The sequence below is a fragment of the Bombina bombina genome, chromosome 12 (genome assembly GCF_027579735.1).
Source record: "Bombina bombina isolate aBomBom1 chromosome 12, aBomBom1.pri, whole genome shotgun sequence".
Taxonomy (NCBI): Eukaryota; Metazoa; Chordata; class Amphibia; order Anura; family Bombinatoridae; genus Bombina; species Bombina bombina.
In genome coordinates, this window is record NC_069510.1 from 46,949,133 (window position 1) to 47,021,221 (window position 72,089).

General features: G+C 38.5%; 2 protein-coding genes across 5 annotated transcripts in view; one reads left to right on the forward strand and one right to left on the reverse strand.

The window, feature by feature from the left end:
• Positions 1-7,989: 7,989 nt before the first annotated feature.
• C12H9orf43 (chromosome 12 C9orf43 homolog) lies at positions 7,990-48,193 on the reverse strand. Its single transcript, XM_053695438.1, has 12 exons — positions 48,043-48,193; positions 46,087-46,246; positions 42,993-43,080; positions 41,794-41,924; positions 32,290-32,374; positions 25,539-25,639; positions 24,801-25,005; positions 24,518-24,632; positions 20,632-20,769; positions 15,369-15,487; positions 9,938-10,046; positions 7,990-8,867 (listed from the first exon to the last, which is right to left on the reverse strand). The coding sequence occupies exons 1-12, from the start codon at positions 48,191-48,193 to the stop codon at positions 8,707-8,709; spliced, it is 1,563 nt and encodes a 520-aa protein (XP_053551413.1). The 3' UTR covers positions 7,990-8,706.
• A 23,615-nt stretch (positions 48,194-71,808) lies between these two features.
• The window catches only part of POLE3 (DNA polymerase epsilon 3, accessory subunit), a 15,280-nt gene continuing 14,999 nt past the window's right edge, over positions 71,809-72,089 (forward strand). Inside the window, exon 1 of one of the 4 annotated variants that reach the window (XM_053695503.1) lies at positions 71,809-71,828. The gene's annotated coding sequence lies outside the window, so the exon portion shown is untranslated. Of the gene's footprint in view, positions 71,829-71,864; positions 71,887-71,916 lie in introns of those variants that run through there. The other 3 variants (XM_053695504.1, XM_053695501.1, XM_053695500.1) reach the window with 3 other exon arrangements.

A 72,089-nucleotide genomic window follows, 5' to 3' on the forward strand; every position in this document is an offset into this window, starting at 1 on the left:
TAGAGGTTCCTGCCTACACTGATGTTTTTCCAGTCCCTAAGAGGATTTCGGACATTGTTACTAAGGAGTGGGATAGACCAGGTATTCCCTTTTCTCCCCCTCCTACTTTTAAGAAAATGTTTCCCATATCAGACACCATGCGGGACTCATGGCAGACGGTCCCTAAGGTGGAGGGAGCTATTTCTACCCTGGCTAAGCGTACAACTATACCTATTGAGGACAGTTGTGCTTTCAAAGATCCTATGGATAAAAAATTAGAGGGTCTCCTAAAGAAAATATTTATTCATCAGGGTTTTCTTCTGCAACCTATAGCGTGCATTGTTCCTGTAACTACTGCAGCTGCTTTTTGGTTCAAGGCTCTGGTGGAGGCTCTTCAGGTTGAGTCCCCATTGGATGATATTCTGGATAGAATTAGGGCTCTCAAGCTAGCTAATTCTTTCATTACAGATGCCGCTTTTCAACTGGCTAAACTAGCGGCAAAGAATTCAGGTTTTTCCATTTTAGCGCGTAGAGCGTTAAGGCTTAAGTCCTGGTCTGCTGATGTGTCATCAAAATCTAAGCTTTTATCTATCCCTTTCAAAGGTAAGACCCTATTCAGGCCTGAACTGAAAGAGATAATTTCAGACATCACTGGAGGAAAAGGCCATGCCCTTCCTCAGGATAAGACAAATAAGATGAGGACCAAACAAAATAATTTTCGTTCCTTTCGAAACTTCAAAGGTGGTCCCTCTACCTCTTCCCCTGCTGCAAAACAAGAGGGGAATTTTGCTCAATCCAAGTCGGTCTGGAGACCTAACCAGACTTGGAACAAAGGTAAACAGGCCAAGAAGCCTGCTGCTGCCACCAAGACAGCATGAAGGGGTAGCCCCCGATCCGGGACCGGATCTAGTAGGGGGCAGACTTTCTCTCTTTGCTCAAGCTTGGGCAAGAGACGTTCAGGACTCCTGGGCGTTAGAAATCGTAACCCAGGGGTATCTTCTAGATTTGAAAGATTCTCCTCCAAGGGGGAGATTCCATCTTAGCGGCAAAGAATTCAGGTTTTGCCATTTTAGCACGTAGAGCGTTAAGGCTTAAGTCCTGGTCTGCTGATGTGTCATCAAAATCTAAGCTTTTAGCCATCCCTTTCAAAGGTAAGACCCTATTCGGGCCTGAACTGAAATAGATAATTTCAGACATCACTGGAGGAAAAGGCCATGTCCTTCCTCAGGATAAGACAAATAAGATGAGGACCAAACAAAAGGTGGTCCCTCTACCTCTTCCCCTGCTGCAAAACAAGAGGGGATTTTTGCTCAATCCAAGTCGGTCTGGAGACCTAACCAGACTTGGAACAAAGGTAAACAGGCCAAGAAGCCCGCTGCTGCCACCAAGACAGCATGAAGGGGTAGCCCCCGATCCGGGACCGGATCTAGTAGGGGGCAGACTTTCTCTCTTTGCTCAAGCTTAGGCAAAAGACGTTCAGGACTCCTGGGCGTTAGAAATCGTAACCCGGGGGTATCTTCTAGATTTCAAAGATTCTCCTCCAAGGGGGAGATTCCATCTTTCTCAATTGTCTGTAAATCAGACAAAAAGAGAGGCGTTCTTACGCTGTGTAGAAGACCTATATACCATGGGAGTGATCTGCCCAGTTCTGAAAACAGAACAGGGGCAGGGGTTTTACTCCAATCTGTTTGTGGTTCCCAAGAAAGAGGGAACCTTCAGACCAATTTTAGATCTCAAGATCATAAACAAATTCCTCAGAGTCCCATCCTCCAAGATGGAGACCATTCAGACTATTTTACCAATGATCCAGGAGGGTCAATATATGACCACCGTGGACTTAAAGGATGCATATCTACACATCCCTATCCACAAAGATCATCATCAGTTCCTCAGGTTCGCCTTCCTGGACAAGCATTTCCAGTTTGTGGCTCTTCCCTTCGGGTTGGCCACAGCTCCCAGAATTTTCACAAAAGGGCTAGGGTCCCTTTTGGCAGTTCTAAGGCCGCGGGGCATAGCAGTGGTACCTTATCTGGACGATATCTTAATTCCGGCGTCAACTTACCAACTAGCCAAATCTCACAAAGACATCGTGATGGCTTTTTTAAGATCTCACGGGTGGAAGGTGAACGTAAAAAAGAGTTCACTTATCCCTCTCACAAGAGTTCCATTTCTGGGAACTCTGACAGATTCGGTTGGCATGAAAATTTTTCTGACGGAGGTCAGGAAATAAAAGATTTTAACCACCTGCTGAGCTCTTCATTCCATTCCTCAGCCGTCAGTGGCTCAGTGTATGGAGGTAATCAGACTAATGGTAGCAGCAATGGACATAGTTCCGTTTGCTCGCTTGCATCTCAGACCACTGCAACTATGCATGCTCAAACAGTGGAATGGGGATTATGCGGATTTATCTCCTCAGATAAATCTGGATCAAGAGACCAGAGACTCTCTTCTTTGGTGGTTGTCACAGGATCATCTGTCCCAGGGAATGTGTTTCCGCAGGCCAGCATGGGTCATAGTGACGACGGACGCCAGCCTATTGGGCTGGGGTGCAGTCTGGAATTCCCTGAAAGCTCAGGGTGTGTGGACTCAGGAGGAGGCTCTCCTCCCGATCAATATTCTAGAACTGAGAGCGATATTCAACGCACTTTAGGCGTGGCCTCAGCTGGCGTCGGCCAGATTCATAAGATTCCAGTCGGACAATATCACGACTGTAGCATATATCAATCATCAGGGGGGAACAAAGAGTTCTCTAGCGATGATAGAGGTTACCAAAATAATTTGATGGGCAGAGACTCACTCTTGCCATCTATCAGCAATCTATATCCCAGGAGTGGAGAACTGGGAAGCGGATTTTCTAAGTCGTCAGACTTTTCATCCGGGGGAGTGGGAACTCCATCCGGAGGTGTTTGCACAATTGATTCATCAATGGGGCACACCGGAATTGGATCTGATGGCGTCTCGTCAGAACGCCAAACTTCCTTGTTACAGGTCCAGATCAAGGGATCCTCAAGCAGTACTGATAGATGCTCTAGCAGTACCCTGGTCGTTCAACCTGGCTTATGTGTTTCCACCATTTCCTGTCCTTCCTCGTTTAATTGCCAGAATCAAACAGGAGAGAGCTTCAGTGATTTTGATAGCACCTGCGTGGCCACGCAGGACTTGGTATGCAGACCTGGTGGACATGTCATCTCTTCCACCATGGACTCTGCCACTGAGACAGGACCTTCTGATTCAAGGTCCATTCCAGCATCCAAATCTAGTTTCTCTGCAGCTGACTGCCTGAAGATTAAATGCTTGATTTTATCCAAGCGAGGATTCTCTGAGTCGGTCATAGATACCTTGATTCAGGCTCGAAAGCCTGTCACTAGGAAAATCTATCATAAGATATGGCGTAAATATCTTTATTGGTGCGAATCCAAAGGCTACTCATGGAGTAAGATCAGGATTCCTAGGATTTTGTCCTTTCTCCAAGAAGGATTGGAGAAGGGGCTATCAGCTAGTTCCTTAAAGGGACAGATATCTGCTTTATCAATTTTACTGCACAAGCGTCTGGCAGATGTTCCAGACGTTCAGTCGTTCTGTCAGGCTTTAGTTAGAATCAAGCCTGTGTTTAAACCTGTTGCTCCGCCATGGAGTTTGAATTTAGTTCTTAAAGTTCTTTCTGTCTTGGAAAGTTCTGTTTTTAGTTGCTATCTCTTCGTCTCAAAGAGTTTCTGAACTATCTGCATTGCAATGCGTCTCGCCTTATCTTGTTTTCCATGCTGATAAGGTGGTTTTGCGTACCAAACCTGGATTCCTTCCTAAGGTTGTTACTAATAAGAATATTAATCAGGAGATTGTTGTTCCTTCTCTGTGTCCTAATCCTTCATCTAAGAAGGAGCGTCTGTTGCATAACTTGGACGTGGTTCGTGCTTTGAAGTTTTACTTGCAAGCGACCAAAGATTTCCGTCAAACATCTTCTTTGTTTGTTGTCTATTCTGGAAAACGTAGGGGTCAAAAAGCTATGGCTACCTCTCTTTCTTTTTGGCTGAAAAGCATCATTTGTTTGGCATACGAGACTGCTGGACAGCAGCCTCCTGAAAGAATTACAGCTCACTCTACTAGAGCGGTGGCTTCCACATGGGCTTTTAAAAATGATGCTTCTGTTGAACAGATTTGTAAGGCTGCGACTTGGTCTTCGCTTCATACCTTTTCCAAATTTTCCAAAATTGATACTTTTGCTTCTTCGGAGGCTATTTTTGGGAGAAAAGTTCTTCAAGCAGTGGTGCCTTCTGTTTAGCCATCTGTCTTGTCCCTCCCGTTTATCCGTGTCCTGTAGCTTTGGTAATGTATCCCACAAGTAAAGGATGAATCCGTGAACTTGTCGTACCTTATAGAAGAAAAGTAAATTTATGCTTACCTGATAAATTAATTTCTTCTATGGTACGACGAGTCCAAGGCCCGCAATGTCATTTTAAGACAGATTATATTTTTTTATTTTAAACTTCAGTCACCTCTGCACCTTTTAGTTTCTCCTTTTTCTTCCTGTACCTTCGGTCGAATGACTGGGGGGTGGAGCTAAGGGAGGAGCTATATAGACAGCTCTGCTGTGGTGCTCTTTGCCACTTCCTGTTAGCAGGAGGATAATATCCCAGAAGTAAAGGATGAATCCGTGGACTTGTCGTACCATAGAAGAAATTAATTTATCAGGTAAGCATAAATTTACTTTTTCATGTTAGTTTAACGCAAAAATAAAAACCAAACATTCACAAGCTTTTGTACAATGATATTTGAGTGCTTTAGTCTACATGGACATTGCTGCCCCCCAGTGGCAGCTATAATTACTACATGACTCAATCCCAGTCTGTGCAGGCTGTAACTATAATGTAAAACGTTGGAAGTTTGGTAACCAGGATTATTGTCAGCTTTTGCCTTGTGCCAACACTCTCTAGAGAGGACAAAAAGCAAATTCTATAACAGATTTTCATAATCCTGCAAATCAAATAGCTGTTCTAGGCATGTCCTTTTAAAGGGACATAATACTTATATGCTAAATCACTTGAAAGGGATTCAGTATAACTTTCAAAAGAAAATATCACCTGGACATCTCTATGTAAAAAAAGGAAGACCGCCAAATGTCTTCATCTCACAATAGTCATCATCAGCAATACAGTTTAAACCGATATGAAACCAAAAAAATGATTTTGTGATTCAGACAGAACAAACAATTTAAAAAAAAGTTTCCAATTTATTTCTATTATCAAATTTGCTCTGTTCTAATGATATTTTGTGTTGAAGAGACACCTAGGTAGGCATCTAAAGCACTATATGGCAGGAATGTGTGCTGCCATCTAGTACTCTTGCAAATGGATAACATTCTTGTAAAACTGCTGCCATATAGTGCTCCGGACATGGGTAGACTCTTAAGCGTATGTCCCTGCTTTTAAACAAAAGATACCAAGAGAACAAAGACAAATTGATAATAGAAGTAAATTAGAAAGTTGTTTAAAATGGCATACTCTGTCTGAACCATTAAATAAATATTTTGTGTTTCATATCCCTTTAATGGTGTTTTTCTGTTGAAAATCATTTTTTCAAAAGGATTGAACCCTACTTTTTAGTTATAGTCAGTTCTTGAGCAACAATGTACTACTGAGAGCTAGCTGACCACATTTCGTAAGCCAGTCACAAGCTAGTTCCCAGTAGTGTGTGATAAGTACATATTATTTTTCAACAAAGGATACCAGGAGAACAAAGTACATTTTAAAGCAGAAGTAAAATTAAAAGTGTCTTTAAATTACATGCTCTATCTAAATCATACAAGATTTATTTTGACTTTCCTATCCCTTTAACAATTTCATATCATTTTGGGTAAATTTATCATTCACATTTTTTTTCCAAATGTACAAACGTCTCATTGCTATAATAAATGAGTATTCTGACAACCATAGTTAAATCAAGTTTATCCTTTAAAAGTGGTATTTTATCTATATTTTCTAATAGTTGTGTTTATTACACATGAACTGAGAATGCACAAAAAATATTTTGCATACTAAAAAAAATGGAAACAGCCAAAAATCTGAAGCTCAAAATGTGCCAAAAAAACGGTTTTCAAACTCATGAAGTCCAAATATTTCCTAAACAGCTGTTAGAAAACTGTTTTCTAATGTATTGGTATACTGTGCATTCTCATATAAATTCTCGGATTAATTATTGGTGAACATAGGAACATATGAGATGAGATTGAAAAAAGTCCATCGAGTTCAACCTCTACAAATCTTAATACTTACAATAAAAGCTCCAGTTGAGTTTAAACTAATCCCATTTAAAAAGGTGACCCATTTAACACAAGCAATTATATCCCTAAATTCTGTTTCTAACCAGAAATGTATCTAAACCATTTTTAAATGTATCTAAGGTATTGGAATTTACTACCTCCTTAGGTAATGCGTTCCACAATTTGATTGCTCTTACGGTGAAGATTAAGGTGCTGGAGATTAAGGGGTCAATTTATTAAATGTTGAGCGGACATGATTCGCTGTCTGCATTTAACATTGCACAAGCATTTCTGACGTAAGAAGAGGCTTGCGACGGGCTGGAGAGGCTTGCAGAAAGAAAAGGTAAGTATTTTAACAAAAGCAGTGTAATTTAAAGTTTGATGAATGAAAGTGCCCATGTTTTTAATAGGATTATTAAAAACCGGGCACTCATTCCTCAAACTTTACATTCACTTTAACTTTATTTTAATCGCGTAACTACAGGATTTTTTGTAGATTAAAGTTGACCATCACTTTAACAATGCGCCTGTCACAAGCAGTGCAGAGGCTTGAAAACTGCAAAATGATCCAGTAAGCAGTCACAAGATATTTTTTTGTTAACAAGTCTTATTAGCAAAATTATAATATTGTTCACGCCTATTTTTATTATACCATATATTGTGAAGCTAACTTTGGTACTTCTATCAGACTGTGAAACTGATGTCGTCTTAAGACTGGGTTTAAATAAATTATTATCAATAAATGCAGAGACAGATTTATCAGTTTGGTTTCTTTTACTTTGGGGAATAAAAGCCAGAAACCACAATATTATGTCATTATGTAGGTGTCTCTCTTTTTATATCCAGAACCCTGTATAGCGATATAAACAGTCCTTAAACTAAAATTTGCCTTTCTAAAGTCTCGCAGTTCTAACAAGACTTGTTCGATAATCTCGCAAGACCTGCGCTTTCAATCATTTCGCCCACGTTGTCATGTGACTTGCTTAGTGCAATATTTTCCAATTTCACATGCCTGAACCTTAAACCAAACTCAGCTACAAGATGGATTTCTGTAGACTAATTGTATCACATAGCTGCAGTGTTCCCTGTAAGGCCACTTTTTGTGAGTGGCCCAGCAGTTAATTAGGGAACCACACCCTGCAATAAGTAAATACTTCACAATGCAGACTGCAAAGTAGGGTCCCCTCATTAAAGAGACAGTATACTATAAAATGTATGTATTTGCTTTTTAAGGTTTATTTGTGTATATGAATGAATGAGCTGATTTTGTGTTTTGAAGCCACAAGGTATAATCAGATCTCATTTCTTTATCACATTGTGTACATACACATGCTTCTTTATCTTATATCTGTCCATAAACCAATCATCAATACTTGGAGAGAACAATGGAAAATTAACGTTTTATTACCTTTTCTCTTCTATAACCCACTGGGAATGTAATTTCTTCTACTGGTTGTGTTAATACAGCTTGGCCTTGAAGCCAAAAACTTTCAGGATGGGTGGGGATAGCACAGGCTAAATAAACTATTTCAAATACCAATATAAGGGTAATGGAAATACTTGTAAACAATTTAATACATTCCAGCAGGTAAAGCGGATCATTGGGAACAAATTCAAGGGGAGAACATTTTTGAGTAAACTGTCCCTTTAACTTTTTCACTGCTGGGTCGACTCACAAAATGTGGCCTTAGAGGGAACACTGCATAGCAGCTAGTTCTTCTGTCATTGTCATGTCCCATAAATAGAGCACAATGTTAATGAACAATCACCAATACTGATTTATTGATCACGTCTGTTAAAACACAATTAATCATGAGCAGACAAATCCATTAGAATGTTTGCACTGATTGTATTATGCTAACAGTGCTGAAATGGCGCTGTTCAAAATGCTGTATTTAATTTGCCTTGTTAGAATATTGCCTCATCAGCTGAAATTGCTAATCAATTAGTTGCTTCCCTATCTGGCAGCCAAAAGGTTAAAGGGATAGGAAAGTAAAAATTAAACGTGCATGATTCTGATAGAGAATATAATTTTAATGCACTTTTAAATTTACTTCTATTTTCAAATATGCTTTGTTCTCTTAGTATCCTTTGTTATAAAAGACTACACACACATACTACACTAATGGGAGCTAGCTGCTGATTGGTGCCTGCACACATTTGTCTCTTGTGATTGGCTTAGCTAGCTGCTGGTAGTGGAATTCTGCTCCTTCTGCAAAGGATAACAAGAGTACAAAGTCAGTTTGATAATAGATGTAAATTGGAAGGTTTTTTAAAACTGTATGTTCTATCCAAATCATGAGAGACATTTTGGGGGGTTTCCTGTCCCTTTAAAAATGCTTTCCAAGCTGTGCTACATTTCTTTGCTATTTCGACAGCAACATTTCAATAATAAATCCCGTGGAATCGCGGATCCAATCTAGAAGAAGACTGGAAATTGCATGTTGATATCATCTTTGTTGACAAACGCATCAGTCTCCAACTTGCGTGTCTGTGGTCATTGGGGAGGGTGGTGGTGGGATGGGTTGAGGCTCTACGAAGTTCCAATCTTCTTGGATAAATTCGGGTGTGACTGCAGATTGATTATGAAATTCTGTTTCCAAATCTGTAGTAAGAGGATCTTGTTCTAGCTCTGCAGGTAAGAAAGAAAAAATATAAAAGAAATCAGTTTAGCTCTCTGGGAACACTTGTGTAAGAAATTACAATCATATCAAATATAGGGCTCGTTTCAATGAAGACATAATTAGGTTTGCGCAAGGTCACAAACCGATAAATATGCTGTTGGAAACAATATAGTTTATCGACTGCTTCGGATGGGGCATTATACCTCAATAAAAAATATTTTCGCATCCCATTGAAAGTGTTAGAAGCCTTTAATTCAGGGCTCGACAAACCCAGGAGCCAGGTAGCCATTGGCTCCTAGAAATTTGCCTCTGACTCCTAACTTTTTGAGTTATTCTCCATAGATCTATTTACAAATACCACTTTCAGGCTCCTAAAAATATGTCCAGCTCCTAAATATTCTTAGTGGCTCCTAAATTTTATACAGATTTGTCGACCCCTGCATTAAGTAATAACTTATACCAGGTTTCCAATGAAAACACAAACCGTTAATACACTGTCGGAGGCTGTTGATACATTGAAAAAAATTACACCCAACTCATCTAGGTGTGAAAGAGAAAGAATTAGCTTTTTGAGACCTATTTACTATGCAAGTGTTTCAATGTAAAAAAAAAATTTTTTGTCCCATGTATAGGAATAGTTGCACTTATGTTCTTATGGAAATATCAGTATGTATTTACATATAAAATATATGCAAGCACATATCTACAGAATTCAAACTAGACCTAGGCCTAGGTACCTGATACTAAAATGGAGCCATAAACTACTTTTAGATGTTGGCCACTTCGGTAGCTTACAGCTCAATTTTTTATGGTACAATGGAAACAAGCCCTGGACTGGCATGAATCAAATTGGTATTTGTGTTTTCCAGATATGATTTAGCAGCATTTTTATAGCAATTCCTTCCAACTATTTTAAAGGAGTAGAAGGTCTTTTAAGGATAAATACCACTGTGCCCATTTAATCTCCTTGTATGGACCGACCCAGAACATTTAAAGGGACGTTAATATTTTCGATAGAATCTGCATAGGCTAAAAAAACAAAAACAAAAAAAACTGCAGTAATTTTATTTTATTTTACCAGTAAATTTCATCTGAGAAACAGAGCAACTCGGAGCGAGGTTTTCATCAGGCCCAGAAAATTCTTCTTCTTCTTCTTGAACTTCCCTAATGGAACTCGTAGCTGCTGACTAAAAACCATATTTTTAGATCATCTGGGCTAAGTAAACAGACACATATACTGTATATAGATATATAGATAATGTAAATTGTCCAACAATATAAAAGAAGAAATGTTTTACAGACTTGTGGCTCAATAGAGAAATTCTCTCATAACAAGTTTTTTGATACTGGATAATGTATCAGTACTGATTCCCAATCAAACTCTTTAAAGGGACAGTCAACACTAAAATTGTTATTGTATAAAAAGATAGATAACGCCTTTACTACCCATTCCCCAGCTTTGCACAACCAACATTGTTTTATTAATATACTTTATAACATTTAAACCTCTAAATTTCTGCCTGTATCTAAGCCACTACAGACAGCCTCTTATCACATGTTGTTTTAATAGCTTTTCACAACAGGAGACTGCTAGTTCATGTGTGCCATATAGATAACATTGTGCTCTCTCCCATTGTGGCAGACACAGCACTAATTGGCTAAAATGCAAGTCAATAGATAATATAACAGTTTTCTGTGCAAAACTGGGTAATAAAGGGATTATCTATCTTTTTAAACAATAACATTTTTTGAGTTGACTGTCCCTTTAAGAGGCAAAACAAATATACAAAGTGCAAACAAATGCTACTACAGACTGGGCCATATTGTCGTCTTTACTCTAGAGACCCCCTGGGAAATTCTCAAGGGTGCCTATAGCTTCCAAAGGTCAGCGGGGTGCTGTAAACTCAGCAGAGAACCAAACTACCACGTGAAATATTCCAGAGGCAGCGGACACAATATGTCAAGAACAAACATACTTTTTAACCAAAACCTTAAAGGGGACATTATGTTTTATATGCATTGTGCAGCAACTCTCCTTCAGATACCTGCAGTGTAACTTAGGTTCCAAAATGGCGGCTCCCATAATTAGAGAAAGGTATATGAAATGTGTTTATTGTCCCTTTAAAAAAAGGTAAAGCCCAGAAAATATAAGAATCATTATTTTAATGTTTTATTAATCTGTAGGCGCTCTACAAATAACTGATGAGAATAATAATAATAAAATATATATTTCTCCTACATTGGTGTGTCCGGTCCACGGCTTCATCCTTACTTGTGGGATATTCTCATTCCCTACAGGAAGTGGCAAAGAGAGCACAACAGCAGAGCTGTCCATATAGCTCCCCCTCTAGCTCCGCCCCCAGTCATTCTCTTTGCCGCTCTGTACAAGTAGCATCTCCACGGGGGTGGTAAAGAGTATGTGGTGTTAGTTGTAGTTTTTTATTTCTTCTATCAAGATCAATCATCAAGGAGGAACAAAGAGTTTCCTGGCAATGAGAGAAGTATCCAAGATCATCAAATGGGCGGAGGATCACTCCTGCCATCTATCTGCAATTCACATCCCAGGAGTAGACAACTGGGAGGCGGATTATCTGAGTCGTCAGACTTTCCATCCGGGGGTGTGGGAACTTCACCCGGAGGTTTTTGCCCAGTTAACTCAACTATGGGGCATTCCAGATCTGGATCTGATGGCGTCACGTCAGAACTCCAAGGTTCCACGATACAGGTCCAGGTCCAGGGATCCCAAGGCGACATTGGTACATGCCTTAGTGGCGCCTTGGTCGTTCCATCTATTCTCCTCCCCAGGCTAGTAGCCAGGATCAAACAGGAGAAGGCTTCGATAATTCTAATAGCTCCTGCGTGGCCACGCAGGACTTGGTATGCAGACCTGGTGAATATGTCATCGGCTCCACCATGGAAGCTACCTTTGAGACAGGACCTTCTAGTACAAGGTCCATTCGAACATCCAAACCTAATTTCTCTGCAACTGACTGCTTGGAGATTGAACGCTTGATTCTATCTAAGCGTGGGTTTTCGGAATCAGTTATAGATACTCTGATTCAGGCTAGAAAGCCTGTAACCAGGAGAATTTACCATAAGATATGGCAGAAATATCTCTATTGGTGCGAATCCAAGGGTTACTCATGGAGTAAAATTAGGATTCCAAGGATTATTTTCTTTCTCCAAGAGGGATTGGAGAAAGGTCTGTTAGCTAGTTCTTTAAAAGGACAGATATCTGCTCTGTCTGTCTTGTTGCACAAACGTCTGGCAGCCGTGCCAGATGTTCAGGTGTTCGTACAGGCGTTAGTCAGAATCAAGCCTGTCTACAGACCTGTGACTCCTCCATGGAGTCTAAATTTAGTTCTTTCAGTTCTTCATGGGGTTCCGTTTGAACCTTTACTTTCCATAGATATTAAGTTACTATCTTGGAAAAATTTTTGTTTCTGAATTGTCTGCTTTGCAGTGTAATTCACCCTATCTGGTGTTTCATACAGATAAGGTAGTTTTACGTACCAAGCCTGGTTTTCTTCCAATAGGAATATTAACCAGGAAATAGTTGTTCCTTCTCTGTGTCCTAATCCAGTTTCTAAAAAGGAACGTTTGTTACACAATCTAGATGTGGTTCGTGCTTTAAAATTCTATCTAGAAGCAACAAAGGATTTCAGACAGACATCTTCTTTGTTTGTCGTCTATTCTGGTAAGAGAAGAGGTCAGAAAGCTACTGCTACCTCTCTTTCCTTCTGGCTAAAAAAGCATCATCCGATTAGCTTATGAGACTGCTGGACGGCAGCCTCCTGAACGAATGGGCTTTCAAGAACGAGGCTTCTGTTGAACAGATCTGTAAGGCAGTGACTTGGTCTTCACTGCATACTTTTGCCAAATTTTAAAAATTCGATACTTATGCTTCTTCGGAGGCTATTTTTGGGAGAAAGGTTTTACAAGCAGTGGTGCCTTCCGTTTAGGTTACCTGACTTGCTCCCTCCCTTCATCCGTGTCCTAAAGCTTTGGTATTGGTTCCCACAAGTAAGGATGAAGCCGTGGACCGGACACACCAATGTAGGAGAAAACAGAATTTATGTTTACCTGATAAATTTCTTTCTCCTACGGTGTGTCCGGTCCACGGCCCGCCCTGGCTTTTAGTCAGGTTTAAAATTTTTGTTTTTGTACACTACAGTCACCACTGCACCCTATGGTTCTCCTTTTTCTCCTGACCGTCGGTCGAATGACTGGGGGGCGGAGCTAGAGGGGGAGCTATATGGACAGCTCTGCTGTTGTGCTCTCTTTGCCACTTCCTGTAGGGAATGAGAATATCCCACAAGTAAGGATGAAGCCGTGGACCGGACACACCGTAGGAGAAAGAAATTTATCAGGTAAACATAAATTCTGTTTTTTATACACACACATTATCATATTCTGCAGCTCTAGTTTGTCTCTAGAAAATAAAACAAATTGTGCTAAATACCAATTAAAATGACAGAAAATGTGGCTTAATTATCATGCACGACCTCCGGCACTTACTTTAAACAATGGCTTGTGATACTATAATAAAACAGTATATAAAGAAATAAAGAAATAAAATATGTTTTCAAGTTACAGAGAATATTTTCTAATACATGGCAATATTATTCCTTTGGAGGCTAGAGAGTGCATGTTGCGTAAAATGTGTATTTGCTACACATCTACTTTATTAATTAAACATTTTTTTTGTATTGCAGGACAAATACATTAGGTATACATTTTGCTGAGCATCATGGGAAATGTAGTTCCAAAACATCTGGATGGCCTAGTTTTATGGATGTCTGGTATAAAGGATGCTCATCTGCAATGTTATTTTCATACACCGTCAATAAGAAGGAGCATAAATTCATTAACCCCTTAACGAGGGTACGACGCTTGTCGTTATGCCCTTAAGGACCAGCGACGTACCCTGTATGTCGCTGCAGTCCTGGGCTTCTCTCTGCCGTGATCTTGCTTAAAATAGCGAGATTGCGCTATTTCTGCATGCCCCCCGAGTGGTGGTGCCGATCTTTGGTGGGTGGGAGCATTAGGAGGGATGCGGGTGTGCAGCCCATCGCTGGAGGGGCGGGAGGAGGGCAGGACCGCTACGCCACGCTTACACAAAAGGAAAAGAAAGAAAGAAAGAAAGAAAAGAGCCGGGAAGTGAGGTGGAAGGGGGGAGGAAGGGCAATGAGGGGGATCTTATGTGGGATCCATTGAGGGAAAGGGATCTGGGAGGGGGTAGGGTAATGAGGGGGGCAGCTACACTACAGAAAAAATGGTTAATGTTTTTTTAAATGTATAAATTGGGGCAAACTGGGTACTGACAGGCAGCTGCCAGTACTTAAGATAGCAGCAAATAGGTAGAGGGGAAGGGTTAGAGAGCTGTTTGGGGGGACCATGGAGGTTGGGGGATAAAAGGGGATCCTACACTGCAGAAAATATAAATATATATATATATGTATATATAAAAAGAAGCCTTTTATTTTAGTACTGGCAGACTTTCTGCCAGTACTTAAGATGGGGGTGACAATTGTGGGCTGGGGGAGGAAAGAGAGCTGTTTGAGAGGGGTCAGGGAGGGATCAGAGGGTGGGATGTGTCAGGTGGGAGGCTAATCTCTGCACTAAAGCTAAAATTAACTCTACAAGCTATCTAATTAACCCCTTCACTGCTGGGCAAAATACAAGTGTGGTGCACAGCGGCATTTAGCGGCCTTCTAATTACAGAAAGCAATGCCAAAGCCATATTTCTGATATTTATGAACAAAGGGATCCCAGATAAGCATTTACATCCATTTGTGCCCTGATTGCACAAGCTGTTTGTAAATAATTTCAGTGAGAAACCTAAAATTGTGAAAAAGTTTTTTATTTTTTTATTTATTTGATCGCATTTGGTGGTGAAATGGTGGCATGAAATATACCAAAAAGGGCCTAGATCAATAAATACTTTGGGTTGTCTACTAAAAAAAAAATATAGTTTTGATAGGTAAATATAAAAAAACAAGGCTCTATTTCTGTTTAAATGTAGTGATGACAAAAATGCTAAAAATTGTTCTTTTGGGGACGTTTTTGTCTGAAATGCCCGGTTCTTAAGGGGTTAAATGGACATGAAACACAATTTTTTTTCTTTGATGACTCAGATAGAGCATGCAATTTTAAACAACCTTCCAATTTATTTCTATTATCTAGTTGGTTTTGTTCTCTTTGTATCCTTTGTTGAAAAGAATACCTAGGAAGGTTCAGAAGCTGCTAATTGGTGACTGCACATATATGCCTCTTGTTATTGGCTTTCAGCTAGCTCCCAGTAGTGCATTATTGCTCCTTCAACAATGGATTCCAAGAGAATAAAGCAAATTGGACAATAGAAGTAAATTGGAACGTTGTTTAAAATTGTATTCTGTATCTGAATCATGAAAGAAAAATATTGGGTTTCCTGTCCCTTTAAGAATAGAGAGCAAGGCGTGATATACAATGAGATTAACCTTGCATCATTAATGTTTTTCAATACTCACCGTTTTATGGGATTCTTGCGGGATGTACGTGGGTGAGTATAACAAAGCCCCCTCGAGAAGGCTGGTCAAGGACATAGAGTTGGAGCCACTAGATTGTGCTGTATTGCAACTCACAGAACCTGCGCATCACAAAAAGGTCTAGATTAACAAAGTCGTACAAACAGGGCATGGGAATTTACAGACAAATAAAAGCTCATGATCCAGATACAATTTAAAGGGACAGTCTACTCAAGAAATGGTATTGCTTAAAAAGATAGATAATCCCTTTATTACCCATTCTCCAGTTTTGCTCAACCAACACGGTTATATTAATACACTTTTTACCTCTGTGATTACCTTGTATCTAAGCCTCTGCAGACTGCCCCCTTATCTCAGTTCTTTTGACAGACTTGCATTTTAGCCAATCAGTGCTGACTCATAAATAACTCCACGGGAGTGAGCACAATGTTACCTATGTGGCACACATGAACTAACGCTGCCTAACTGTGAAAACGTGTAAAAATGCACTTAGAAATGGCTTAGAAATTAGCATATGAGCCTACCTAGGTTTAGCTTTCAACAAAGAATACCAAGAGAAGAAAGCAAATTTGATAATAAAAGTAAATTGGAAAGTTGTTTAAAATTGCATCCCCTATCTGAAAAATGAAAGTTTAATTCTGACTAGACTGTCCCTTTAAAAAAAAAAAATAATAATCAAATTTACTATCAAATTTACTTTGTTGTATTGGTATTAGGGTTGCACCGATACCATTTTTTTTAAGACTGAGTACAAGTACCGATACTTGTTTTCAAATACTTGCCGATACCAATTACCGATACTTTGTTTTTTTACGGTCATGTGACAGTTTACCAAGCACAATACAGACTAACTATTTAAGATTCCTTCTTTATAATTATGAAGGACTGTAACTCAAAAGGCATTATAAAATAATAAAACAGTTTTATTTGTCACAAAGTTCACAGAACATGTTAATAAATAAAAATATTACAATAAAATATATTAATAACAACAACAATAAATAACAAATATAAAATTACAACCAACCAAAAGTGCAATACAGTAAAAAATAGAACAGTGCATTGTTTAATCATGGGGAACAACACTATGGGCTAGATTATATTTGACTGGCAAGCTTTACCAATGATCTCATTACACGTCCTACTCCATTAAAGTCTATGGAATTGGAAATGTGAACAGAGCATTGGTAAATCTTACCAATCAAATGTAATCTAAATCTAGTCCTATAATTGCAGGATGAGTGTTCATTGGAATTAACTTAATTTGTCCTATGAGTACTTTTCCTGCAATTATATAATCTAAGGGTATGGATGTTCCTCAGAGTACAGTATGTTTTGAACATAATTGTGCAAGATGAGAACTAGCAGTAAAAAAAAAGGCAATCAAGCAATAAGAATAGTTTTTCAAAACTTAGTGGCAAGTTCTTTTTAAGGAACAGAACAGAAGCATCTCTGCATGTTCAGATATTAGTCTGTTTTTGCTATCAGTGAGGAGGTTCGACTCTAAGTTGAACAGTCTTTCACTTTCCACACTACTGCATGGGGCAGAAAGATATTTTTGGGCCATTTTAGCCAGTGCTAGAAATCTCAGTTTATTAACTGCCCAGTACTTCAGGGGTTTGTTTGAACGAGGTACAGTGATCTCTCCTACAATAATACAAATAACAACAATTTTTATTGGCAGAACAATAGTAAACAATTTTTAGTTTAGTCTCCACTCCAGTTTAAAATGAAATGGGAACATGCAGTTTGAAAAAACGTCACAAGATAGCAAATGGGTAGGAAGTGGAGGTATCGGTTTAAGTATCGGTGCATTTACACGAGTACAAGTACTCATGCAAATACTTGGTATCGGTACCGATACCGATACTAGTATCGGTATCGGTGCAACCCTAATTGGTATCATTTGTTAAAAAAACAACAGGTAGGCAGGCTCAGGAGGGTGAATGTGTCTAGAGCAATATATGGTAGCATTATTTGCAGGTTATGTTATGTATGCCACTTTATATTTGATATCAGAAGTAAACTGGAATTTGTTTTACTTTAAATCGTATCCTCTATTTGAATTATGAAAGAACAAATTTGTGTTTCAGGTCCCTTTGAATGACAGCTTGTAAGTACAACCCACTTATTACAAATATATAGAGCTCAAAGTAGATTAGTAAGTTCTAGGTTCCATTAATCTTTCTCTCAACTTTACATAAACGTTCTCATTTAAAGAGACAAAAGAATTTCTGCTTCATCTAAAAGTGTCCGTTTTAAATGCATTAGGTTTTATAAAAGGTTTATCTGTACTGTTATGTGTTTTTTTATTTTATGGCTATTGGACAGGTTCATGTGGGGGAATCATACATTTCCTGTTAGTTTAAAAACAATTTAAAGGGATAGTAAATTCCAAAATAAACTTTCATGATTCAGATAGGGCATGTCATTTTAAACAACTTTCTACTTTACTTTTATCATCAAATTTGCTTTGTTCTCTTGGTATTCTTTGTTGAAAGCTAAACCTAGGTAGGCTCATATGCTAATTTCTAAGCCCTTGAAGGCCGCCTCTCATCTGAAGGTATTTGACAGTTTTTCACAGCTAGAGGGCATTAGTTCATGTGTTTCATATAGATAACATTGTGCTCATGCACATGAAGTTATTTTAGAGTCAGCGCTAATTGCCTGAAATGCTAGTCTGTCAAAATAGCTGAGATAAGGAGTCAGTCAGCAGAGTCTTAGTTACAAGCTAATCACAGAGGTAAAAAGTATATTAATATAACAGTGTTGGTTATGCAAAACTGGGAATGGTAAAGAAAGGATTATCTACCTTTTTAAACAATAACATTTTTGGTGTTTACTATCCCTTTAAATTGCTTTAGCCTGCTTGACCTGTTTTTATTCAATATATACATAACATTTTTATTTGCTGTTCTTCTGTATGTATGATAGTATTTTAGTTAGATGTTAATTTAACTGCTTATGTCAATATTTAAAGGGACAGTCTACTTGAAAATTGTAATTGTTTAAAAAGATAGATAATCCCTTTATTACCCATTCACCAGTTTTGCATAACCAACACAGGTATATTAATATACTTTTTAACTCTGTGAAAACTTTGTATCTAAGCCTCTTTAAAATAACCCCTTATCTCAGTGCTTACTACAAACTTGCATTTCAGCCAATTAGTGCTGACTCATGCATAACTCCACAGGAGTGAGCACAATGTTATCTATATGGCACACATAAACTAGCACTGTCTAGCCATGAAAATCTAATAACATGCACAGAGATAAGAGGCATCCAAGGTGTCTGTCAAGGTGTTTGACTGGGAAGGGCTCAGAAGTGTACATATACAGTATATCTGTATATATTGGCATGTGTTTATGTATATATGTGTATACATAAATACATATATACATGCATTTTTAGCCCTTCCCAAACACCATGACATATAAAATAAAAATTTAATAAAGTGAATACATTGGGTTCTTTTTAATAGAAATACTTCACATACTTTTGTTCTTCGCATAAAAGAAAATGTTATTTTATATATATATATATATACATATATATATATATATATATACACATATATATCTACTATATATCTATTCATTCATATAGATATATATTTATTCGTATATCTATCTTTCCATCTATCTATCTATCTATCTATCTATCTACACTCACTGGCCACTTTATTAGGTACACCTGTTCAGTTGCTTGGAAAAAAAATTGCTAATCAGCCAATCACATGGCACTAACTCAATGTATTTAGGCATCTAGACGTGGTGAAAACAACTTACTGATTCAAACCGAGCATCAAATGGCAAAGAAAGGGGATTTAAGTGACTTTGAACATGGTATGGTTGTTGGTGCCAGACGGGCTGGTCTGAGTATATAAAAAACTGCTGATCTACTGGGATTTCCCGCACAACCATCACTAGGGGTTAGAGAATAGTCAGAAAAAGAGAAAATATCCAGTGAGCAGCAGTTGTGTGGACGACAATGCCTTGTTGATGTCAGAGGTCAGAGGAGAATGGGCAGGCTGGTTTGAGATGATAGAAAGGCAACAATAACTTAAATAACCACTCGTTACAACCAAGTTATGCAGAATACCATCTCTAAACGCACAGTACGTTGAACCTTGAAACAGATGGGTAACAGCAGCAGAAGACCACACCGGATGCCACTCTGATGCCATACTGTCTGCTAAGAACAGGAAACTGAGGCTACAATTCGCACAGGCTCACCAAAATTGGACAATAGAAGATTGGAAAAATGTTGCCTGGTCTGATGAGTCTCAATTTCAGCTGCGACATTCAGATGGTAGGGTCAGAATTTGGCATAAACAACATGAAAGCATGGATCCATCCTGCCTTGTATCAACGGTTCAGGCTGGTGGTGGTGGTGGTGTAAGGGATATTTTTTCTTGGCACACTTTGGGCCCCTTAGTACCAATTAAGCATCATTTAAACGTCACGGCCTACCTGAGTATTGTTGCTGACCATGTCCATCCCTTTATGACTACAGTGCACCATGTCACAAAGCTCAAATCATCTCAAACTGGTTGCTTGAACATGACAATGAGTTCACTGTACTCCAATGGCCTCCACAGTCACCAGATCTCAATCCAATAGAGCACCTTTGGGATGTGGTGGAATGGGAGATTCGCATCATGGATGTGCAGCCGACAAATCTGCAGCAACTGCGTGTTGCTATTATGTCAATATGGACCAAAATGTCTGAGGAATGTTTCCAACACCTTGTTGAATCTATGCCATGAAGAATTAAGGAAGGCAAAAGGGGGTCCAACCTGGTACTGGCAAGGTGCACCCAATAAAGTGGCCGACGAGTGTATATATTCATTCATATATCTATCTATCTATCTATCTATCTATCTATCTATCAACAGCAAGTGAAAGCCAGAAGAAGCTTTTATAGAGCTCTCCATAGAAGTCTTTGAAAAACGGGACTTAGCACAGCAGCGCTGTCCGACCACCAGATGTTAGAGCGCCTGAGTCTTTTGCTAAGATTTTACTTTCAAGATGCAATGCGAGCGCAAGAATAGGAGCGCTATTGATTTAAACTGAGTAGTTTTAGCGCCCAATAATGTTAATATTTTTGCTCTACACTTGTAATCTAGCCCTATATTAAACAAAACAACTTTAATGTCCCTTTACAGAAATTTCCCAGTCTCTTTATTAACGCTGGCAGTTAATTTACCTGTTACTCAAATTCTTCTCCCTGGTATAATTACCTCTAGAAGTATCAGGTCCTTGTTCCTTAAAGTAACTGCGCTCAGAATAGGAATCACATGGGAAGAGCCCAAAGTCACTAAACACCAGTGGACTCTGCTTGTTCATGTGTGACCTCTGCAATCTGGTTCGCTGATGATCTGAAAAAATAAATAAAAATAACAACACATATAGGGTCAGATTACACGTATAGCGCTAATATCGCTTTAAAGAAAGTGATATTTGTGCTCCACTGTGTAATACCAGTATTGTGCACTGGCATTACAAGTTTTCAGCAATCCAAACGCGTTTGCATCGCTGGGAAGCATTGTGCTTCCACAGGCTCGTATGGGAGCCCCGTTCTGATGCCGTCACAGACCCCATCAGAACATTAGCACCAGCAAAGGGGGTAAATCGCGCAGCAATGGCAGCAAATATAAATATATATGTATATGCTGATATATATTTATATGTATGTGTTAATATGTGTATATACACTATAGAAGTATTTTCTATAAGAAAAAACTAAGGGGACGCGCTGTAGAGTTGATAGAAATTGTGTTGATGTGAATGAAATTCCTCTGGTATCGTGTGAGTTGAACCGTGACAGATACGTATGTGAGAGTAGAGGTGTATATGTGTATATGATTGAGTGAAATCTTGTTAATCAAAGGAGAATGTGTGACTTGTTACAAACCGTAAGACTTGAAACAATTGTGATACATAAGCAAAAAAAATCATGAAACAATTGTGATACCTAAACAAAAAATCAGTTGGAATATTGCAAAGAACTAAAGACTTGCAACAAAATATGTGAACAGTTAAATTTGATTAAACTCAAAAAACTGAAAAGTCCAATATGTGATAAGTGTTCAGAGATAAAAAGTCCAAATTCAATATAAAGAACAAAAGTTCAAAGGATCAAAACAAATGGCTTGCTCCGCTTGAATCCAAGGTGTGATGAATCAGGAAATCTAGGAGGATAGAAAAACAAGGGGCGCCAACATAGTGTGAATCAGTTTGGAAAACTGGAAAACAGTAGTTATAATAAAATCTACTCACAAGTGGAGTGGCACCTAGAACCAACTGGGTGCATACAGGCAGGCTGACATTCAGGACCAGCAGTCAGTACGCTGGGGGTCTCACCCGGGAGACCTGTGGGTGGGTCAGATGAGGTAGATGGAGTCGGCTGTGTGTCGTCTGGTGAGCCGGATCGCCACTGTGGAAGTCCAAAGGGCTGTGTTGTTTATCCCAAAAGGGTAGCTGCTCACACAATCAGCCTTGTTTCCAAACGAGTTTCCAATGTCAGTGTATGGAACAAAGGGATAAAAACCAAACTGGGTATAACCACTGCAAACTGTGGTAATGTTAAAAAGGCACAGAAAACCGGGTCTGTCTAAAAACAAGTATTTAATTGCTACGCGTTTCTCAGTCCGTAAAGGACCGTTTCCTCAGGCATATACAAAGGTGTTCAACAGGCTACCATTTATACCTGACAGTGACCCGGAATCAAAATGTGGAGGTCATCTCCAAAGAATTGACAATAAAATGTTAAAAAACAAAAATACAATAAAAAATGGAACATGTATCAAAATTGTGTTTGAGCAGCAATCAGATAATATATTCATATCATGAAAAAACAAAAAACAAAAAGAACAAACATAAAAACAGCATGTATTTGCATATAACCCAATAGTCTTTTGAGGTGACAACATGTTTATCTATAGAATAGGATACATACACAGGTTTAGCCTTTTTTTTTTTTTTTTTTTTTCAGAAACACTATCACAGGTGTTACTCATCAATGCAAATACATGCTGTTTTTATGTTTGTTCTTTTTGTTTTTTGTTTTTTCATGATATGAATATATTATCTGATTGCTGCTCAAACACAATTTTGATACATGTTCCATTTTTTATTGTATTTTTGTTTTTTAACATTTTATTGTCAATTCTTTGGAGATGACCTCCACATTTTGATTCCGGGTCACTGTCAGGTATAAATGGTAGCCTGTTGAACACCTTTGTATATGCCTGAGGAAACGGTCCTTTACGGACTGAGAAACGCGTAGCAATTAAATACTTGTTTTTAGACAGACCCGGTTTTCTGTGCCTTTTTAACATTACCACAGTTTGCAGTGGTTATACCCAGTTTGGTTTTTATCCCTTTGTTCCATACACTGACATTGGAAACTCGTTTGGAAACAAGGCTCATCGTGTAAGCAGCTACCCTTTTGGGATAAACAACACAGCCCTTTGGACTTCCACAGTGGCGATCCGGCTCATCAGACGACACACAGCCGACTCCATCTACCTCATCTGACCCACCCACAGGTCTCCCGGGTGAGACCCCCAGCGTACTGACTGCTGGTCCTGAATGTCAGCCTGCCTGTATGCACCCAGTTGGTTCTAGGTGCCACTCCACTTGTGAGTAGATTTTATTATAACTACTGTTTTCCAGTTTTCCAAACTGATTCACACTATGTTGGCGCCCCTTGTTTTTCTATCCTCCTGTGTATATACACATTATAACACATAAATATATATGTATATGCTGATATATATTTATATGTATGTGTTAATATGTGTATATACACATTATAACACATAAATATATATGTATATAATCATATACATATACATTTACTGGGAACACACACTCCCACCAACTTTAACCCCAAAATACTGCCTAGTGCAGTTACTTTATTAAAAATTAATGATGCTGCCATCTTACTTTTTAATAAACTACACTAGACAGTATTTTGGGGCCATTTGGAGCATATTTATAAAATTAACCGAATCTGATCTCTGGTTAATTTTATAAGCGCTAATTGCTTCCGGCGAGCTAATTTAGCGCGATAATTTAGCGATCCACTTGTAATCCAGCCCATAGTTTTTATTTATTTAACATTTGAAAGTTTATACAAAAGATTATATTATAGCAAGAAAGCACACAAATATCAACAGAAATGAGATCAAGGCGCAGGTGGATTTTAAGGTGGTAAAATGACACAAAAAAATATAAGTAAATATGTGTAGCTGTAAATACAGAAATAAAATTTAAATAAAAAAGGAATCAGAACTGGGAAATATGGAGGCTGAGTCAGGTAGCAAAGAGGCGGAGTTAGCGCTGTTTGGGAACATGACTGGGTACATAAGCAAGGTCTTCTGGTGTGGCGGGTTTTCATCGGGCATTGTAGGGGAGCTCTGTGGAAGTCACTGTGCAGGTCAGGGCACAGACCTTGGGCGTGACTGGATATTTGTGAGTAGATTTGGTGCAGGATTCAGATGCCACTCAAAAGACAATGACCGCCACTGCTCAGTACAATGCAACAGGCTTAAGGCCGCCTTTTTAAAGGGATAATAAACCAAATTTTCTTCTTTCTTTTTCTTTCATGATTCAGATAGAGCATGACATTTTAAACAACTTTCTAATTTACCCCTATTACCGTTTTTTCTTTGTTCTCTTGCTATATTTATTTAAAAAGCAAGAATTTAAAGCTTAGGAGCCGCCCATTTTAGGTTCAGCACCCTGGATAGCGCTTGCTCATTGGTGACTACATTCAGCCAACCAATAAGCAAGCGTAACCCAGGTTCTGAACCTAAAATGGGCCGGCTCCTAAGCTTTACACTCCTGCATTTTACATTAAGATAGCAAGAGAACGAATAAAAATTGTTTATAGGAGTAAATTAGAAAGTTGCTTAAAATTGCTGCTCTATCTGAATCATTAAAGAACAAAATTGGATTTAGTGTCACTTTACGCATGCTCCTTATGATTTATGGTCCACTATTGTCCCTCTTGTTTGTTTTCTCATAATACGTATCCTATACTTTGTTCCTATGGTTATAAGCTATTATTATGAATGGTACCGTTTTACAAGTATGTGATTGTATTTATCTAAAACTTACCTGGTACCTTAATTTTGCCATGGAGTTGGGCCTGGTCTGCGTATTTCTTCCACAAGTAGTACTGGTTCTTAATACTGTCCAAATCTACTTCTTCCTGGTCCAGACTTTGTAAATACTACAAGATAAATATACTTGTTAGTGAAGGTTTAATAAAGAGCTTGACAAATTATTCAAAATCTAGGAACCAACCCAATAATATTAGGAGCCAGATTTGTTTCTAACACACAAAACAGTGAATTATCCTGTTGGTTGCCATAGACACACACCCTTCAATGCCTCTTACCTTTTTGTCCAGTTTGTATAATGGGCTTGTGTCTTGTCTTGCTGGACACTGCTGGTGCCTCACCTTGGTATCATATAAAACCATACGTCGATTCTCCAGAAGACGGTCATGACGAGCTGGTGATGTTAGCAAGTTTTTGTCTGGGTTGTGACCACTAAATCTTTGTTTATCGTTTGATAGCTCTTCAGTCTGTTCCTTCTTAAAACTGAAAACAAAGAAAAAGAACCTTTAACAGTATATTTATTTAAATTAATATTAAAGGGATATGAAACCCACAATTGAGTTTTCACAATTTAGACAGAGCATGCGATTTTAAACAACTTTCTAATTTACTTCTATGATCATTTTTTCTTTGTTCTCTTGGTGTCTTTTGTTGAAAAGCAGGGACGTATGCTTAGGAGACGTCCCATTTCTGGAGCACTATATGGCAGCAGTTTTGCAAGAATGTTATCCATTTGCAAGAGCACTAGATGGCAGCACTATTTCCTGCCATGTGGTACTGCAGATGCCTACCTAGGTATCTCTTCAACACATAATACCATGGGAACGAAGCAAATTTGATAATAGAAGTAAATTGGAAACTTTAAAAGGTTTGTTCTGTCTGAGTCACAAAATATTTTTTTTGGATTTCATGTCCCTTTAATAAAAGGTTTTGTAAACAACATTAATTTAAAAAACTAATATAAAGATGTTAGAATATGTCAGAATGTTTTCACGGACTGATTTCTTTGTCTGTACCTTGTAGGCATCTTTGAGTGTTTTTTGATAGTCGAGTGAGCAATAGACGCGTTATGTGGGTTTCCCCCTGTTGGGACTTTCTTGTTTTTTTTGCTTTGAAGCTAAATGATAAAATTTGCAAGAATTATTTAGTTGACAATAATTTATAAATAACCACATCATCTCCCCAAACCCAGAACACACAGGGTGTGACCCAACAACTGTCTAATGCTTCTTTAAAAGGACACTCAAGTCAAATTAAACTTTCATGATTCAGATACAGCATACAATTTTAAACAATTTTCCAATTTACTTCCATTAATAAAATGAGCACAGGTTTTTTATATTTACACTTTTTGAGTCACCAGCTCTTACTGAGCATGTGCAAGAATTCACAGAATATATGTATAGGCATTTGTGATTGGCTGATGGCTGTCACAGGATACAGGAGGAGTGGAAATAGACATAACTTTAAAATTTGTCGGAAAAAATCTACTACTCATTTAGAGTTCACACTAAGGGGCCGATTTATCAAGGGCCAAATGGCCCTTGATGCCCCTATTTCTCTTGTTAAGTGTATCCAGTCCACGGATCATCCATTACTTGTGGGATATTCTCCTTCCCAACAGGAAGTTGCAAGAGGATCACCCACAGCAGAGCTGCTATATAGCTCCTCCCCTCAAAGCCATATCCAGTCATTCTCTTGCAACTCTCAACAAAGATGGACGTAGTAAGAGGAGAGTGGTGTATTATAGTTAGTTTTTTAACTTCAATCAAAAGTTTGTTATTTTCAAATAGTACCGGAGTGTACTGTTTTTATCTCAGGCAGCATTAGAAGAAGAATCTGCCTGTGATTTCTATGATCTTAGCAGAAGTAACTAAGATCCACTGCCGTTCTCACATATTCTGAGGAGTGAGGTAACTTCAGAGGGGGAATGGCGTGCAGGTTTTCCTGCAATAAGGTATGTGCAGTTAAAATATTTCTAGGGATGGAATTTGCTAGAAAGATGCTGCTGATACCGGATTAATGTAAGTTAAGCCTTAAATGCAGTGATAGCGACTGGTATCAGGCTTATTAACAGAGATACATACTCTTATAAAAATGTAATATAAAACGTTTTCTGTCATGTTAATCGTTTTTATATATGTTTGGTGACAAAAACTTATTGGGGCATAGTTTTTTTCCACATGGCTGGCTTGATTTTTGCCTAGAAACAGTTTCCTGAGGCTTTCCACTGTTGTAATATGAGTGGGAGGGGCCTATTTTAGCGCTTTTCTGCGCAGCTAGATTTACAGACAGAGACACTCAGCTTCCTTCTGCATGATACAGGACATCTCTGAAGGGCTCAAAAGGCTTCAAAGTGGTGTTTGAGGAGGGTAACAACCACAGTAGACCTGTGGCAGTTGTTGTGACTGTGTTTAAAAACGTTTTTGTCATTTATTATTCCGTTTTTGGTATTAAGGGGTTAATCATCCATTTGCAAGTGGGTGCAATGCTCTGCTAACTTGTTACATACACTGTAAAAATTTCGTTAGTGTAACTGCCTTTTTTCACTGTTATTTCAAATTTTGTCAAAATTTGTTTCTCTTAAAGGCACAGTAACGTTTTTTTATATTGCTTGTTAACTTGATTTAAAGTGTTTTCCAAGCTTGCTAGTCTCATTGGTGGTCTGTACAAACATGTCTGACACAGAGGACACTACTTGTTCATTATGTTTAAAAGCCATGGTGGAGCCCCATAGGAGAATGTGTACTAAATGTATTGATTTCACCTTAAACAGTAAAGATCAGTCTTTATCTATAAGAGAATTGTCACCAGAGGGGTCTGTCGAGAGGGAAGTTATGCCGACTCATTCCTAAGCTGTGTACAAGACCTCCTTGTAATGGGAGTGATCCATCCAATTCCGCGGACGGAACAAGGACAGGGGTTTTATTCAAATCTGTTTGTGGTTCCCAAAAAAGAGGGAACCTTCAGACCAATTTTGGATCTAAAGATCCTAAACAAATTCCTCAGAGTTCCATCATTCAAGATGGAAACTATTCGAACCATTTTACCCATGATCCAAAAGGGTCAGTACATGACCACAGTGGACTTAAAGGATGCCTACCTTCACATTCCGATTCACAAAAATCATCATCAGTTCCTGAGGTTTGCCTTTCTAGACAGGCATTACCAATTTGTAGCTCTTCCATTCGGATTGGCTACAGCCCCAAGAATTTTTACAAAGGTTCTGGGCTCACTAAGACCGCGAGGCATAGCGGTGGCTGCTTACCTAGACGACATCCTGATACAGGCGTCAAGTTTTCAAATTGCCAAGTCTCATACAGAGATAGTTCTGGCATTCCTGAGGTCGCATGGGTGGAAAGTGAACGAAGAAAAGAGTTCTCTATCTCCTCTCACAAGGGTTTCCTTCCTAGGGACTCTAATAGATTCTATAGAAATTAAAATTTACCTGACGGAGTCCAGGTTATCAAAACTTCTAAATGCTTGCCGTGTTCTTCACTCCATTCCGCGCCCCACGGTGGCTCAGTGCATGGAAGTAATCGGCTTAATGGTAGCGGCGATGGACATAGTGCCATTTGCGCGCCTGCATCTCAGACCGCTGCAATTATGCATGCTCAGTCAGTGGAATGGGGATTACACAGATTTGTCCCCTCTACTAAATCTGGATCAGGAAACCAGAGATTCTCTTCTCTGGTGGTTATCTCGGGTCCATCTGTCCAAGGGTATGACCTTTCGCAGACCAGATTGGACAATTGTAACAACAGATGCCAGCCTTCTAGGTTGGGGTGCAGTCTGGAACTCCCTGAAGGCTCAGGGTTCATGGACTCAGGAGGAGAAACTCCTCCCAATAAATATTCTGGAGTTAAGAGCAATATTCAATGCTCTTCTAGCTTGGCCTCAGTTAACAACACTGAGGTTCATCAGATTTCAGTCGGACAACATCACGACTGTGGCTTACATCAACCATCAAGGGGGAACAAGGAGTTCCCTAGCGATGTCAGAAGTCTCCAAGATAATTCGCTGGGCAGAGACTCACTCTTGCCACCTGTCAGCGATCCATATCCCAGGTATAGAGAACTGAGAGGCAGATTTTCTAAGTCGTCAGACTTTTCATCCGGGGGAGTGGGAACTCCATCCGGAGGTGTTTGCTCAATTGGTTCTCCGTTGGGGCAAACCAGAATTGGATCTCATGGCGTCTCGCCAGAACGCCAAGCTTCATTGTTACGGATCCAGGTCCAGGGACCCAGAGGCGGCACTGGTAGATGCTCTAGCAGCGCCCTGGTTCTTCAACCTGGCTTATGTGTTTCCACCGTTTCCTCTGCTCCCTTGTCTGATTGCCAAAATCAGACAGGAGAGAGCATCGGTGATATTGATAGCGCCTGCGTGGCCACGCAGGACCTGGTATGCAGACCTAGTGGACATGTCATCCTCTCCACCATGGACTCTGCCTCTGAGACAAGACCTTCTAATACAAGGTCCTTAAAATCATCCGAATCTACTTTCTCTGAGACTGACTGCATGGAGATTGAACGCTTGATTCTATCAAAGCGTGGCTTCTCTGAGTCAGTAATTGATACCTTAATACAGGCACGAAAGCCTGTCACCAGGAAGATTTACCACAAGATATGGCGTAAATATCTTCATTGGTGTGAATCCAAGAATTACTCATGGAGTAGGGTTAGGATTCCTAGGATATTGTCCTTCCTCCAAGAGGGTTTGGACAAAGGATTATTAGCTAGTTCTTTAAAGGGACAGATTTCTGCTCTGTCTATTCTCTTACACAAGCGTCTGGCAGAAGTTCCAGACGTTCAGGCATTTTGTCAGGCTTTAGTTAGAATTAAGCCTGTGTTTAAACCTATTGCTCCTCCGTGGAGCTTAAACTTGGTTCTTAAAGTTCTTCAAGGGGTTCCGTTTGAACCCCTTCATTCTATTGATATCAAACTTCTATCATGGAAAGTTATTTTTCTGATGGCTATTTCCTCGGCTCGAAGAGTCTCGGAGTTATCTGCCTTACATTGTGATTCTCCTTATCTGATCTTTCATTCAGATAAAGTAGTTCTGCGTACAAAACCTGGGTTTTTACCTAAGGTGGTTTCTAACAAGAATATCAATCAAGAGATTGTTGTTCCATCATTATGTCCTAATCCTTCTTCAAAGAAGGAACGTCTTTTGCATAATCTAGACGTGGTCCGTGCCTTGAAGTTTTACTTACAGGCTACTAAAGATTTTCGTCAAACATCTAACCTGTTTGTTGTTTACTCTGGACAGAGGAGAGGTCAAAGGGCCTCGGCAACCTCTCTTTCTTTTTGGCTTCGGAGTATAATCCGTTTAGCCTATGAGACTGCTGGACAGCAGCCTCCTGAAAGGATTACAGCTCATTCTACTAGAGCTGTGGCTTCCACCTGGGCCTTTAAAAATGAGGCCTCTGTTGAACAGATTTGCAAGGCTGCGACTTGGTCTTCGCTTCATACCTTTTCCAAATTTTCCAAATTTGATACTTTTGCTTCTTCGGAGGCTGTTTTTGGGAGAAAGGTTCTACAGGCAGTGGTTCCTTCCGTTTAAGTTCCTGCCTTGTCCCTCCCATCATCCGTGTACTTTAGCTTTGGTATTGGTATCCCACAAGTAATGGATGATCCGTGGACTGGATACACTTAACAAGAGAAAACATAATTTATGCTTACCTGATACATTTATTTCTCTTGTAGTGTATCCAGTCCACGGCCCGCCCTGTCTTTTTCAGGCAGGTCTAAATTTCAATTAAACTACAGTCACCACTGCACCCTATGGTTTCTCCTTTCTCGGCTTGTTTCGGTTGAATGACTGGATATGGCTGTGAGGGGAGGAGCTATATAGCAGCTCTGCTGTGGGTGATCCTCTTGCAACTCCTGTTGGGAAGGAGAATATCCCACAAGTAATGGATGATCCGTGGACTGGATACACTACAAGAGAAATAAATTTATCAGGTAAGCATAAATTATGTTTTCCGCGTGAGCTTGAAGGCTCGCCGGAAACAGCAGTTATGAAGCAGCAGTCTTAAGACCGCTGCTCCTTAACTGTTCCGCCTGCTCTGAGTGGCGGACAGCAATCAATCCGATCCTATACGATTGGGTTGATTGACACCCCCTGCTAGCGGCCGTGAATCTGCAGGGGGCGGCATTGCACAAGCAGTGCACCAGAACTGCTTGTGCAATGTTAAATGCAGACAGCGTATGCTGTCGGCATTGAGCTATGTCTGTCGGACATGATACGATACAGCGTATCATGTCAGACAGACATTGATAATTCGGCTCCTCAGTGCTATTGCATTGTCTTTTTATCATGCATTTGTTGATTATGCAAATCTACTGTAGGTCACATACACATGCATTCTGCACATGCTTATTTTCCGGCAACATACACTGCAGTGATTTTCAAATGTAACATTTATTTTGCCTCATACTGTGGTTTTTCCCTCTGATACTACAGCTGATATGATTACAAGTACTCAGTGTCTGGTCTTCTCAGAGACCACGATCATGCAGGTTGATGAGCAACAAGCAGTTATTCTTTGTTTAAAGATTCTGACACAGCATTCAATTTTAAAAAAAGTTTCCAATTTACTTCTATTATCAAATTTGCTTTGTTCCTATGATATTCTTTGTTGAAGAGATACCTAGTTAGGTGTCCAAAGCACAAATACCGGTAGTGCTTCCATCTAGTGCTCTTGCTAATATTGCAAACAAGGCTTGCAGAACTGCTCCAGACAGCTGCATGCTCATGAAATTACATCCCTGCTTTTGAACAAAAGATACCAAGAGAACGAAGAAAATTTGATTATAGAAGTAAATTAGAAAGTTGTTTAAAATTGTATGCTCTGTCTGAATCGTGACAGAAAACTTTTGGGGTTAATTTCCCCTTAATATATTTAAATTATACTCTTTTGGATACACACAACAAAAATAAAATGTATTCATCTAAAAAGCAGGAATGTAAAGCTTAAGAGCTGGACCATTTTTGGTTGAGAACCTGGGTTATGCTTATTTGTTGGTTTGCTAAATGTAGCCACCAATAAGCAAGCGCTATCTAGGGTGATGAAACTAAAACGGGCTGGCTCCTAAGCTTTAAATTCCTACTTTTAAAATAAAGATATCAAGAGAACAAAGAAAAATTGATAATAGGAGTAAATTAGAAAGTTGCTTAAAATTACATGTTCTATCTGAATCATTAAATACATTGTTTTTGTTTAATATCCAATTAAAGGGACACTGAACCCAAATTTTTTCTTTCATGATTCAGATAGAGCATGCAATTTTAAGCAACTTTCTAATTTACTCCTATTATCAAATTTTCTTCATTCTCTTTGTATCTTTATTTAAAATGCAAGAATGTAAGTTTAGATGCCGGCCCATTTTTGGCGAACAACCTGGGTTGTTCTTGCTGATTGGTAGATAAATTCACTCACCAATAAACAAGTGCTGTCCAGAGTCTGAACCAAAATAGCTTTGATGTCTTCTTTTTCAAATAAAGATAGCAAGAGAATAAAGAAAAATTGATAATATGAGTAAATTAGAAAGTTGCTTAAAATCGCATGCTCTATCTGAATCACGAAAGAAAAAATTTGGGTTCAGTGTCCCTTTAACTTTAAGTTATTTTACTTAGTACATGAAAGACGTACTTGTATTGTGTCTCTTTAAATGGTATGAGCTAAGAGTGATTATATAATATTATATTATTAGCATAGCCTAGGCCCTCTGCTTTCTTTCCTATGACTGCCAGTGAATCACTTACCCCTGACAAAACCTCTCTCTTTGTATCTTCAGAGAAAAAAGTTTGAAAGACGAGGTCTTTAATCCGAACTTTAGAAGGTTCCTCTCTAAACAATGAAAAGGGAAAATTGTGTTATGAAATACAGTGTTCTCCACAGAAAATTTTGCCAGCCATGAGATATTAATATAAAATAACCGGGTTAGGGTAGTGTAATACTTTGTAATATTATATCATTAGCTTTTTAAATATTGACAAAATAAGTTTTAATGTCTATAAAACAATGGGAGCTGCCATGTTGTAACTTAAGTTACCTTCTCTGCTGTGGCCAATTAGGGACAGTTATAAATAGATCACTGAAATGTGTAGCGGCCAATGGCTGTGTGGAATATAACAGTGTTCTGCACTTTTATTTCTAGCAGGAAGTGAAAAGCTCACAATTTCAGAACAGGAAAAGTGGACAAAAAAAAATAATGAAAGTGTATTGCAGAGTTTTTCTATATATGATTTATCATTTTATATTACCATCTCAAAGTGTATAATGTCCCTTTAAGTCAGCTCCAGACGGTCCAGACCAATGCTCTTCTCTTGAGCTGAATGTGGACGGTGGCTGGAGGATATGCACATATAGGGCCCCTCATAAGCTCTTTGGTCATATTCAGCTTGGAGCTGACTTAAAGGGATAGTCTAGTCAAAAATAAACTTTCATGATTCAGATAGAGCATGCAATTTTAAGCAATTTTCAAATTTACTCCTATTATCAAATGTTCTTAATTCTCTTGATATCTTTATTTTAAAAAGCTGGAAAGTAAGCTTAGAAGCCAGCCAATTTTTAGTTCAGCATATGGGTAGCGCTTGCTGATTGGATGGCTACATTTAGACACCAATCAGCAAGCGCTATCCAGGTGCTGAACCAAAAATGGGCCAGCTTCTAAGCTTATATTCCATCTTTTTAAAATAAAAACACCAAGAGAAGGAGTAAATTAGAAAGTTGCTTAAAATTGCAAGCTCTATCTGAGTCATGAAAGTTTAATTTTGACTAGACTATGCCTTTAAAGTATGTGTTTAAACAACAGATCAATAAGAAAATCAACTGTTTGATTAGAGCATTTTGTCACTGTTCTTTGGACACTCCTTTAAAGGGACATAAAACCCACATTTCTTATTTAACGACTAAAATAGAGCATAACAATTTAAACAGTGTTCCAATTTACTTCTATTATCAAATTATCTTTGTTTTCTTGATATCCTTTGTTGCAAAACAGGATTGTAAGCTAAGGAGTGTGCACGTGTCTGCAGCACTAAATGGCAGTAGTTTTTCAACAATGTTATACATTAGCAAGAGCACTAGATGGCAGCAGTTATAGAACAATGTTATACATTAGCAAGAGCACTAGAGGGCAGCAGTTATAGAACACTGTTATACATTAGCAAGAGCACTAGAGGGCAGCAGTTATAGAACAATGTTATACGTTAGCAAGAGCACTAGATGGCAGCAGTTATAGAACAATGTTATACATTAGCAAGAGCACTAGAGGGCAGCAGTTATAGAACAATGTTATACATTAGCAAGAGCACTGGATGGCAGCAGTTATAGAACAATGTTATACGTTAGCAAGAACACTAGATGGCAGCAGTTATAGAACAATGTTATACATTAGCAAGAGCACTAGATGGCAGCAGTTATAGAACAATGTTATACATTAGCAAGAGCACTAGAGGGCAGCAGTTATAGAACAATGTTATACATTAGCAAGAGCACTAGAGGGCAGCAGTTATAGAACAATGTTATACGTTAGCAAGAGCACTAGATGGCAGCAGTTATAGAACAATGTTATACATTAGCAAGAGCACTAGATGGCAGCAGTTATAGAACAATGTTATACATTAGCAAGAGCACTAGAGGGCAGCAGTTATAGAACAATGTTATACATTAGCAAGAGCACTAGAGGGCAGCAGTTATAGAACAATGTTATACGTTAGCAAGAGCACTAGATGGCAGCAGTTATAGAACAATGTTATACATTAGCAAGAGCACTAGATGGCAGCACTATTTCCTGTCATGTAGCGTTCTAAACATGTGCACGCTGCCTATCTAGATATCTCTTAAACAAAGAATAACATGAGAGCGAAGCAAATTTGATAATAGAAGTAAATTAGAAACTTTTCTAAAATTGTATGTTCTGTCTGAATCATGAAAGAAACATTTTGGGTTTTTAAAGAGATTTAAACCTCAAAACTAAATGCATTTTAGTTTAATATAAGCAATTTTGATTTTATAAACTTAAAATGAATTTGCCTATAAATGTAAATGTATGAAAATTGTCCTCCTAAAGCACTTACAAATGAATACCAGGAAGCAGGTTGTTTTGTTCTCAGTGAAATAATGAATAATTCTTACAAATTCTCTAAAGAGTGGTCTTTAACTATATCTACTAACAGTTTTCAAAGAAAAAAAAAGATAGTTTGTGAAACACAAAAAGAAAGCAAAAAGATGATAATGTATTTAAAGGGACACTAAACAGAAATTGTAAACTATATGATTATAAACCTTCATATATAAGAATAATATTGCAATGAAAACTGCAGCTTTATTTTGTCAAATCAGTATATTGTTTTATGTTTGTTCTTTTAACTGATTTCCCTGTTTCCAGAACAAAAGAATCTCTGCTAACCAATCACAAACTAACATTCAGATATAGCACAAACTCTGTTTGCACATGTGCAGACTGGGGTAGCCTGCCGTCTTGTATTCCCTTAAAGGGACAGTACACTGTAAAATTGTTTTTCCATTAATGTATTTTAAATGACTTGTTATACCAACTGCAGAGTATAAAATATTTGCGAAATTCCATTTTCATGCTTATTTGTGTATATGAAGTAGCTGATTTTGTGCTTTAAAACCACAGCCTATTACAATGGGTTGAACTTAAAGGGACACTGTACCCAAAAATGTTCTTTCGTGATTCAGATTGAGAATTAAATTTTAAGCAACTTTCTAATTTACTCCTATTATCAAATTTTCTTCATTCTCTTGGTATCTTTATTTGAAATGCAAGAATGTAAGTTTAGATGCCGGCCCATTTTTGGTGAACAACCTGGGTTGTCCTTGCTGATTGGTGGATAAATTCATCCACCAATACAAAAGTGCTGTCCAGAGTACTGAATCCAAAAAAAAAGCTTAGATGCCTTCTTTTTCAAATAATGATAGCAAGAGAACGAAGAAAAATTGATAATAGGAGTAAATTAGAAAGTTGCTTAAAATGGCATGTTCTATCTGAATTACAAAAGAAAAAAATTGGGTTCAGTATCCCTTTAAAGGTGATATCAGATCTCATTATGTTCTAAGTTTGTGTAAACAGACTTGCTTCCTTATCTTTTATTTGGCTGGAACACCAAAGCTCAATATATAGAAATGGAAAATGATCATTTTATTACTTAACTATCCTGCATCCCACTGAGAGTGTAATCTCTTCTGCTGGCTGTGTATACTTAGGCTATTCAATAGCCTATACTCCAGTATTAATTTGTTCAGTGTAGGTGGCGATACCACAAGCTAAATCAGCTATTTCAAATGCTGAAATTTAATACACTCTAGCAGGTTAAAAGGATCATTGGGAATAATTTAAAGGGGAGACATTTTTTGGGTGAACTGTCCCTTTAAGGTGTGTTACGGTACCAACTGTGTACCAAGGGTTAACCCCAGATGAACAATGTCCTGCATAGACAATCAGCAATTCACAACCCAGCCAGTTTCAGGTTTAAAACAGAATGACAACTTTATTTGAAGGCAGCACACAGATTTATACAGGTTTTTGACCCCCCCTCAGATGGGGGTTGAAAGAATGTTGTACATTAGATAAAAGGGAGAAGCGCCCTTGACATGATACAATAGAATTATATTACTTAAATACTTTACTTAGGCAGATAACAACTTAAACACATTTGGCTTGTCTTATCACCTAGCGTCTGTTCTCTGAGGGTGATTAAACAATGGCCTGTTTATTACTTAAATGTAATTATAGCACACAATAGCTAAGGCCAGAAAACCTGTCTTTAGAAATTAGATTCTTAAAGCTAAACACAGTTAACTCTTTCAGTCCTGACAGAAGGGTCTGTCACATAGCTCCCCCCTTGTGGAACACTCCGGCAGACCCGGCTTGACCCTTTTGCGGGTCAACCTGGGGATGACCGGACTAAGGGGTGGTAGGCATGTCAGTTTGCTGGGACAATCCATTTGTATTCCCGTTATGAGAGAGAATTCCTGTCCATACAAACAAGGGTTCAACTTCTTCAGTGCCCAGACTAGGGCTAAACAGTCCTTCAAAATCTCATCAGCTTCTTTACGAGTTTTCTGTACCTGCTCTTTATAGGTATCCACAATCCCTTCATACTGACATAGGGTGCCCTTGAGTTGCTGCACCTCACTATGAGCCAGCGTCAGCTTCTCCTCCAGTGTCACTAAGTTTGTCTTTAATGTTTCATGTTCCACTCTCAAGCTGGTGTTTTCTGTAGTCTGTCGGTGCAGCCTGTCTAGCAGAGATTCCTGTTCTAAACGTGCTTTTCCCTCTGCACTCCTCTTCTCTCCCGCTAGCACTGTTACATGATTATTTAACGTGACCATTTCATCCTCTACGTGACTCTTCTCCTTCATCAGCGCATTGTAACGGGACTTCCACGTATCAATAGCGGACAGAGATTTACTGAGCTCAGCGTCCTGGGGCTTAGCAGCAGGGGGGGCAGTTTCTGCTGCACGGATCTGGGCACGGGTAGTCACAGGGTTAACATCAGCGGGACCCATAGGAGCGTAGGCAGAAACAAGGGGGACCAAGGTATTTCCAAGGAGAACATCAGCTGGTAAATCCTTCATGACCCCCACATTCACAGGTCTAGCGCCCACTCCCCAATCCAAATGTACCCTGGCAACAGGTAGGCGGAACACAGTGCCCCCTGCTACCCTCACAGCCACACTGTCTCCTGTGTGCTGTTTCTCAGACACCAAGTTCTTTCGAAGCAAGGTCATGGTAGCACCAGTATCCCGTAGACCACTGACCTCCTTCCCATTCACTTTAACCAGTTGCCGGTTATTCCGGTGGGCAGCTTGCACAAGGTCTGCCTCATGTAGGATGCCCCAGCATTCTTGCGCCTCTACATAGCGGGCCGCAGGCTGAGGATTACGTGGGATTCCGCTAGCGGGTCTTCTCCAGGACTGTGCTTGGTTCGCTGCGTTTAGGGGACACTCTGGTCTTTTGTGCCCTAGTTGCTTACATCCAAAGCACCGAATAGGTTGTGAGTAGCCCCGCGAATTGAACCAGGCTCTCTGAGGGTAGTTCGTGGCCCGAGACCGTGTGGTATAGCGGTGTGCTGGGGGTTGGTAACTGGCAGGTGCTGGGGTGACTGGGGGTCTGTACTCCACTCTGGCAGGGGGCTTAGTGGTAGCAGTGTCCAGTTTGCGGGCATCCGTATACTCATCTGCCAAGCGAGCCGCTTCATGCAGGGTGGAGGGTTTACGGTCCCGAACCCACTCTCGAACTCCTGCGGGTAACTTGTCGAAGCAATGTTCCAACAGGAATAGCTGCAGCACCTCTTCCCCAGATACGGCTTGGCACCCCGCTATCCAGTGAGCTGCTGTGCGGTGCACCTTACATGCCCACTCAAGGTAGGAATCACCAGCCAATTTAACAGTGTCTCTGAACCGCCTCCGGTATGCCTCCGGTGTAACCGCATACCTGGAGAGCAGAGCCTCTTTTACAGTATTATAATCCCCGACTTCCTCATCTGGAATGGCCCGAAAAGCCTCACTGGCCCGGCCGGATAATTTTCCGGATAATATCGTGACCCAGTCCTCTGCGGGTACCTTGTGTAGTGCACATTGCCTCTCAAAATCTGCAAGGTACCCATCAATCTCTCCTTCTGTTTCCAGGAAGTTTTTAAAAGCTGCAAAATTTACTTTTCCCTTTTCCACTGGGGTTGCTGTGACTTGGGCTGCTGCAGCGCCGCTTTGGCGAAGTAGGTTGGCCTCCACAGCTGCTATGACCCGGTCGATAATTTCGGCAGATGGGTTGGGGCCATAATATGCCAGTCTTATTTTAACCGCCCGATCAAAGCTTGCTTCTTCAGGGGTTCTGTCTGATATGCTGGGCCCATTGGTTCCTTCTGTCCCTGGTACTCTTTCCATCTTAGTCAGTATTGTAATAATCCCCCTCTTCCTGAGGTTACTGGCTTGTGTAGTTGCTCTTCTGGGCGATAAGGTTCATTCCGTCGCTTGCCACCAATGTTACGGTACCAACTGTGTACCAAGGGTTAACCCCAGATGAACAATGTCCTGCATAGACAATCAGCAATTCACAACCCAGCCAGTTTCAGGTTTAAAACAGAATGACAACTTTATTTGAAGGCAGCACACAGATTTATACAGGTTTTTGACCCCCCCTCAGATGGGGGTTGAAAGAATGTTGTACATTAGATAAAAGGGAGAAGCGCCCTTGACATGATACAATAGAATTATATTACTTAAATACTTTACTTAGGCAGATAACAACTTAAACACATTTGGCTTGTCTTATCACCTAGCGTCTGTTCTCTGAGGGTGATTAAACAATGGCCTGTTTATTACTTAAATGTAATTATAGCACACAATAGCTGAGGCCAGAAAACCTGTCTTTAGAAATTAGATTCTTAAAGCTAAACACAGTTAACTCTTTCAGTCCTGACAGAAGGGTCTGTCACAAGGTGGTTTAGCACTGATTCAACTTGGTTACTATTGCAAAGAATGATTTCCTTTTCATGATTGTTGATGCAAAACTGACAATCCACCTTTTAAAAGCATGGAACACCATAGAAGCTTAGGGAAGGAGGGAAAATTAAACAAAAGCTCAAATAAATTGGCTAAAAGTATTAACCCAAGCCTCCCTGGGAGAAAGTGAAACAAACATATTTTTAGATGTATTTTACAACAAAAGGCTGCAAAATAAATAATGAATGTCTATTGCAATAATGTATCACTTGCAATAATTGAACATTTTATGCGTTGTTGAAATGTTAAGTTTAATGGTCCTTTAATTAGTTCAGACAACTAACGATATTTAGGCCCTAACATCAACAGCACAACAAAATGAGTCTAGTGGTCACTGCCAGGATATCATTCTTACTATGGTGACCACTTCATAGCTATAACAACATGAAACCCTTTATTTGAATCGCAAAACCTCACTCTTTCAAAAGTTGGGTCTTATGATATATTATTCTGGTGAGAGGCTATTAAAGGCTTCTCAAAAAGCATTTGAACCCCCAGAATAGAAACATAATTGAGAGGTATTTGTCATTGTTAGGGGTCTAAAGTTTATTTATGAATTGTGGGGGGTAACATTGGGGATACCCCACCCGCCTGATGTGGTTCCATATTCTTATGGTTCTAAAAGGTTATCACGGTAAGAGGATACCACCTGGGCATATGACTCCCTCCTTTTAAAGAGCGGCCCGTTGTATTGCATATCAGTGTTCTCCACAGAATATTTTACCATCCGGGTTCCATTATGAAGCAGACAGTGTAATACTGTACTTTGTAAAATTATTTAAAAACATTACTATCCAAAATACAAATTAATTGCATTATTTAACAAAAATGTATTTAGCATTGAAAAAGTATATTAGCTGCCTAAGTTTAACTTAAAGTGACAGTAAATTAAACAGTTTCATAACATGTCCATAGTAAATGTATATTATTTTAAGCCAAACCGCTCATTTTTTATATTAAATTACTATCCTAACACTTTAAAATAAATACTTATTTTGTTGCAGTTCTTCCTTGGATCCTCCACCCCCATTTCTCTTTCTGTTCTGTATCTGTGTGACTTATAGAGAGTGCTCCCACCCACTAGACAAGGCAAGATAAAGGATTCATGCTTGCAACGCAAAATAAGCGCATATCTGAAAGTTTTTTTTTTTTTTTAGATGAGTGCCATATGGCTAAGCAAATCATTGGCTAACATCACTGATTGAGAAAAAAATTACTTTTAATAGCGATGGCCGGAGCGGGGTATTAGAAGACCAGGAATAAAGTGAAAAGATAAAGATATACGGTATATTAGCTAAGCATTAATAAATTAGCCTACCTATTAATTTTAATAAATATTTCAAATCTGTTTCATGGTGAATGTACCATCACTTTAATATTGGCTTAAATTTTAGCCAGGGTATCAGTAAAATCAACAGGGTGGTGCACCCATTAAAAAGGTCCTGGGGAGAATATATAGATATAGATATATATTTTACATTAACATTATCACATATATATATAAATATTTTTTTTCTATGTGAAGAACATAGGAATGTATAATATGCGCAAGGCATTTTAGGTGTAGCGTTTTAGGTCTAATGCAATGTTGGATTAGCGCACATGAAGAATTAGTAATCTTAAGGCACATTATTGAATTATTAAATATAAAATATTAATAAATTATAAATAAATAATAAATTATAGATACTGTAAAAAAGATGGATTATTTAGAATATTTTACAGTATCTATAATATTTTTTAATAATTATTAATATTCTATAATAATTAATATTTAATATTTCAATAAAGCACCTTAAGATTACAAATGTTTCATGTTGGCTAACCCAACACCGCATTAAACCTAAAGGGGGAAACCTGAAACACCTTACGCGCATATTTTACATTCCGATGTTCCTTTGTTCTACCTGTATGTCTATAGGAATAGATACATAGGTATTAATATAAACAGATATAGGGTATATATATATAGAAATATGTATTTACAATAAATATATCATTTATATATATATATATATGCATACACATATTTAGACATGTATATGTATGTATGTATATATGTATATATATATATATATATATATATATATATATATATATACACACACAATATAGCCCTTTGCAGTTAAACACCTTCTCATATATCATATACCTTTGAGCCCTCATAACTTTTTTTAAAACAAATATTTAGATGAATATTTTTTATCAAGTAGTGTTTATGTGAGTGTAACTGTAATTTAAATATATTTATGTTGTGTTTAACTCACTACCCTTTACGCAAGTTTTTCAGTCGCGCTAACCCAACTATCGTAAACCACAATTGCGCTCTCGCGTTTACTTTCAATTTGTAATACAAGCCCTCTTTCTGTCGTGCCGGAAAAAAACAATATCACTTGTATATGTGATATATGGGACCCAGGAACAGAAGCACATTGTCTGCACACACATAGTTTAAGATAGCTGTATGCAATCCCTAGACCCAAGACAATAAGTGTGTATGTGGGGAATACACCCCCTATCTTTTACGCATCTGGGCTCTGATACTTGGGGATAGGCAGTAAAAGAGCCCAAACCAAAGCTACATTGTAACCAAATGTGGCATAGGACCCCTGTTTCATGTGATGGGTCATTTGATTATAAAATGTGCTTCATGTCAGTTTCCTAATCCATTATAGATCTACAGGAGAATATAGTGCTGCTTTCTCCTTCCTCTTTACTTCCGCTATACCTACTGGTGGTCTTTTTTCTGTTCCTGTTGCTGGCATTTCCACGGTGAGTTTGGCACCCAGACCAAGGGGGTGTGTCTTCTTCTGCCTATATCACATGACACTGCTGAGGATGTAGTGATATCCAATACCTCAACCTACAAGTGAAGCAGTGCATTATAGGTTAGATATTTATTTTGACAATGCAAAGCAGTTAGCAAGTAACCTATATCTACCCCAGTTTGGTACGTAGAAATGGGTCAAACAACATTTTATAATCAACTATTACAGAGCTAAATAAACAAATTTTTTGGGCGAGTGGCAATTTTGAGCCATGGAAAAGCAAAGAGAAAAATATACCCAAAAGATCCTCCCTAGCCTTGTCTAACGAACATAAAATGATATCAAGGACTTTCAAACAGAGGACCTTTGTGTACCTAGAATCATTTTTAAAACTAGAACCCAGAAGTTTAATTCTAGCCTTCGAAGATTTGTCAAGATAATACTAATGTACAAATACTGACATTTTTCAAGCTAAAAGTACATATTTATAATTTTTATTGCTGTTCTTTGAGATGTATGATAGAACATTTTAGTTGATTTTTTCCGTTAAGCCGTTGAGATACAATATGTTGGAAACATGGTTACAGGGATAGTAAAGTCCAAATTAAACTTTCATGATTAAGATAGGGCATGTCATTTTAAACAACTTTCTAAATTACTTTGATCATCAAATTTGCTTTATTCTCTTGCTATTCTTAGTTTAAAGCTAAACCTAGGTAGGTTCATAAGATAATTTCTAAGACCTTGAAGTCCGCCTCTTATCTGAATGCATTTGGCAGTTTTTAACAGCTAGAGAGCGTTAGTTCACGTGTTTTATATAAATAACATTGTGCTCATGTACGTGGAGTTATTTAAGAGTCGGCACTAATTGCCTGAAATGCAAGTCTGTCAAAAGATCTGAGATAAGGAGGCTGTCTGCAGAGGCTTAGATACGAGGTAATTACAGAGGTAAAAAGTATATTAATAATATAACCTTGTTGGTTATGCAAAACTGGGGAATGGTAAATAAAGGGATTATCTATCTTTTAACAATAACATTTTAGGTGTTTACTATCCCTTTAAATGTATTTTAATTTACAAAAGACATGTCTATATGATGTAAATTAGACCCTGTCCAGAAGAAATTATGGTTCGCTTTCAATAAAATTGTAGTTAATACTTACTTTTTGCAATTTCATGGGGGACAATTTACGAATTGATGCTTCTGATTCCACACATGAATTGAGACCCGGGAAGAACAACTTGTCCGAACTGATAAAACAAACACAGTGTCGTGCTAACAGATCAAACTGCCAGAAATTGAGTAATAGAACCCGGTGGGCTATTACTAGATTCAAGCCTACAAAACTACAATTCAATGGAAAGCTACTTAAAGGGACGTGATACTCAAGTGTTGAAGATCTTCAAAGTGATGTAGCAGAGCTGTAAAAAGCTGACTAGAAAAATATCACTTAAACATCTCTATGTAAAAAAAGAAGTTATTTACCTCAAAATGTCCTAAGTATTCACACCCTATTGTAAAGGGGCTTTAAGTAGCCAATCAGGATACTAGTCCCAGGACTTGGAAGGGAGCATTCATCTGTCATATGCAGGCACAGTCATGTTATTTCATTATTCAGTTTAAAGAAGCTTACTATGAAATCTCACAAGATTTCAGTGAAATCTCATGAGATCACAGCAAAGGAAAGCATGACCTTAGCACTGCTGATGCTGATTGGCTATTGTTTTTATTTTTAACTGCAGCTGGACAGTAGCTGAACTATAACTGTTTACACAGCACTTACTCTGGTGAGCTGAAGACATATTGAGGTAAAATATCTTTTTTACATAGAGATGCTCAGGTGATAGTTTCTTGTCTTTACGTTTTACAGTTATGCTGCATCACTTTCAAGTGATTTAGCATATGAGTATTATGTCCCTTTAATTATAAAATTTGAAAAAAAATTGTACTTGATGGCCTGATTAATAAATATGTTATCTAGCCAGCTGCCTGGGGAGCTTTAGCCAGAGAGGCACCAGTCTGGCTGATTACATATTGCCCCCTTCATGAAGAAGTATATGTGGGATGGGTGTGAGCACAGGAAGTATTGGTGAAGTTGGTGCTGGAAAAACAGAGGCAATTAATCCCTTGGCGACCGAGGACGTGTCAGACATGTCCTACAAAAAAATACAGTTAAGGACCAAGGACGTGCCTGAAACATCCTCTGGGGTTTCAAGCACTGGAAGCAATCGTGATCGCTTCCAGATGCTTTCAGGGTATTGCAGCGATGCCTCGATGTTGAGGTATTGTGCAATACCCTTTTTTAGGCAACCAATGGTGCCGATCGTTGGTGGCGTGGTAGGGATACGAGGGAGGCGGGTGGGCGGCCCATCGCTGCAGAGGAGTTCTGGATCCGGGAGTGCCGGCAGAGGGATCGTGCGCGTGCGTACGAGATGTGCATGCACCCGCCCGCTACAGTGATGGAGTCTCATAGAGGGCGAGGGAAGGAGGGTGAGGGAGGGGGAAAATAAGTGTTGGGGAAAGCTGCCAGTACCCAAGATGGTGACAAATAGCTAGAGGGAGGAGGGTTAGAGAGCTGTTTGTAGGGGATCAGGGTGGTTGGGGATCCTACACTGCAGAATATATATGAAATAACTATTAAAAAAAAAGCCTTTTATTTTAGTACTGGCAGAATTCTGGGGTGTGAGGCGGGGGAGGGAAGAGAGCTGTTTGAGGGGGGTCAGGGGGGTGGGATGTGTCAGGTGGGAGGCTGATCTCTAGACTAAAGCTAAAATTAACCCTACAAGTTACCTAATTAACCCCTTAACTACTGGGCATAATACAACTGTGGTGCACATCGGCATTTAGCTGCCTTCTAATTACCAAAAAGCAATGCCAAAGTCATATATGTCTGCTATTTCTGAACAAAGGGGATCCCAGAGAAGCATTTACAACCATTTGCGCCATGATTGCACAAGCTGTTTGTAAATAATTTCAGTGAGAAAACTAAAATTGTGAAAAAGTTAACAATTATTTGTATTTGCTCGCATTTGGCGGTGAAATGGTGGCATGAAATATACTAAACTGGGCCTAGATCAATACTTTGGATTTTGTCTACTAAACTACACTAAAGCTAAAATTAACCCTACAAGCTACCTAATTAACCCCTTCACTGCTGGGCATAATACAAGTGTGGTGCGCAACAGCATTTAGCAGCCTTCTAATTACCAAAAAGTAATGTCAAAGCCATAAATGTCTGTTTCTGAACAAAGTGGATCCCAGAGAAGCATTTACAACCATTTGTGCCATAATTGCACAAGCTGTTTGTAAATAATTTCAGTGAGAAACCTAAACTTTGTGAAAAAGTTAACAACTTTTTTTATTTCATCGCATTTGGCGGTGAAATGGTGGCATGAAATATACCAAAATGGGCCTAGATCAATACTTTGGGTTGTCTACTTAAAAAAAAAAATATAGATGTCAAGGGACGCTAATTTTGTAAAACAAAATGGTGCTACTTGTACTTATTGCCCTATAACTTGCAAAAAAAAAAAAAGAAGCAAAGAACATGTAAATATTGGGCATGTATAAACTCAGGACAAAATTTAGAAACTATTTAGCATGGGTGGTTTTTGGTGGTTGTAGATGTGTAACAGATTGTGGGGGTCAAAGTTAGAAAAAGTGTGTTTTTTTAATTTTTTCATCATATTTTATATATTTTTTATAGTAAATTATAAGATATGATGAAAATAATGGTATCTTTAGAAAGTCCATTTAATGGCGAGAAAAACTGTATATAATATGTGTAGGTGCAGTAAATGAGTATGAGGAAAATTACAGCTAATCACAAACACAGCAGAAATGTAAAAATAACCTTGGTCCCAAACGGTCAGAAATTGAAAAGTGCTGCGGTCACTAAGGGGTTAAAGGGCCACTAAAGACAAAATTAAAGTGTCATGATTCAGATAGAGTATGCAATTTAAAAAACTTTCCAATATACTTCCCTTATCAAAACGTGCACATTCTTTTTCTACGCACACTTTCTAAAGCTCCAGCTCTTACTGAGAATGTGCAAAAGTGTGATGGCTGTCACATGATACAAGGGGAGGGAAAATTGGATTATCTTTGAAATATATTAGAAAATATGCTGCTGCTAATTTCAAATTCAAGTGCTATTGCATTGTTTTTTTATTGTGTTTTTGTCAGTTATTTAATTATTCTGTATTTAGTAGATTGGGCTGTTGGTGTATGCAGAGCGTCACAGATCTAGACCATACCTGCACTTATAACTCTCATTGTTCTGGTCATACAGTGCTTGTGAATTCAGTCCTGCAAGTCTCGTTTCTGAAGAACTAATGCGTAAATGATGAGAATCTAGTCCCACGGGAGATGGCTGGAGGTTCGGTAGGGTAATGACTTTAAGAATAGGTAGACCACCTGTTGAAGGAAAAATAATATGTCTTCATCTTGATAGAGTTATTACCCAACACTTTTTGTAGGGATATAAATCTATATAGGGTATAAGTAATATGTGCATATTATTAAATAATCTCTTTATTATCCATTCCCCAGTTTTGCATAACAAACATGGTTATATTAATGCAGGTACAAATTCCCAAATCTGGTATTCTAAAATCCAAACTTATTCTTAAATCCAAACTTTTTAATTAGTATTTACTGGGGGGAAAAAAATCAATAATTACTATTTTTCCCTGCCTCTAAGTCACAATCTTCTCTGCCTGCATCCTTGGTTTTTGTTTATTGTTTTTTTTTTGTGCTCTAAAATACAAATAGTAGTGTTTATTTATTTAAAACAACAAGTATTACCTTTCTGATTACAGTCCTGTGCTGTCTTTCTGGGGGTACTTTATACACAAGAGTAATAAAAATATCAAACTACCTTTAGGTTACATGTATAAGCTGTATTATGACATAAGATGTTGTTGTTTACACTTGGTTCCATCCCCTCTCCAAACTGTCCTATTTTACAGATGCAAATATTTCAAAATCCAAACCTTTTTTCGGTCCCAAGCAGTTTGGATAAAGGGTTTTCTACCTGTACACTTTTTACCTTGTTTCCAAGCCTCTGCAGATTGCCCTTTATCTCAGTTCTTTTGACAGACTTGCATTTTAGTCAATCAGTGCTGACTCATAAATAACTCCACGGGAGTGAGCACAATGTTCTCTATGTGGCACACATGTACTTGCATTGTCTAGCTGTGAAAAACTGTCAAAATGCACTGAGATAAGAGGCAGCCCTCAACAGCTTAGAAATCAGTTGAGCCTACCTAGGCTTAGCTTTTAGCAAAGAATACCAAAAGAACAAAGCAAATATGATGATAAAAGTAAAGTGGAAAGTTGTTTCAAATTACATGCCCTATCTGAATCATGAAGGTTTAATTCTGACTAGACTGTCCCTTTAAAAAACAGTTTGGACAAGCCTGATATGTTCCATCTAAAAATGGTATTTTAAAATGATAAAATTATAGTATTTTGTTAAACAAATTAATGTGACTCTCATCCGCCACAGAGCAGTGAGTGAACAATTCATAATGAAGTATTAGTTGTGCACAGTTGTGAGCATGTGCAAGAATTCACAGAATATACGTATATGCATTTGTGATTGGCTGATGGCTGTCACATGATACAAGGGGAGTGGAAATATAAATAACTTTGAAATTTGTCAGAAAAAATCTACTACATATTTGAAGTTCAGACTAGGGGGTAGATTTAATCTACCCCCGTAGTTTCCAGATCGCTGGAAACATAAGTTAACTCGTCCGGCAGCGGACAGCAATCATCCCGATCAGATACGATCAGGATGATTGACACCCCCTGCTAGCGGCCGATTGGCAGCGAATCTGCAGGGGGCGGCATTGCACAAGCAGTTCACTAGAAATGCTTGTGCAATGTTAAATGTTGACAGCTGTATGCTGTCGGCATTTAGCGATATCGGGCAGACACGATCCGCTACAGCGGATCATGTCCATCCGACAGTTAATAAATCGGCCCCTAAGTGCTATTGCATTGTCTTTTTATCATGCATTTGTTGATTATGCAAATCTACTGTATTAACGGGTCCTTTAATCTCCCTATAACTGTCTATATATATCGTAATCATATAAAGCACTGAGAAATGTTGGCGCTTTGTAACATAAAGTATTATAATAATATATTTTACAGTATGCATTATGATCCTACTGATCTGAAGCATTATTATACTTGTGCAATACCGTCATCTTCTGAGGACAATGTGCTGTAAGACCGCAAACTTCTGAAATGAGGATATCCTCTCTCAATTCTTCGTAAAGACGCCCAACACTGAGGATGCTGGCACGTTGGTGTCACACATATGGTCTCATCCAACTCTTTGCATGTCGACATTCTACAATAGCAAGCCGACAAAATTATTTCTAAACATAAAGAATAAGTCCCACTTATTAAGATACATGAACAAATCATCTGAAACCTGTGCAAAAAAACCCAAAAAAAGTGGTTTCTGATAGACTTATACTGCTATTGAATTCTCTCACTACAACGTATTGGTGCGCCTTACACTTCATATCTATCCAACAAACACATTTTATATAGAATGCCATTCATTTAATTTGAGAAACACTTTCACAGTTTTTCTAACGGATTGGAATAAAGCCCTAATTGATTAAAGATATTCTCATTTGAAAGAAATTCCAATTTAATTGATTGACTTGATATTTAAAAAAATAAATAAAAAATGGTACCTTATTTATATTGAAAATAAAAAAAGTGAATTTCATTTTAACTCTAGGCTGCCAGAAAGGGCCAAGAAGTACTTTAAATGTTTTCAAATGACTTATAACAGCTGCATACTATTAAATATATTTAAAGGGACACGAAACCTATATGTTTTCCCCCATGATTCAGACAGAACATGCAATTTTAAATAACTTTGTGCTGAATTACAAGTGGTGTGTTTACTGTTGCACGCGAGCGATATCAGGTTTTTCGCGGCTCTTTATGCGTGTCGGAAGTAACGTGCATATTACAAGTTAAAGTTAAACATGATCGCTTAAATCGGGATAATGCGACTTTAGAGCTCTGGTTAACTGGTTAAAACACATGAAAAATACATTTAAAAGTACAGTTACACTTATAACACTGTAATATTTTTTTTTAAAATTGCATTAAAAGGGCTCAAAGATATGAGGTCTCACATGTTTGGAAAAAAAATGCATGCAAAGGGCTTTGGCATAAAAATACATACATGTTTAAAGATGTATATGTAAATATTTTATGATATCTTTTCATGTGGCAAGACTAAAGAAATGACACTTTGCTATAATGTAAAGTAGTGAGTGTACAGCCTGTATAACAGTGTAAATTTGCTGTCCCCTCAAAATAACTCAACACACAGCCATTAATGTCTAAACCGTTGGCAACAAAAATGAGTACACCCCAAAGTGGAAATGTCCAAATTGGGCCCAATTAACCATTTCTTTCTCTTGTTAAGTGTGTTCAGTCCACGGGTCATCCATTACTTATGGAATATATTCTCTCCCCAACAGGAAATTGCAAGAGGATCACCCAATCAGAGCTGCTACATAGCTCCTCCCCTCACATGTCATATTCAGTCATTCTCTTGCAACTGAAAAGATAGGACGTTGTGAGAGGTTCTGTGGTGTTTTTATACTTCAATCAAAAGTTTGTTATTTTAAAATGACACCGGAGTGTGTTGTTTATTCTCAGGCAGTATTTGGAAGAAGAATCTGCCTGCGTTTTCTATGATCTTAGCGGCAGTAACTAAGATCCACTGGCTGTTCTCGCATATTCTGAGGAGTGAGGTAACTTTCAGAAGGGAATGGCGTGCGGGGAACCCTGCAAACAAGGTATGTGCAGTAAATTATTTTTCTATGGAATGGAATTGACTAAGAAAATACTGCTGATACCGATGTAATGTAAGTAAAAGCCTTTAATACAGTGAGAGCGACTGTTAACAGGCTGATTTAAATATATACAGTAAAGTAATTTTCTAAGGAATGGAATTTGACTGAGAAAATGCTATTAATACTGAAGTGATGTTATTAGCCTTAAATGCAGTAGGAAGACTGGTATCAGGCTTATCAATAGAGATACAAGCTCATTAAAAAAGGGATGTTTAAAACGATTTTACTGGCATGTTTATTTGTTTTGTGAGGTATATTGGTGATAAAACTTGTTGGGGCATAAAATTTTTTCCACATGGCTGACAATATTTCTGCATAGAAACAGTTAACTGACACTCCCAATATTGTAATATTGAGTAGGAGGGGCCTATTTTAGCGCTCTTTTGACGCAGTAAAAAATTCAGGCTCTGTCTTCCTGCTTCCTTCTGCTTGACCCGGGTCGTCTCCAGACAGCTTAAGGGACTTCATAAGTCATTTTGAGGGAGGTAATCAGTCACAGCAGACCTGTGACAGTGGTTTTTTGACTGTATTAATAAACGTTTTTTTGCTTATAAAAACCGTTTGGGTTGTAAGGGGTTAATCATCCATTTGCAAGTGGGTGCAATGCTCTGCTAACTTAATACATTTACTGTGAAAATTTGTTTGCTATAACTGATTTGGTTCATTGTTATTTCAACTGTGTCAGTTTTCTGTGCTTCTTAAAGGCACAGTAGCGTTTTTCTTTATTACTTGAAAAATTATTTACAGTGTTTTCCAAGTCTGCTAGTCTTATTGCTAGTCTGTTTAAACATGTCTGACACAGATGAATCTGTTTGTTCACTATGTTTAAAGGCCACTGTGGAGCCCCACAGAAACATGTGTACTAAATGTATTGATTTCACTTTAAATAATAAAGGTCAGTCTTTATCTATAAAGGAATTATCACCAGACAACGAGGGGGAAGTTATGCCGACTAACTCTCCTCACGTGTCAGTACCTTCGCCTCCCGCTCAGGAGGCGCGTGATATTGTGGCGCCAAGTGCATCAGGGACGGCCATACAAATCACCTTACAGGACATGGCTAATATTATGAATAATACCCTGACAGAAGTATTATCTAAATTGCCAGAATTAAGAGGCAAGCGCGATTGCTCTGGGGTAAGAATAGAGCGCGCTGGTGCTACAAGAGCCATGTCCGATACTGCGTCACAGTTTGCAGAACATGGGGACGGAGAGCTTCATTCTGTAGGTGACGGATCTGATCCAGGGAAACCGGATTCAGAGATCTCTAATTTTAAATTTAAGCTTGAGAACCTCCGTGTATTGCTAGGGGAGGTTTTAGCGGCTCTGAATGACTGTAACACAGCTGCGATTCCAGAGAAATTATGTAGGCTGGATAGATACTATGCAGTACCGGTGTGTACCGACGTTTTTCCTATACCTAAAAGGCTTACAGAAATTATTAGCAAGGAGTGGGATAGACCTGGTGTGCCCTTTTCCCCACCTCCTATATTTGGAAAAATGTTTCCAATAGACGCCACTACACGGGACTTATGGCAGACGGTCCCTAAGGTGGAGGGAGCAGTTTCTACTTTAGCTAAGCGTACTACTATCCCGGTGGAGGATAGTTGTGCTTTTTCAGATCCAATGGATAAAAAATTGGAAGGTTACCTTAAGAAAATGTTTGTTCAACAAGGTTTTATCTTACAGCCCCTTGCATGCATTGCACCTGTCACTGCTGCTGCGGCATTTTGGTTTGAGTCTAAAGCACTTAAGCTAGCTAATGCATTTGTTTCTGATGCCATTGTACATCTAACTAAACTAACGGCTAAGAATTCCGGTTTTGCCATTCAAGCGCACAGAGCGTTATGGCTTAAATCCTGGTCAGCTGATGTGACTTCTAAATCTAAATTACTTAATATTCCTTTCAAGGGGCAAACCTTATTCGGGCCCGGCTTGAAAGAAATTATCGCTGACATTACGGGAGGTAAGGGTCATACCCTTCCTCAGGATAAGGCCAAATCAAAGGCCAGTCTAATTTTCGTGCCTTTCGAAACTTCAAGGCAGGAGCAACGTCAACTTCCTCCGCCCCAAAACAGGAAGGAACCGTTCCTCGTTACAGACAGGCCTGGAAAACTAACCAGTCCTGGAACAAGGGCAAGCAGGCCAGAAAACCTGCTGCTGCCCCTAAGAAAGCATGAAGGGATGGCCCCCTATCCGGAAACGGATCTAGTGGGGGGCAGACTTTCTCTCTTCGCCCAGGCGTGGGCAAGAGATGTCCAGGATCCCTAGGCGTTGGAGATCATATCTCAGGGATATCTTCTGGACTTCAAGGCTTCTCCTCCTCTAGGGAGATTTCATCTTTCAAGGTTATCAGAAAACCAAATAAAGAAAGAGGCATTCCTATGTTGCGTACAAGACCTCCTAGTAATGGGAGGGATCCACCCAGTTCCGCGAACGGAACAAGGACAGGGATTTTATTCAAATCTGTTCGTGGTTCCCAAGAAAGAGGGTACCTTCAGGCCAATTTTGGACCTAAAGATTTTAAACAAATTCCTAAGAGTTCCATCATTCAAAATGGAAACTATTCGGACTATCCTACGCATGATCCAAGAGGGTCAGTACATGACCACGGTGGATTTAAAGGATGCCTATCTTCACATACCGATTCACAAAGATCATCATCGGTTCCTAAGATTTGCCTTCCTAGACAGGCATTACCAGTTTGTAGCTCTTCCCTTCGGGTTGGCTACGGCCCCGAGAATCTTTACAAAGGTGCTGGGCTCTCTTCTGGCGGTTCTAAGACCGCGAGGCATAGCGGTGGCTCCGTATCTAGACGACATCCTGATACAGGCGACAAGCTTGCAAATTGCCAAGTCTCATACAGAGATAGTTCTGGCATTTCTAAGATGGCATGGGTGGAAGGTGAACGTGGAAGAGAGTTCTCTATCACCTCTCACAAGAGTCTCCTTCCTAGGGACTCTGATAGATTCTGTAAAAATGAAAATTTACCTGACGGAGGCCAGGTTATCAAAACTCTTAAATGCTTGCCGAGTCCTTCATTCCATTCCACGCCCGTCAGTGGCTCAGTGCATGGAAGTTATCGGCTTAATGGTAGCGGCAATGGACATAGTGCCATTTGCGCACCTGCATCTCAGACCGCTGCAGTTATGCATGCTAAGTCAGTGGAATGGGGATTACTCAGATTTGTCCCCTCTACTAAATCTGGATCAAGAGACCAGAGATTCTCTTCTCTGGTGGTTATCTCGGGTCCATCTGTCCAGGGGCATGACCTTTCGCAGGCCAGATTGGACAATTGTAACAACAGATGCCAGCCTCCTAGGCTGGGGCGCAGTCTGGAATTCCCTGAAGGCTCAGGGATCCTGGACTCAGGAGGAGAAACTCCTCCCAATAAATATTCTGGAGCTAAGGGCAATATTCAACGCTCTTCTAGCTTGGCCTCAGCTAGCAACACTGAGGTTCATCAGATTTCAGTCGGACAACATCACGACTGTGGCTTATATCAACCATCAAGGGGGAACCAAGAGTTCCCTAGCGATGTTGGAAGTCTCAAAGATAATTCGCTGGGCAGAGTCTCACTCTTGCCACTTGTCAGCGATCCACATCCCAGGAGTGGAGAACTGGGAGGCGGACTTTCTAAGTCATCAGACTTTTCATCCGGGGGAGTGGGAACTCCATCCGGAGGTATTTGCTCAACTGGTCCATCGTTGTGGCAAACCAGATCTGGATCTCATGGCGTCTCGCCAGAATGCCAAACTTCCTCTTTACGGTTCCAGGTCCAGGGACCCGGGAGCGAAGCTGATAGATGCTCTAGCAGCTCCTTGGTTCTTCAGCATGGCTTATGTGTTTCCACCGTTTCCTCTGCTCCCTTGACTGATTGCCAAGATCAAACAGGAGAGAGCATTGGTGATCCTGATAGCGCCTGCGTGGCCATGCAGGACCTGGTATTCAGACCTAGTGGTCATGTCGTCTTGTCCTCCATGGACTCTACCTCTGAGGCAAGACCTTCTAATACAAGGTCCTTTCAATCATCCAAATCTAATTTCTCTGAGACTGACTGCGTGAAGATTGAACGCTTGATCCTATCAAAGCGTGGTTTCTCCGAGTCAGTTATTGATACTTTGATACAGGCACGAAAGCCTGTTACCAGAAAAATCTACCATAAGATATGGCGTAAATACCTGTATTGGTGCGAATCCAAGAGTTACTCGTGGAGTAAGGTTAGGATTCCAATGATATTGTCTTTTCTCCAAGAGGGTTTGGAAAAAGGCTTATCAGCTAGTTCTTTAAAGGGACAGATTTCTGCTTTGTCTATTCTTTTGCATAAGCGTCTGGCAGAAGTTCCAGACATCCAGGCTTTTTGTCAAGCGTTAGCTAGGATTAAGCCTGTGTTTAAAACTGTTGCTCCTCCGTGGAGCTTAAACTTGGTTCTTAAAGTTCTTCAAGGAGTTCCGTTTGAACCCCTTCATTCCGTTGATATTAAACTTTTATCTTGGAAAGTTCTATTTTTGATGGCTATTTCCTCGGCTCGAAGAGTCTCGGAATTGTCTGCCTTACACTGTGATTCTCCTTATCTAATTTTTCATTCAGACAAGGTAGTTCTGCGTACTAAACCTGGGTTTTTACCTAAGGTAGTCTCTAACAGAAATATCAATCAGGAGATTGTTGTTCCGTCATTATGTCCTAATCCTTCTTCAAGGAAGGAACGACTTTTGCATAATCTGGATGTAGTCCGTGCCCTGAAATTCTATTTACAGGCAACTAAAGATTTTCGTCAAACTTCTTCCCTGTTTGTCGTTTACTCTGGACAGAGGAGAGGTCAAAAAGCTTCGGCAACCTCTCTCTCCTTTTGGCTTCGTAGCATAATACATTTAGCCTATGAGACTGCTGGACAGCAGCCCCCTGAAAGAATTACAGCTCATTCCACTAGAGCTGTGGCTTCCACCTGGGCCTTTAAGAATGAGGCTTCTGTTGAACAGATTTGCAAGGCTGCGACTTGGTCTTCGCTTCACACTTTTTCAAAATTTTACAAATTTGACACTTTTGCTTCTTCGGAGGCTGTTTTTGGGAGAAAGGTTCTACAGGCAGTGGTTCCTTCCGTTTAAGTGCCTGCCTTGTCCCTCCCATCATCCGTGTACTTGGCTTTGGTATTGGTATCCCATAAGTAATGGATGACCCGTGGACTGAACACACTTAACAAGAGAAAACATCATTTATGCTTACCTGATAAATTTATTTCTCTTGTAGTGTGTTCAGTCCACGGCCCGCCCTGTCTTTTTAAGGCAGATCTAAATTTTACTTAATACTTCAGTCACCACTGCACACTATGGTTCCTCCTTTCTCGTCTTGTTTTGGTTGAATGACTGAATATGACATGTGAGGGGAGGAGCTATGTAGCAGCTCTGATTGGGTGATCCTCTTGCAATTTCCTGTTGGGGAGAGAATATATTCCATAAGTAATGGATGACCCGTGGACTGAACACACTACAAGAGAAATAAATTTATCAGGTAAGCATAAATTATGTTTTCATGTAAGTGGCAAGAGTCCATGAGCTAGTGACGTATGGGATATACAATCCTACCAGGAGGGGCAAAGTTTCCCAAACCTCAAAATGCCTATAAATACACCCCTCACCCACCCACAATTCAGTTTTACAAACTTTGCCTCCTATGGAGGTGGTGAAGTAAGTTTGTGCTTGATTTTCTTCTGTGATAAGCGCTTCTAAGCATTCTGAAGCCCAATTCTTCTCAGAGTACAGTGTTTGTCAGAGGGATGTGAAGAGAGTATCGCCTATTGATTTTATGGTTTTCCTTGCAGGAAATCTTTTCAAAGGTTCTCTGTTATCGGTCGTAGAGATTCATCTCCTACCTCCCTTTTCAGATCGACGATATACTCTCATATTCCATTACCTCTACTGATAACCGTTTCAGTACTGGTTTGGCTATCTGCTATATGTGGATGGGTGTCTTTTGGTAAGTATGTTTTCATTATTTAAGACACTCTCAGCTATGGTTTGGCACTTTATGTATTAATATAAAGTTTTAAATATATGTATTTTACTTATATTTGCCATGAGTCAGGTCTATGTATATTTCCTTTTGTAGACTGTCAGTTTCAGTTTGGGAAGCATGTTTAGGAAGTTATTTCTCTTACCTGGGGTATAGTCCTTTTTTCAAATTGACTGTTTTTCTTTTAATTTCGCTGGCAAATTAGGCTTGTGAGATCGCAAAACGCTGATATTTATTGCGTCATTCTTGGCGCAAGAATTTTTTGGCACCAAGGTACGTCTTTGATGATGCAAGTTCGTCATTTCTGGAGTCTTAGTTGACGCCAGGTTTCCTTGCACGAGGTTGCGTCTGTTATGCTGGTAGTTGCGTTATTTCCGGATGTTTTTGGCACCAAAAAGATTTTTAACTTCCTTTTGCGTTGTCCGTCATTCTTGGCGCCAAAATATTTAGTTTATTTTTTACCCCACTTCCTATATGCCTCTTGCCTTCTATATGCTCAGAGGGCTATGCTGTTTGCATTTTTTCCCATTCCTGAAACTGCCATATAAGGAAATTGTAAATTTTGCTTTAATGTTGTTTTTTCTTTTACATTTTGCAAGATGTCTCAATCTGATCCTGTTTCAGAAGCAACTGTTGGAACCCTGCTGCCTGATCATAGTTCTACCAAAGCTAAGTGTATCTGTTGTAAATTAGCTGAGATTATATCTCCAGCTGTAGTATGTAACAGTTGTCATGATAATCTTTTGCACGCAGAAAACGTTTCCATCAGTACTAGTACAGTTTCTGTTGTTCCTTCAACTTCTAATGTACATGATATCCCTGTTGATATGAAAAATTATATTGCTGATGCGATACAGAAGGCTTGTCTGCTATTCCGCCTTCTAATAAATGTAAAAGGTCTTTTAAAACTTCTCATAAAATTGATGAAATTTCTAATGATAACTTATCTTTTCAAGATTGAGTATATTTGTCCTTGTTAAAAGAAGTGTTGGTTACTTTGGATATTGAAATTAGTAAACGTTTAAATTCTGTTTATAAACCTTCTGTAGTTACTCCTGAGTTTTTTCCAGTTCCTGATGCTATTTCTGATGTGATTGCTAAGGAATGGATTAAGCCTGGTATTTCTTTCATTCCTTCTTCTAGGTTTAAAAGGTTTTACCCTTTGCCAGTGGCTAGATTAGAGTTTTGGGAAAAAATCCCCAAAGTTGATGAAGCTATTTCTACTCTTGCCAAACGTACTACTATTCCTATGGAAGACAGTACTTCTTTTAAAGATCCTTTAGATAGGAAACTTGAATCTTATCTAAGGAAAGCTTATTTATATTCTGGCTATCTTCTCAGGCCTGCCATTTCTATGGCTGATGTTGCGGCTGCATCAACCTTTTGGTTGGATAGCCTAGTGTAACAGGAAACAGATCCTGATTTGTCTAGCATTGTTTGTTTGCTTCAACATGCTAATCATTTTATCTGTGATGCCATTTTTGATATAATCAAAATTGATGTTAAATCTATGTCTTTAGCTGTTTTAGCTAGAAGAGCTTTATGGCTAAAATCTTGGAATGCTGACATGGTATCTAAGTATAGATTACTATCTCTCTTTCTTTCCAAGGTAACAATTTATTTGGTTCTCAGTTGGATTCAATTATTTCAACTATCACTGGGGGGAAGGGAATTTTTTTGCCTCAGGATAAAAGATCTAAGGGTAAATCTAAAGTTTCTAATTGTTTTCGTTCTTTTAGACAGAATAAGGAACAGAAAACCAATCATTCCCCTAAAGACTCTGGTTCTAATTGGAAACTTTCTTCAAGTTGGAATAAATCCAAGCCTTTTAAAAAACCAAAGCCAGCCCCCAAGTCTGCATGAAGGTGCGGCCCTCAATCCAGTTCAGCTGGTGGGGGGCAGATTGAAATTATTCCAAGATATTTGGGCAGATCCTGTTCAAAATCAGTGGATTCGGAGTATTGTCTCTCAAGGGTATCGAATAGGATTCAGAGTAAGACCTCCTGTGAGAAGATGTTTTCTCTCTCACGTTCCAGCAAATCCGGTGAAGGCTCAGGCTTTTCTGAAGTGTGTTTCAGATCTAGAGCTTTCAGGAGTAATCATACCAGTTCCGTTTCAAGAACAGGGTCTGGGGTTTTATTTAAATCTATTCATTGTCCCAAAGAAAGAAAATTCATTCAAGTCAGTTCTGGATCTGAAGTTTTTGAATCTTTTTGTAAGAGTCTCAACTTTAAAGATAGTGACTATAAGGACTATTCTGCCTTTTGTTCAGCAAGGTCATTATATGTCCACGATAGACTTACAGGATGCATATCTTCACATTCTGATTCATCCACACCACTATCGGTTTCTAAGATTCTCTTTTCTAGACAAGCATTACCAATTTGTTGCTCTTCCATTTGGCCTAGCAACAGCTCCAAGGATCTTTTCAAAGGTTCTTGGTGCCCTTTTATCTGTAATCAGAGAACAGGGTATTGCGGTGTTTCCTTATTTAGACGATATCTTGGTACTAGCTCAGTCTTTATATTTAGCCGAATCAACTAGTGTTGTTTCTTCAAAGACATGGTTGGAGGATCAATTTACCAAAGAGTTTCTTGATTCCTCAGACAAGGGTCACCTTTTTAGGTTTCCAGATAGATTCAGTGTCCATGACTCTGTCCTTAACAGACAAGAGACGAATGAAATTAGTTTCAGCGTGTCGAAATCTTCAGTCTCAATCTTTCCCTTCAGTGGCTATGTGCATGGAAGTTTTAGGTCTCATGACTGCAGCATCGGACGCGATCCCCTTTGCTCGTTTTCATAAGAGACCTCTGCAGCTTTGGAGGCTGAATCAATGGTGCAGGGATTATACTCAGATATCACAATTGATATACTTAAATCCCAACATTCAACTCTCTCTGACTTGGTAGTTAGACCATCATCGTTTAATTCAGAGGGCCTCTTTTATTTGTCCTACCTGGACTGTGATCACAACAGATGCAAGTCTTTCAGGTTGGGGAGCTGCCTGGGAATCTCTGACAGCACAAGGGGTTTGGAAACCTCAAGAGGCGAGGTTACCCATCAATATTTTAGAACTCTGTGCTATTTTCAGGGCTCTTCAGGTTTGGCCTCTGTTAAAGAGAGAACCATTCATTTGTTCTCAAACAGACAATATCACAACCAGTGTTCCCTCTAAGGACAGTTTTGTGTGCAGCCCAGCAGTGAAACAGTTAACAAGAGAACCATACCTTGCCATCTGCATTGGGCAGTGTTTGCTAATTGCAGGGTGTGGTTACCTAATTAACTATTTCACTGCTGGGCCGCACACAAAACTGGCCTTAGAGGGAACACTGATCACAACTGTGGCATATGTCAATCAGGGTGGGACTCGCAGTCCCCGAGCTATGAAAGAAGTATCTTGGATACTTTCTTGGGCGGAATCCAGCTCTTGTCTAATTTCTGCAGTACATATCCCAGGTGTGGACAATTGGGAAGCAGATTATCTAAGCCGTCAGACTTTACATCCGGGGGAGTGGTCTCTCTCTATCCAGATGTATTTTGTCAGATTGTTCAGATGTGGGGTCTTCCAGAAATAGATCTGATGGCTTCTAATCTAAACAAGAAACTTCCCTGGCACCTATCCAGGTCCAGGGATCCTCAGGCGGAGATGGTGATTGCTTTAGCAGTTCCCTGGTTTTACCAACCTGCTTATATCTTTCCGCCTCTAGTACTTCTTCCAAGAGTGATCTCCAAGATCATTATGGAACAATCATATGTTTTTCTGATAGCACCAGCGTGGCCTCACAGGTTTTGGTATGCGCATCTTGTCCGGATGTCAAGTTGCCAACCTTGGCCACTTACTCTAAGACGAGACCTTCTGTCTAAAGGGCCGTTTTTCCATCAGGATCTCAAATCGTTAAATTTGAAGGTATGGAAATTGAACGCTTAGTGCCTAGTCATAGAGGTCTCTCTGACTCAGTGATTAATACTATGCTACAGGCTCGTAAGTCTGTTTCAAGGAAGAATTATTATTGAGTCTGGAAGACCTATATTTCATGGTGTTCTTCTCATAAATTTTCCTGGCATTCTTTTAGAATTCCTAGAATTTTAGAGTTTCTTCAGGATGGTTTGGATAAAGGTTTGTCTGCAAGTACTTTGAAGGGACAAATCTCTGCTATTTCTGTTTTATTTCATAGAAAGATTGCTAAACTTCCTTATATTCACTGTTTATTCACTGTTTTGTTCAGGCTTTGGTTCGTATAAAGCCTGTTATTAAATCAATCTTGTTTCTTTTGGCTATATCTTCAGCTAGAAGAGTTTCCGAATTGTCTGCTCTATCTTGTGAGTCTCCTTTTCTGATTTTTCATCAGGATAAGGCTGTTTTGCGGACTTCGTTTAAATTTCTTCCTAAGATTGTGAATTCTAACAACATTAGTAGGGAAATTGTTGTTCCTTCCTTGTGTCCTAATCCCAAGAATATTCTTGGAAGATCTTTGCATTCTTTGGATGTTGTAAGAGCTTTGAAATATTATGTTGAAGCTACTAATAATTTCAGGAAGACTTCTAGTCTATTTGTTGTCTTCTCTGGTTCTAGGAAAAGTCAGAAAGCTTCTGCCATTTCTTTGGCATCTTGGTTAAAGTTTTTGATTCATAAGGCTTATTTGGAGGCGAGACAGTCCCCGCCTCAGAGGATTACAGCTCATTCTACTAGATCAGTCTCCACTTCTTGGGCTTTTAAGATTGAAGCTTCAGTTGATCAGATTTGCAAAGCAGCAACTTGGTGTTCTTTGCATACTTTTACTAAATTTTACCATTTTTATGTTTTTGCTTCTTCTGAAGCAGTCTTTGGTAGAAAAGTTCTTCAGACAGCTGTTTCAGTTTGATTCTTCTGCTAATGTTTTAAGTTTTTTTCTTTCAATTTATGAGAAAAACTTATTTTTTTGTGGATTTAATTTTGTCAGCGGAAAATGGCTGTTTTTATTTTATCCCTCCCTTTCTAGTGACTCTTCTGTGGTCTTCCACATCTTGGGTATTTCTATCCCATTACGTCACTAGCTCATGGACTCTTGCCAATTACATGAAAGAAAACATAATTTCCGTAAGAACCTACAGGATAAATTAATTTCTTTCATATTGGCAAGAGTCCATGAGACCCACCCTTTTTCTGGTGGTTATGATTTTTTGTATAAAAGCACAATTATATTTCCAGTTCCTCTTTTTGTATGCTTTTTTACTCCTTTTTCTATCACCCCACTACTTTGCTATTCATTAAACTGAATTGTGGGTGTGGTGAGGGGTGTATTTATAGGCATTTTGAGGTTTGGGAAACTTTGCCCCTCCTGGTAGGATTGTATATCCCATACGTCACTAGCTCATGAACTCTTGCCAATATGAAAAAAATTAATTTATCAGGTAAGTTCTTACATAAATTATGTTTTTCCCTCCTCAGTGCCATGTGACTCGTTAGTGTTACAAGGTCACAGGTGTGAATGGGGAGCAGGTGTGTTAAATTTGGTGTTATCGCTCTCACGCTCTGATTCTGGTCACTGGAAGTTCAACATGGCACCTCATGGCAAAGAACTCTCTGAGGATCTGCAAAAAAAAAAGAATTTTTGCTCTACATAAAGATGGCCTAGGCTATAGGAAGATTTCCAAGACTCTGAAACTGAGCTGCAGCACGGTGGGCAAAACCGTACAGCGGTTTCACAGGATAGGTTCCACGCAGAAAAGGCCTGGCCATGGTCAACCAAAGAAGTTGAGTGCACGTGCTCAGCGTCATATCCAGAGGTTGTCTTTGGGAAATAGACGTAGGAGTGCTGCCAGCATTGCTGCAGAGGTTGAAGGAGTGGGGCATCAGCCTGTCAGTGCTCAGACCATACACTGCACACTGCATCAAATTGGTCTGCATGGCTGTCATCCCAGAAGGAAGCCTCTTCTAAAGATGATGCACAAGAAAGCCTGCAAACAGTTGCTGAAGACAAGCAGACTAAGGACATGGATTACTGGAACCATGGCCTGTGGTCCGATGACACCAAGATAAACTTATTTGGTTCAGATGGTGTCAAGCGTGTATGGCGGCAACCAGGTGAGGAGAACAAAGACAAGTGTGTCTTGCCTACAGTCAAGCATGGTGGTGCGAGTGTCATGGTCTGGGCCTGCATCAGTGCTGCCGGAACTGGGGAACTACAGTTCATTAAGGGAACCATGAATGCCAACATGTACTGTGACATACTGAAGCAGAGCATGATCCTCTCCCTTCGGAGACTGGGCCGCAGGGCAGTGTCCCAACATGATAACAACCCCAAACATACCTCCAAGACGACCACTGCCTTGCTAAAGAAGCAGAGGGTAAAGGTGATGGACTGGCCAAGCATGTCTCCAGACCTAAACCCTATTGAGCATCTGTGGGGCATCCTCAAATGGAAGGTGGCTGAGCGCAAGGTCTCTAACATCCACAAGCTCCAAGTGGCAACCTGTGAAGCTCTTTTGAACTCCATGCCCAAGAGGGTTAAGGCAGTGCTGGAAAATAATAGTGGCCACACAAAATATTGACACTTTGGGCTCATTTTGGACATTTTCAATTAGGAGTGTACTCACTTTTGTTTACAACGGTTTATACATTAAAGTAAAAGTAAAGTTCGTTGTTCAGCTATGCACAATTACCTAGGCAATATCAAAATAATATGAGTTTCATTCATCGTTTTTGTCACAGTAATATATAAATACCTTTTTTGCCGCATATAAACTAATAATGTTCGTATTTTCAATTCAACCCTTTTTTTAAAACATAATGCACTTCTTGGTCACGTTTTTTTTTATCCTCCAATTGACTTTCTGGCCGATCGGCGGCCGTGAAGCTACGTCATACTACTATCTAATCAAGTGCGCATGCACAAAATCTATTCAAAACAAGATCTTATCCGTCACACGTGCACAATTTGCGCATGCGCACAGCTACTTTTCTTTTTCAGCCGAGAAAATTGGGTCTTAATAAAATCGCATGCGCATTTAGACTATGTATAGAGCGGGTGTGACCTCTCTATACGTAATGGCTAGAAAATCCAGGAAGAGGAGGGTGAGAGGAGCGACGACGATAACGGTAGGGAAATAAAGTATTAAAATATAAACTCTGATTTGAAAAAAATAAGAAAAAAAACCTAGCAAAACATAAATATTAGTTATAAATATTACATAGATGTATTGTACAGGTTAAAAAATTACTTTCACTTTAATGGCTGTGTGTTGAGTTATTTTGAAGGGACAACAAATTGACACTGTTATACAGGCTGTACACTCACTACTTTACATTGTAGCAAAGTGTCATTTCTGCAGTGTTGTCACATGAAAAGATATAATAAAATATTTACAAAAATGTGAAGGGTGTACTCTTGTGGGATACTGTATATATATATGTGTACATATGTATTTATATATTTGCAGACATATATACACATATAAATACATATGTACACATATATATATACATATATATAAGTGCTTTGGAGCCCTTTGCAGTCAAGTAGATGAAAACATGTAAAATCGTATTTATGCAATATTCATACTTAATAAAGTGTTTATGTATTTACTGTAAACATTTCACATTCCAATGCTCTTCCCATAGAGAATCATGGTCTAAGTATTTATAAATAGATATTCAAAAATAAATTGTTACATATGTATACCTATCTATATCATATATATCAGGTCTGATGAAGGGGACAGTTGGCTCCTCGAAACATCACTGTACACAATAAACTATTGTTTTTTTAAAGTCCAGCGAGTGCAGATCTATTACTTGGAATTATATATATATAAAAGTATAGATATATATTGTACCAAAAAAACTCAGGCTTTTTGCGCACGACAGGTTAGCGTGAGAGTGAAAAAATTTACTTTCAACTTACATGACGCACGTAAAAGCTTACGTCTAGCGGAGTTATGGTGCAAGCGTTAACAATAAAAAGTGCTCCACTCGTAATCTAGCCCTTTGTAATTTACTTCTATTATCAAATTTTCTTCTTTCTCTTGGTATCCTTTGTTGAAAATCAGGAAGGTAAACTCAGGAGCATGCATGTGTCTGGATTACTATATGACATCAGTTTTGCAAGAATGTTACCAATTTACAAGAACACTAGATGTCAGCACTATTTCCTACCATGTAGCGCTCGAGAGACCTACCTAGGTATCTCTTTAACAAAGAATACCATTGGGATAAAGCAAATTTCATAATAGACGTAAATTGGAAACTGTTTAAAACTGTATGCTCTGTCTGAAGCCCAAATTTTTTTTTTAGGTTTCATATCACTTTAAATAGGTGGCTTTCCATATGGAAACCACCACCCATAATGACATTTTGAGTACCTAAATATTGGCCTTATATGAGAGCAAAGATAGAAATCTGCATACAAAACTTTTTAAAACTTGTTTCAACTGTAATGTTGTCAGCAAAGTTTGTATTTTTTTACAGTCCACAGACACACCCCTTGAAAGATAATACATTTTTATATTTGATCACCATTTTTAGGGACAGATAAATGAGTTCCTTCACTGATTAAAGGGATATGAAACCCAATTTTTTTCTTTCATGATTCATATAGAGCAAACGGTTTTGAGCAACTTTCTAATTTACTCCTATTATAATTTTTTCTTTATTCTCTTAGTATCTTTATTTTAAAAAACAGCAATGTAAGCTTAGGAGCCGGCCCATTTTTGGTTCAGTACCTGGGTAGTACTTGCTGATTGGTGGCTAACTTGCATTCCTGCTTTTCAAATAAAGATACCACGGGAACGAATAAAAATTGATAATGGAGTAAATTAGAAAGTTGCTTAAAAGTGAATGCTCTATCTTAATCATGAAAGAAACAAATTGGGTTTCATATCCCTTTAAGCAATCACAGAGTAGAAATTTGCAGGTTTATGATTCGTTAATATATTCTATAGCCTCTCTGGAGGGATCGGGAAAAACAATTTTTAGCGTTAAAGGGACATGAAGCCTAATTTTTTTCTTTCATGATTTAGAAATGTAAACAGAAATTAGTTCAACACCTCTGATTGTAACAAAAATAGAACCCAATAATCGAAAAAACAGAAAGGCTGATGAAATAAGTGTTAAAACTTCACCTTTAATTGAAATTCCGTGAGTAAAAAACAAAGGCACAGCACACAGACCTGACTACCGCTGACGCGTTTCCTGCCCTATTGGGCACTTCATCAGAGCTACCTAACAGGTGTGTAAGGACTCCTTAAAAACAGGATGTAAGCCCTGCACACCTGCTGCATAATTAATTATAACAAAAAATGGAAATTTTGTGTGTATTGTGAAATAAACATCCAATCCAACGTGTAAAACAATAATAAACATTATGCATAATAAATAAACTTGAAAATATCGATCATAAACAAAAAAATATATACATTATTATACACTAAGACTATGCTTTCATATAAAATTGTATCATTCAATAGGCACATTAAAAACGATAGTACAATTCAATATGTGGGGGATAACGATTCTTACTGTAACTAAATACATGAATATTCGTCAATTAATAACATCCCAGTGTACTGAAGTTAATTTAAACATGTTGAAAACATATAATATGGAAATACAAAGAGGGAACTGATATTCTAATATACCTTAGTAAATAAACGATGTGAAATGTACATTGTATATACATATATTAGGTAACACACAGAGAGCATAAGCAGTTAAGTTTACCAATGTGTATTACATCATATAAAAGTCAAATGCTATAAAGTATAAACACATTCAAAAAACACATACTGCCTGCTCTCCGGGTGACCAAACTTGAATAGTTTATCACTAAGATTTTATATATAATCTGGGCGATATCAGAATTTATATCTATTATAAGATCCAGATCCTAGGTCTATGTATTGTCAATGAACAATTTGATGTCACTTATTTTATTAATACCAAAAGGAGCACCAGTTTTTAAAGTGTGAATCCAGTAAACTTCTCGTTTACTCAGTGCTGCATATCTATTGCCTCCTCTGGGTCCTAGTTTAACTACCTCAATCCCTTGGAATGTAAAACCAGCTGAACTATTTCCATGTAAAGCAAAGTGCTTAGCCACAGGGGTTTTGGGAATTTCTGCTTCCAGGGAAAGTAAATGCTCTCTTATGCGATCTTTGAGCATTCTAGATGTTAACCCTGTATATTGATAATTACAAGACTTGCAGGTCAAAAGATATATAACAAAAGTAGAAGTGCAAGTAATATGCTCTTTAATCTTAAATGTTTGTCCTGTACACGTCGAGGTAAAAGTATCGCCACATGTGACATAGCTACAACTCTTACAAGGTCTGACATTGCATTTATAAAAGCCTGGTTTAGATGTTAACCAATTAGTTGACTGTGTGGTGTGTAAGCTCTTCTTGCTAAAATCCTTTCTAGCCATATCACCAATGGTTTTAGCTTTACGAGAGATAAAATTACATTTACTAGAGATGTGTTTTAGATCTGAATCCCTATCTAGGATTGGTAATCTATTCCTAATAATTCTACTGATGTCATCAAATTGTCTGCTATAAGATGTAATAAAATTCACACCATCTTTTAATCCAATATCTTTAACCTTATCTTTCAGTAGACTATTTCTATCAAAATTACTCACTTGTTCCGATATCTTCAACAAACTTTGTTCATCATAGCCTCTCTCTTTCAGTCTAATAGTTAGATCTTCTGCATGTTTCTTATAACTCTCTATGTTGCTACAATTCCTCCGTAATCTGATATATTGACCTTTTGGTATCCCCTTTTTTAAGTGAAATGGGTGGCAAGAATCTGCTCTAAGAATAGTATTACCAGAGATCTCTTTCCTAAAGACCTCAGTAACAATGCCCTCTGCACTGTGACTAAGTTTAACATCTAAATATGGTATGGCATCCTTAGAGTGACTAAATGTAAAACTTAAGTTAGCATCATTCTGATTTAGATATTGCACAAATTTAACTAAGATTCTATCGTCTCCACTCCATAATAAAAGCATATCATCTATAAAGCGTGTATAATAGGTGATATGCTTCTTAAATGGATTTGCAACATTGAACAATTTTTTGTCCTCAAATTCAGCTAGATAGAGATTAGCATACGAGGGGGCAAATTTAGCCCCCATCGCAGTGCCTCTCTGCTGTAGGAAATACATGCCATCAAAAATAAAATAATTATGATGTAGCAAAAAGCTGGTTACTTGCAACATAAATTCTATTAGGCCTGAATCATAGTTCGAGTATTTAGACAGCATAGCTTTCATAGCCAATAAACCTTTATCGTGTGGTATACAAGAATATAAGGACACAGCATCTATTGTTACAAAGTTACAATCTGTATCACATTTACATTCTTGCAAAGACCTGATCAGGTGTTTGGTGTCACGTAAGAAACCTGGTAAAGATTGGACAACTGGCTGTAATTGTGCATCCAACCATTCCCCCAACCTCTCCCCTTTCGGACCATCCATTAAATGAGTTTGAGAAAGTAGTGTTATCTAAAGGTCTGGGCTTTTCACCTACACAAGACTTTAATCTTTTTGACACCATTATGGATTTGAACAAATTTGTCCGTAAGATAACACTAAAGAAACACTTCAGCAAGGACCCAACATTGGGTAATGATGAGAGTCCACTAGATCCTCCTGTAACTATGTCTTTGAATGAAAAATGCAATTTCTCAGAGTTATGTGACATTGCTTCATTATGTGATCTTAATATGGATAATGAGAATGAGACAAATAAAACTAAACAACAGGTAGTTAAAAATTTAAAAAAAAGTACCTTTTATCCAGTAAATTCTCGTACAGACCTCATAGAGGTTTTTCATGCCATAGTAGAACAAGATTTAACAGAACTAGCTGAGAAGAATTTAAAAAGTAGTTCAAATAAACGTAGAAACTTAAATAAGAGGGAATGGAATGCTCTAAAAAAAATAACTAACAATAAAGATCTGGTGATAGTGGATTCTGATAAGGGAGGTTCAATTGTTGTTTTAAATAAAGAACAATATCTTAAGGAAGCTATGAGACAGCTGAGTGACACCGATACTTATAAAAAATTAACCTTTAATCCCACAGTCAAATTTCAAAGGGAACTTTCTTCTTTGTTAGATGATGGTATAGAAAAGAACATTTTCACTAACAGTATATGTGATACATTATATATAGAACACCCTAGAATCCCAATTTTCAAGTTCCTGCCTAAAGTACATAAAAGCTTAACCAATCCCCCAGGGAGACCTATTATATCTGCTATTGGCTCTCTGGGGGAGAGGTTGGGGGAATGGTTGGATGCACAATTACAGCCAGTTGTCCAATCTTTACCAGGTTTCTTACGTGACACCAAACACCTGATCAGGTCTTTGCAAGAATGTAAATGTGATACAGATTGTAACTTTGTAACAATAGATGCTGTGTCCTTATATTCTTGTATACCACACGATAAAGGTTTATTGGCTATGAAAGCTATGCTGTCTAAATACTCGAACTATGATTCAGGCCTAATAGAATTTATGTTGCAAGTAACCAGCTTTTTGCTACATCATAATTATTTTATTTTTGATGGCATGTATTTCCTACAGCAGAGAGGCACTGCGATGGGGGCTAAATTTGCCCCCTCGTATGCTAATCTCTATCTAGCTGAATTTGAGGACAAAAAATTGTTCAATGTTGCAAATCCATTTAAGAAGCATATCACCTATTATACACGCTTTATAGATGATATGCTTTTATTATGGAGTGGAGACGATAGAATCTTAGTTAAATTTGTGCAATATCTAAATCAGAATGATGCTAACTTAAGTTTTACATTTAGTCACTCTAAGGATGCCATACCATATTTAGATGTTAAACTTAGTCACAGTGCAGAGGGCATTGTTACTGAGGTCTTTAGGAAAGAGATCTCTGGTAATACTATTCTTAGAGCAGATTCTTGCCACCCATTTCACTTAAAAAAGGGGATACCAAAAGGTCAATATATCAGATTACGGAGGAATTGTAGCAACATAGAGAGTTATAAGAAACATGCAGAAGATCTAACTATTAGACTGAAAGAGAGAGGCTATGATGAACAAAGTTTGTTGAAGATATCGGAACAAGTGAGTAATTTTGATAGAAATAGTCTACTGAAAGATAAGGTTAAAGATATTGGATTAAAAGATGGTGTGAATTTTATTACATCTTATAGCAGACAATTTGATGACATCAGTAGAATTATTAGGAATAGATTACCAATCCTAGATAGGGATTCAGATCTAAAACACATCTCTAGTAAATGTAATTTTATCTCTCGTAAAGCTAAAACCATTGGTGATATGGCTAGAAAGGATTTTAGCAAGAAGAGCTTACACACCACACAGTCAACTAATTGGTTAACATCTAAACCAGGCTTTTATAAATGCAATGTCAGACCTTGTAAGAGTTGTAGCTATGTCACATGTGGCGATACTTTTACCTCGACGTGTACAGGACAAACATTTAAGATTAAAGAGCATATTACTTGCACTTCTACTTTTGTTATATATCTTTTGACCTGCAAGTCTTGTAATTATCAATATACAGGGTTAACATCTAGAATGCTCAAAGATCGCATAAGAGAGCATTTACTTTCCCTGGAAGCAGAAATTCCCAAAACCCCTGTGGCTAAGCACTTTGCTTTACATGGAAATAGTTCAGCTGGTTTTACATTCCAAGGGATTGAGGTAGTTAAACTAGGACCCAGAGGAGGCAATAGATATGCAGCACTGAGTAAACGAGAAGTTTACTGGATTCACACTTTAAAAACTGGTGCTCCTTTTGGTATTAATAAAATAAGTGACATCAAATTGTTCATTGACAATACATAGACCTAGGATCTGGATCTTATAATAGATATAAATTCTGATATCGCCCAGATTATATATAAAATCTTAGTGATAAACTATTCAAGTTTGGTCACCCGGAGAGCAGGCAGTATGTGTTTTTTGAATGTGTTTATACTTTATAGCATTTGACTTTTATATGATGTAATACACATTGGTAAACTTAACTGCTTATGCTCTCTGTGTGTTACCTAATATATGTATATACAATGTACATTTCACATCGTTTATTTACTAAGGTATATTAGAATATCAGTTCCCTCTTTGTATTTCCATATTATATGTTTTCAACATGTTTAAATTAACTTCAGTACACTGGGATGTTATTAATTGACGAATATTCATGTATTTAGTTACAGTAAGAATCGTTATCCCCCACATATTGAATTGTACTATCGTTTTTAATGTGCCTATTGAATGATACAATTTTATATGAAAGCATAGTCTTAGTGTATAATAATGTATATATTTTTTTGTTTATGATCGATATTTTCAAGTTTATTTATTATGCATAATGTTTATTATTGTTTTACACGTTGGATTGGATGTTTATTTCACAATACACACAAAATTTCCATTTTTTGTTATAATTAATTATGCAGCAGGTGTGCAGGGCTTACATCCTGTTTTTAAGGAGTCCTTACACACCTGTTAGGTAGCTCTGATGAAGTGCCCAATAGGGCAGGAAACGCGTCAGCGGTAGTCAGGTCTGTGTGCTGTGCCTTTGTTTTTTACTCACGGAATTTCAATTAAAGGTGAAGTTTTAACACTTATTTCATCAGCCTTTCTGTTTTTTCGATTATTGGGTTCTATTTTTGTTACAATCAGAGGTGTTGAACTAATTTCTGTTTACTTATCATTACAAACGAGGGCTTAGCAGGGGAGCCCTTCTCAACACCTGTGTAACAAGCCGTGATGCTGCTATGAACACAGGCAGTATCTGTGACTGTTGCTACAAATTGCGCTACTAACAGTGAATATAACAGTTCCGTTTTCCTGGATCTCATCTGACATTGGATCTCATCTGACATTGGATTTCATTCTCAGAATCAAGTGAGTTTGTTATTGCTAGAACTGTCTAGCTTATGTTTTATTTATAACGATGAGTCTTGCGAATGTAAGGGGTTAACGGTCTTGGTAATCAATTGCAACAATCAACACAGGTTTACTACAATTGTTTCATAATTGGACAAAGCGATACATTGTTTCAGCTAGCACACACGAATATAATGTGCTGCTCATTTAACATTATTTTTTGCTTTTGATCCTGGCATTGAATTGCACAGCCCGAGCTGTCTGTTTGCATTTATGATTTAGAAATGTACTTCTCTTGTCTAATTTGCTTAATTACCTTGATATCCTTTGATGAAAAGCAAATCTAAATAGGCTTTTTAGCTGCTGATTGGTGGCTGCACATAGATGCTTTGTGTGATTGACTCACCCATGTGCATTGCTATTTCTTCAACAAAGGATATCTAAACAATGAAGCAAATTAGATAATAGAAGTAAATTGGAATGTGTTTTAAAATTGTATTCTCAATCTGAATCATGACATTTTGGGTTTCATGTCTCTTTAAATGAAAGTAATAGTAAACAAATTAAGTGATGAAAGTACAGTGCAATGTTTTTTTTTTGTTTTTACATTGCACAAGTAAATATGTTATGGCTAATGAAATTTAGAATTTAATATTGCTCCTGCACTGATTAACTCTTGTTTATATTTTTATGCAAGTGGTAAGCCATAAAACTGCAGATTATATCCTTATCAGCCAATAATAATGTATCCTGCAGTATGAGTATTTATTGCATAAACATTTATTTATTACATAAACTAATTTGAAACTGTTATAAAAATATAATTCCATAAAGCCTAATAATGATAAATAATGTGTGCTCAATGCATAGAAAATGTTATCTGTAAGTAATATGAATTGCATGTAATTTTATGTTCTATATGCCACAACAACTATGTAGCTTCACAAATAACACAATAACAAATGCCCCCGAGTAGGGCTGTATTATAAAGCAGTAATCCCCCCGTTAAAACCACGCTCCAGCTCTTTGTAATAATTAACTACTTACCTGGCTCAAGTTACCATAGCAACTTACAACGCTTTCAAGAAGGGTCGGGCTCCAGTATGAGTTTCAAGCCTCGTTTCAACCCACACGCTCCTATTGGTTGTTCTTTCTGAGAATGGAACGAGCTGATAGCGGTACCGAGGCTTGGAACGCATAGGTGGTTTATCAGGGACAATAAGCTAAGGGAGGTGGTGGTTGGATTCATTTCTGTACGGGTAAACCTTCTGTTGTGTGTGGGAGTGTGTGGTAGCTGTCTACGGCTATAGATCGTTAGCTTATGGGTGGAAGCCAAGCTGGAACGCATGGCGTTATCTGGCGGAAAGGGCGTGGTTTTTGTCCCACATGTTGCTTCTACTAGGGGTTTCGGTTGCTGGCGGGAAGAGGAGTTGGATCAGGTTGCTCTACTGTGAGCTCACGG

Bases quoted from the DNA above. Each gene is read 5' to 3' on its own strand.
- C12H9orf43 (XM_053695438.1), bottom strand. From the start codon at position 48,193: ATGTCGACATGCAAAGAGTTGGATGAGACCATATGTGTGACACCAACG. The intron at 25,640-32,289 runs GTAAGTGATTCA...TTTATCATTTAG, and splicing joins AGAGAGAGGTTTTGTCAGGG to CTTCAAAGCAAAAAAAACAA. The intron at 20,770-24,517 runs GTAAGTTTTAGA...TTATTTTTTCAG, and splicing joins TGGCAAAATTAAGGTACCAG to ATCATCAGCGAACCAGATTG.